The sequence below is a fragment of the Vidua chalybeata genome, chromosome 24 (genome assembly GCF_026979565.1).
Source record: "Vidua chalybeata isolate OUT-0048 chromosome 24, bVidCha1 merged haplotype, whole genome shotgun sequence".
In the NCBI taxonomy this organism is placed as follows: Eukaryota; Metazoa; Chordata; class Aves; order Passeriformes; family Viduidae; genus Vidua; species Vidua chalybeata.
The window spans coordinates 6,777,360-6,847,397 of NC_071553.1; the positions used below are offsets into that span (position 1 = coordinate 6,777,360).

The following is a 70,038-nucleotide window of genomic DNA, read 5'->3' on the forward strand; positions in this document are numbered from 1 at the left end:
TATGACTCCATCTGAGCTGCAGGGTGGGGGCCGAGCCCAGTCCCAGCGCGGAGCTCACCCGAGTGAGCATCGCGGGGAAGAGCGAGAGCAGTACACGGTGACAGAAAGGCCCTGCTGGGGACCTGCGGCTCCGCAGCAAATGTTACCCAGCCATCTGCTCAAACCAGCTGAACTCCTGTCCTTTTGTGCCCCGGAGCAGACTGCACGCCCTCGCAGCAGTCGGCGCTCAGAGCCCTGCGAGCTGGGGGCGGGCTCGCTCCCGAGGGCTCTTTGTGCCCTGTGCCCCCAGGCCCCCGAGGCATCCTCGGCATGGCTGGGCTGGATCCGCAGCCGCTGGTGCTGCATCCTCTGGGTTCGGGCAGAGGGATGAGGTGCTGCGGCCTGAGGATGCTCATGGGGTCTGGGTGTTTCTGCAGCTCCGCCACCGGGAGAGGCAGCTCTGCAGGAACTGGCCTGGTGCTTCCAAAGCACCTGTGGGAAGGGCAGCACAGGTGAACGGAGCAGTGACCGTGTCTGTGGTGCACAGGTGCACAGAGCAGTGACCGTGTCTGTGGTGCAGCACAGGTGAACAGAGCAGTGACCGTGTCTGTGGTGCAGCACAGGTGAACGGAGCAGTGACCGTGTCTGTGGTGCAGCACAGGTGCACAGAGCAGTGACCGTGTCTGTGGTGCACAGGTGCACAGAGCAGTGATGGTGTCTGTGGTGCAGCACAGGTGCACAGAGCAGTGACCGTGTCTGTGGTGCAGCACAGGTGAAGGGAGCAGTGACCGTGTCTGTGGTGCACAGGTGAACAGAGCAGTGACCGTGTCTGTGGTGCACAGGTGAACAGAGCAGTGACCGTGTCTGTGGTGCACAGGTGAACAGAGCAGTGACCACATCTGTGTCTCACCTGGGCTGGCAGGACTGCTCTGTGCCTGGAAGTGCTCGTGGTGCTGCTGACCTCCCTGGGCAGCTCTGGCTCAGGTCACTGCTTTGGGCCGGCGGCACTGGCCCTGCTCTCAGTGTTTGCTCTGAGCTTGACTTACCAAAAGTTCTCAAGAGCCCATTTCCGACAGGAATTCCCCCCAGCCCGTGCTCTGGGGCTGTTTGGGGTTTTACTGCAGAACTCCAGAAAGGTCTGGGTTGGAGGGGACCTTAAAGCTCATCCCATCCTGCCCCTGCCCCTGTCCCTGGCAGGGACACCTCCCGCTGCCCTGGGGTGCTCAGACTCCTCCAGGTGAGTGATTTATCCCACGGCCTGTGGGAAAACCGTAGGAAAACAAACTTTCATTTAAACACTAAAGCTTCACTTTTATGATCATTATGATTTTCAACTCCCTTACCTGTTCCTGCATTCATTTCCATCCAGGATAATGAGGGTCACATTTGCAGAGAGTGATTTAATTACAGGAAGTTTTGCAACGCAAGGAGTCTTTTTTTCTTTAATCCAGAGTGTTAGCAATTCCCCACATACTTATGTTCATTTTAAGAATCAATAAAGCTCAAACATGTCTAATTACCCTAAAATATTTTGCAAAATCAGAAGTCAGATTAGATTTTGCTTAAGCATCAAATGGAAATTTTAATGTCCACCAGAATCGATATGTTACCCCCCGGTCCTGAGATTTTCACTTACATGCTTGATCATACATTATAATGAAGGTTTGTAATAACATTAAAACCTTCCTGAATGCATTTTCTGTATAATTTACTTTTTTCCCACTTTCTATTGCACAAAGGTCTAAACATCATTTCTCAGAAAAATAATGCACAGCTGCTTTTCTTGTCCTGTTCCCTGAATTTACTTGCTGATGAACATCAGCCTGAAATATTTCGATGATTTAATTAAGGCCTTACTAAAAATACTCCAACTGCATTGTAATTCTTCCAGAAAGGGGGAGAGCTGTGTGGCTGCCCTTTCTGTTTCGCACAGGGAGTGAGGCTGGGCAGGAGTTACCTCCTCTGGCCTTGACAATCCTGCCAGCTGACAGCATTTTCCAGCCAGCTCCGTGGTTCTCCACCCCACTTTGCCCTGGCTGGAGTCCCGGGGGCACGGGGGGCTCTGCCCAGCTGCCTCCCAGCGCTGACCTGCTCCAGACCATCAGTGCAGATTCTCTCCTTCCCCACTGCCCCGTGCCCCGGGATGAGCCGTGTCTGGCTGCCAGGCTCTGCTCAGGCTCACAGTCCCAGTGCTCCTCCTTTCCCAAGGAGAGTCCCAGCCCCTCTCCAGTCCCTCCTGGTCACCTCCAGAGGGGACACGGAGACTTTCCGGGCTGAGCTGCAGTGCCAGGGGCTTGGCAGACAAGAGCCTCGCTGGCGTTTGCCAGCACTAGCGTTAATTACCCTGATTGCCCCGATGGGCACCTGGGCATTCCTCACTTTGCCTCTATTTCCGCACACGGATGAAGCAAGGAATTAAATCCCCGAAGGTCAGACTCTGGGCAAGGGGCTGGGGGCAGGCAGGGGCTCCCTGGGAAGCACCAGGACCTTCTGTCTGCCCTGCCAGCTCCAGCTGGAGCAAGGCCGTGCCCTGCCATGTGCCAAAGCTGCAATGAGGACCAAAAACCCAGGGAAAGATGAAAACAGATTGGCTGGAATGCAAAGATCCAGCCCGTGGGGACTCAGAAGCTTGACCAGAGCAGTTCCTTCCCTCCTGGGAGGCTTCCCAAGATGGGGACCCCACCCCACACAGCAGCAGCTCAGGAACATCTCACACTGCTCTGAGCACTTAGGGAGATCCAGGCACTAATCAAGGTGTAAGTTTGGTTAAGTTTCTTTAAGCTTCCTTTTAGATGGTGCTACTTGGAATTACAGTGGAGCAAACAAAATCAAGTTAGTCCACCTTAATTTTAAACAAAAGTGTTTACAAAGGTATTTAATGGAATTTGACTAATCCATTTAAAAGTTAATTCCGGTTATTTTCCCGATTTCACTGGGTACACAGGCCCTCACTAACTTCAGCAGACTTTGGCAATGCACCGAGCTCCGCACTGAAATCAGCCCAGCCCGGCTGGAGGGGCCTTGGAGCACTCTGGGCTCATGGAAGGTGCCCCTGACCATGGCATTATGAGGCAAGCTTTAAGGTCCCTACCATCCCAACCATTCCGTGATTCTAAGTCCTGTCCCCCTCCCCAGGACCTGGGTGCTCCCTCCCTCCTGCCATGGCAGGCACTCAGCCCAGAGCAGTGGAAGTGGTGGCTCTGCCTCTGCTGTCCCCAGGACAACCAGGGGGATAAGGGACACGGCCGCTGTCAGCTCAGCACCCCAGCTGCTTTAAATAAATCCTGACTGAAATGCAGAATTGCAATTTTCCCCTTCTGTTTTAAAAAAGGGGTAGGATCAAGTGGCTGCAGAGCCTAGTCTGCCAAGCATGCAGCAGCAAGCTATTATTCCTCCCAATTAAAAACCATATTAACATTTGTAGAGCACTGTCATCGTGCCTGTAACAATCCCTGCTGGCTCTGCTTTACGTATGGATGGGAACTCAACAGTCCTTTGCAGACAGATGGAAAATGACTTTTCTGTCTCATCTGCTGTGTTCAGAGAAGTGGGAGCATTAAAAGCTTTAAGCCCCTTCTTAGAAACCCACGTTAGTGAAGCCTGTCCCTGTCACCAGTGGGACCAGTGGCATCACTGGCATCACCAGTGGCTTGGCCAGAGTCCCTCCTGGCCATGTGTGCAGAAAGGAATGACACTTCAGGTGCCTGAAGTGTCACAGGTCTGTGCCCCCCAGGGGAGGACCAGAGCTGTGCTGTGCCCAGAGGAGCATCCCGGTGCTTCCCACGCCCGCTCCCACTGGCAGAGCCCCGGAGGAGGAGGGGGAATTGCAGAGAGGCTTTCCTGCTGTCAGCTCCCATCTCCCACCTCGGCTGCAAGGCTCTGGCTCTGCCTGCTCTGCTCCTTCGGGCCCATCCATCACTGCCACTCGCTCTGGAGTTTCCCAGACATCACTGAGAACAAACCCACTACGTGTTTTGTCCAAACAGTGCAAATGAGCCCAGCCAATTCCACTCATCACAGCCTTGCACTTCAAGGTGCTCTATTAATATTATTGACTCTGTGGGTGTGAATCAAACTTGTCCAGTCACTGCTGCTGCTGGGGTGGGGAGGCTGACTCACCTCTCCTGAACTGCTTCTCTCCCTGTTTAGTGCAGCCCAGTCATCACCAGATGAGTTGGAACTGCCTATTCCAGCCTAGTGCACAAACCCATGAACTTTCAGGGCTAAAGCTGCAGTGACAGGGGTTTCTTCCTCACCCTCAGTGTTGCTGCCAGTCAAACTGTGAGCAGCCATGTCAAGAGAGCCTTTGCCTTGCTGTCCTTGGATTTTCCAAGCCCTCACAGCTTAAGAGATAACTCAGTGCTGGTCTGATTTTCTGTAAAGTGCAAGTGACCCTCATTTCCACATCCCTCCTTCCCCTTAATTGCTTCATTCTCTTCCAACCCCTCAGCCTGTTAAACCCAATGGTTTTGCTCGGCACATCACAAGCTGATCCTGCTCTTGAGAAGATTCAGTTGAATTCTTTTTGCTGCTTTTGTATTGCAGATTTATGCAAAATTTATAAACAAAAAAGTCCCAAGTAGAAATCTCATTTTTTAATTCTAAAAGTATTCAGAACGAGACTTGTGGAACATCAGGAATAACGATTCAATGATTCAATCCAGATAGATTTCAACAGCAAGGAGAAAAAAAAGAACTTCTTGAGAATGGCAGATAGAGAAATGACTACATTACATATAAAAAAAGAGTGTGTTAAACTTCCTAACTTATTAGACTTCCTGCCACAGATCTATTAAATGGGTTGCAAAGAGGCAGGGAGTCCAAACCAAAACCCTCCTCTCAAATGAAGCCACCAGGAACGTGGCTGTCCCCATGTCCCCACGTGCTGGTGGCAGGGCTGGGGGAGCCAGGGGGAGGTGACCCAGCAGCTCACCTGAGAGCACACAGGTGAGCCCAGGAGAGGCTGTTCCGTGGAAGAGAAACGAGTTCAGGTTTCACCTCCTTGTTCCAGGCTGTGCTTCAGCAAAGGACACCTTAGGAAGTGTCCAGGGCCAGGCTGGGCAGGGCTGGGAGCAGCCTGGGGAGTGGAAGGTGTCCCTGCCAGGGCAGGGGGTGGAAATGGATGGGCTTTGAGGTCCCTTCAGACCAAACCGCTCTGGGGTTCTCTGATCTTCACCAGGGCCCTGAGCAGAGCCATGAACAGATCCCACTTGGTAAAGAAAAGAAGCTTTGGGGATTGCAGGACTTTTTCCTTTATGGCAAATTTATACTTGGGGCAGTACTTTACACTTCTGGAGATTCAGCCAGGTCCCTAATGGAGTTTTCAGAGGTTCCAGGCTGCATTGATTTCATGCCCATCTCCACCTTTCAGGGCTTTAGCACATTTTGGAATCTGGCCTGAGAATCTCTACTGCAGCTTATTTTGGCAGAGCTTTCACTTGAGATGTGGGGCCAAATCCTCAGCTAAGATAAATCACTGACACGAGTGGCACTATGCTGATTTGCACCAGTCACAGAGTTTAAATTAAAATTTAATTGAAAACTTAAGCTGTCATTAATTTTCAATGAATGGCTTTTGCAAGAACGCAGCCAGATCTCCACCAGTTCAGTCTGCTGCCTGAGTGTCTCCAACAAAGGAACAAAGAAATGCTGATTACCACAGCCATGCCTGGTGTATTTTGATCCTCTGCCTTTACCTTTCCCTTCAGCACAGCCTGTGTGATCCTTTGTATCAGGAGATCAGTTATTTCCATGCAAATCTCCTTAGTTATCGTCACCCTCTCCTACAGAGTAATTGACTTTCTGGGGCCTGGGCTGTATCGTGGCTTCCCCAGCTGGGGCTTCTATTATGTTTCATCTTCCATTAAGTGTTGCCCTAGAAATGCAAGCAAAAAGCAGGAATTGACAAGATAAGGTCTGTGTACGTGTGTGCGTTCATCTGCAGGGCCACACACACAAATAGTGATGGATGCACCAGGATATTGGTTTAAACAGGATAATAAATTAATTTTGACTTAAGCATAAAGATTATAGAATATCCTGAGCTGAAAGAGACCCAGAAGGATGATCCAGTCTAGCTCCTGGCCCTGCTCAGGACACCTGAAGAACCCACCCTGTGCCTGAGAGTGTTGTCCAAAGCCTCCAGGAGCTCTGGCAGCCTTGGGCCGTGCCCGTCCCCTGGCTCCTCCTGCAGCCAAGCCATCTGCAGCAGAGACAGCAGGGAGGAGAGGATGACTGATGTGTCAAGTGATCTAATTTCCCGATCGGTTAATCCCAAATTAAAATCCTTGTGGTAAGATTTAGGGCTGTGGTAGTGTGGAGCCACAGTCTGCAGCAGAGCCCAGCTCATAATGAAGTGACTGCCATTAGAGGGGACGGTGCCCCTCGTTAGGCAGCACCTCTGCTCCTCAAATGAAGAAAAATCCTTTAGACAGATGTAATGGGGCATGGAGAGACACAGCCATGGCACCAAAGCTGAGGTGACTTCAGAGAGATGTGGTTCAGGGCACAGGAATTGTGCTGATGAGGCTTTAAAATAACACAGGAAGAGAATTGTGCTGGGATTTTCATGGATGGGAAGTATTTTTTGCCCTGTAAGTCTGTGCAGTACTAACTTCATGTTAGTATAAGCTTTGGAGAAAGATGTTGAGAGGCAGAGGTCATGGGATAGGGCTCAGAGACAGGAACTGTGGGGATGATTGGAGAAGAAGGGGAAGCTGGCAGCTGCCTTTGATGGGATGCTGAGGGCAGAGGAGGGGTTTTCATCGATGCTGCTGGGTGGGAGAGAGAGGGATGGATAGAGGGGAGGAAGCAGCCAGGAAGTCTCCAGCCCTTCAAGGGATATATGGAGATGAGGCTCTCCTATTTCATGTGCCAAATCACTTAATTTTCATAATTCAGAATCCATTGGCTTATCTGGAATTGCTTCCCAACAGCTGGACTCACAAACAGCAGCTTTGGTCTCTGTCTGGCAGTTTTGTCAGACGTTTTCTTGGCCCAGGGAGGCAGATTTTGAAGATGCTCTGGAACAGTGCAGTGGTGGGAGCCAGGACAGAGGGGCTCTGGTTTGCACAGAGGCTCAGTGTCCCCCAAGAGCCCAGCCTGAACCTGCTCCAGGGGAGTTTTCCACTGAGCTGTGCATGGAAATGGACCCTCGGTGTCAGCAGCTCACCCCTGAGGGTTCTGACAGTGGGTGAGATGGGGGCTTTTCTAGCGGGGTTGTTTTCAATTCCATCCCTGACTCTGTAAATCCGTCAGGTGAACAAACTCCTAAGTGCAGGGCAGTATTAATTCTGCAGCTTGGCTGTGAACTTCAGCTCCCTGTCTGTGCCTTGTGCTGGGAAATGCCAGAGGGAGGGGAACCTTTCACAAGCCCTTGTCTCAAAGCACGGCTCTGCTCCCCTTTCAAGAGAGCAAATGGCAACATGATGAGGGCAGGGGAAAGAGCAAACCTCTTGTGCAGAGCTGCGTGCTGCTGTGCTGATCTCCAGCAGGAATGGCTTGTCTAACTGTATTCTGAACTAAACCTTGCCCTTCCTCCCACAGACATCTCCATCTCTCTTTGTTTTCATTCCTTCATTACTGTTCCCACATTCCTTTGTCCTCATTTCCTCTCAAGCTCATCCCTGGGCAAGCGCCCCTGTCCCCACTGTACATCAGAATTGTTTGAGCTGTTCTACTCTCCAGCGTATCACAGACAGTTCCTAAAGGCTTGTGTGTGGTTTTGACTGTTTCTAGTGTAGAGAAACCATCATCACCAGTCGATGGCTGTCAGGATTCAGGGCTAGGGGCTGGAGCCTTTCAAAGTAGTTTTATTGCAAACAAGGTCTGTAGTAAGTTCAAACTCACTCTGGCTGGCTCTATACCTGTGGGAAATGTGGAAAGACTGAAAATCAGCCCAGCCTGTAGAGTTCTTTGTTCCCTCAGTGATGTTGGAGGGGCTGAGCCACCAGGGCCCGTGTCACCCTGCTTCGCACCAAACCCACGCTAATCAAACATGACCACAGCCTCAGACAGTGTTGTGTCACAACTGCTTAGAACACGTTTCCCTGGTGTTCATTTTCATGTGCTGACAAGATCAGGCCCTCGGACTGACAGCAGCAGTTGGGAGGCAGGAGGTGATGTGGCTGAGCAGCTCCTTCCAGGCAGTGCTGCCCTGGCTGCAGCACCAGCCCAGAGCCTCCACCACGTCCCTGGCACACGAAGCCTCTGTCCCTCCCTGCAATGACTGCTCCTGTCTCCCTGCTCACGCTGTTCTTCCCACACAATCCATTTTCCACTGGTGCCCAGTCCAGGATCTTCATCAGAGGCAAACTCTGAGCTGCAGTATGTACCTGAGAGAGGCAATATTGCTGTCTCTCCCTCAGATCGGCCTAACAGGACTGAACTCTGTGCCTTAACTGTCACTCCCTTCCCTGTGGTGCTTGAGAAATTCCAGTGGAATGTTTGGAGGTGGAATGATGGACATGGGAAGCTGCTTTGGATGCAGGCACAGATTAGGACCTAGTAAATGAATGCCCATTTCTAAAACAAAGCAACAACAACAGAGGGAAGATAGGAGATGAGGAAGCATCTGGGTGCTGCACTGGTGCTTGGCACAGTGGGAAGTTTGGTCTGGAGCATTTTCTGGGTGCACAGGGTCACTTCACCCTGTAAGAGCTTCAGGGCAAGGATAGGCCCCAAGAAATGCCATTGCACAGAGGGAAAGAGGGAGCCTGAGCTAACAAACTGCACCGAGGGAAATGGGAATACGGGGCAGAGGCAGGAGCAGGCAGCAGCACTCCAGAGCCTGTGCAGCTTCCCCAGGCACCACTGCCCTCCCTCCCCCTCTGCAGCACTCAGTGCTGATAAACCCTCTGTGCCATGGCATTCAGCTTCCTTCTCCTTCCTTAAACCCATGGAGGCGTTTCAGCTGGATTTCTAGTGATTTGACTGTCAGTTCTAATAAACAGCTTAAACAAACAGCACGTGCCAACCGCTCTTGCAGCCTCTCACTTGCTCAAACAGTTGGCAGATTTGAATATTGGGCGATGGATTTAAGGGAAGCACTTGTGCTCATGTACCAGGCTGCTGCAACAGCTCGGCTGGAGCAGCGTGGAGGGGGAATCCAAGCCCTGGCTGGTGCTCTCAGATGCTCTCCCCTTTTCCCCAAATCCAGTGGATTTCAGGTTAAAGCACATTCTGGTTATCCCTGCAGCTTGTTGGGAGCAGCAGTGCTGGGGATGGATTGTGGTGTGAAGTCAAGGGCATTGATTTCTCGCTTGAAATCAGTGTTAACTTTGAAAACACTTTCTTAATTTGGCAATTTCAGGCAGAAATTGATTGAACAGTTGGGAGAAACAAAGAAAAACAGCAAATGAAATAGACAGGGATTTGGGTGGACCATTTATCCTTCCCTCCAGCTCCAAGAGGTGGTTGGTGTTCTCAGGTAAGCCCTCGCAGGCACATCCAGCTGACTCCTGGAAGCCTGCACTGGCAGAGGTTTCCACACCATCATCTGTGGGTATAAAGGAACAGGAGCTGCTGGAGGTGACCCCGAGGGTCCCGTGGGTGAGAGCACCCACCACCCACGTGTAAGGGTGCTGCTGCCAATGCTCATCAACAGGGAGATCATTATTCCCCTCTCCTCAGCCACCGAATTCCTGCACAAACAATATGAATATATTTCAATTGCTTTAGAACCATTTGAGATTATCATTTTTCTTGCCTGTCTGTAAAGTTGTCCTGGTTTGAGGAAATTCCCTGGCTGGCCCCAGTTTCCTAGCTGGCAGAGGATGGGCAAGGGCAATGATCATTGCTTGGCCAAAAATCCTTCCAAAGTGGAGGAAAAAAGGACAAAAACAGGGGAGGATGGAAGTTGAAGAAGAAGCTGTTGTTCTCTGTATGTTTGTGAGAGGAAAAGAGGAGAGAACTGATTTTTTCAGCAGGTAGGGATAGGAGACAAAAAAATTCAAATTGATCAAAAAATTAAATATTCATAGGACATTATTCATCAAGATTCATCTTGCCAAGTGGGTGAAATGAGGCAAGGGAAGAAATTAGCTTGCTTGAGAGTGTCAATGTGATTATGTGATTAAATTGCAATTTATAATTTCTCCTTCAAAAGTGTTACTCCTTGATTTGTATTTCTGCCCCCTCTCTATTTTCCCAAGTCTCCCTTTATGTGTGTGTGACCAGTGAACAGCCTGGGCTGGTCTGAAAGCAGAGCCTCAGACACCTTCTGCCCACACCTGTGCAGGGCCAGCACATCCCTGTCCCAGCACATCCCCTGCCAGCGTTTCCCACTGCTTATTTTCCTAGAGGCTACTTGCACTTCTCATGACCATCCTCCCCCCATCCCCACAGATCCACAGCTTTATTTACTCATTCCTCTCTGCTCCTCTCAGACTCTCAAACTGCTGTACTGTATGATCCATCTTCCTGCTGGATCTGTGAGGAGATTTGGTGCAGAAAACCGTGTTTTGGTGCTTGTTTCTGTAATCCCCCAGTGCTGGGGAGGCTGCATCTTCCACTCACTCAACCTTTGCTCCAGCACACCTCAGGTGTGCTCAGTACAGGCAGCAAAAGCAGGAAATAAACTTGTTCCAATATTTTACTCTCATTTAAGAACTCAGCCTCTCACTGTTGTTGCAGTACCTACCCTAGAAAGGGGAGCTGTTTCTGTTTTGCTGCCCAATAAGGATTTACTGGCATATGCTGGCTGTTTGAAAAAACAACCACTATTAATTCCTGGCTTGTTTATGAACAGCACAAGGCTTGCACAGGTTAATTAGTTGAAGTAGGCTTTTCTTCAAGTGAATGAGCAGGCGCAGGGTTTATGGCTCTGTCACCCAGTTTATTTGTTCACTTTCTGTTTTATTTGGAAATACACTTACACAACGATAAATAAAAGCAGCCATGACAAGGCTTATGTCTGCAGCAAACATTTAAGCCCTGCCTGGTGGTAATCCACAGAACACTTGGAGTTCTCAGCCTGCAGGAGCCAGGCTCGTCTCTGAAGTGGTGGCAGAGATGTCTGGGGGGACGGGGACAGTGCCCAAATGCAGCCAAGAGGGGTGGGGGACAGGAAAACTGCTGGGGAAAATGACAATGTCAGGTGGGCTGCAGAAGCACAGAAGAGGGTTGGAAGGGACCTCTGGACATCATCCAGTCCAACACCCTGCCCAGGCAGGGTCACCTGGAGCAGGGGACACAGGAACGCATCCAGGTGGGTTTGGGATGTCTCCAGAGAGGGACACTCCAGGCTCTCCCTGGGCAGCTGTTCCAGGCTTTGCCACCCTCATGGACAGAAGTTCTCCCAGGGTGAGGCTGGGCCCAGTGACCAGAGGGCCAGAGAGGCAGCTGTTGGATGGGCAGCTGTTGAAAGCCAACAAGTAAATCTCATAAAGCACAGGTTTGGGCTGACAGAACATTGGGATGGCACTGAACTCCAGGAAAACTCAGCCTGATTAAACTGCTTTAAATCCGTTTACTTGGTTGTTTCTGCTTCACTTGCAAGACATCATTATAATTACTTGGCATTGGCAAGCCATTACTCAGTTCTGGGCTGGGTGGCAGAAGACATGATTGTCTCACAAACCTGATGAGCCGTATTGATCAGTGGGGATAAGGACCGGGCTATGAACAGCCCAGATTCTTTATTTGTCTCGTTGTTAGGGGTGTGTTTGCAGCCCAGACTTGACAGTGAGTTATGGGCATGCTGAGTGTTTTTATGTTACTTCCCACACAACACAGCTCACCATTTGCATCCTCTCCCCTTGTGACCAAAATCAGCAACAGATGGAAAGTGAACTTGGACCTGCTTTGAATCTCCCCCCACTGAAGAAGGTGCTGATGGGAAGCACAGCCCAGGGTGTCCGTGAGCTGATGGCAGTGGCAGTTTGGGAGCTGTGGCACAGTGTGGCCACTTTGGAATGCCAATGAGCAACCTTTGATGTTGTGTTGATTAATTATTTGTGTAATGGGAGCCCTTGCTGCCCCAGATAGGAACTGGGACACTGGGGGGTGTGAGGGGTCCCTGCCCAGAGGACCCCACAGTCCCCAGTGGAGGTGGGAGCCTCGGGGTTACATGTACTGGAGCAGCCCCAGTACACTGTTCTTCATTGAATCCCAGTGTTTGATGGTGCTGAGGGGAACAGCACCCGTTTGGACACTCAAGGGATGCAGACAAGATCCTCACCTGCTCCCCAGGGTCATGCTCAGAAATGCTACTTGCACAAAACAGTAGAAATGAGGCAGTAGAAAATTAAATATGCTTATTAGAGCTAAAAATAGCAGCTCTGTTCTTTGGTGATGCATGAAAAAAAGCCCCTTGTACCAGAAAAACACTTTGGGCCTCTGCCAGGCAACAGATGCGAGGAACCTCTCGCAGCCTCGCTGGTGGAGCTGGTGCTGCTGCCTCCAAACCTGGGGCCTCCTATTTTTAGCAGCAGATCAATGCAGGCTTTTCTGCCCACCAAGGAAAAGGCAGGCTGGGCTGTCCAGCCAGCATGGCAGGTGTGAGGAAGCCTGTGTTAAATATGAATTCCTGTCAGACAAAGACTCGTTCATCTCCATCACTCAGACGCTGCGGATGGAGGATGCCCGCGGGCTCGGGAGGGTGGCAGTGACAAGGGTGGGTCCCTCACTGGCCTGGCAGCAGGAAGGCACTGCCAGCCTGGGAGAATTCCCTCTCCTTGAGCAAGCCATGAGGCAGATGTTCCCTTGAGTCATGCTGATGATAGGTCCATGGATCCATCTGTGGGCAGAGGGGCGAATGTTGGATATGAATCTGCTGTCTGAGAGCTCATTTTGCAAACTGATGTTAATTAACACTGGCAATGCCCTTGCTTTTGCACTGCCAGCACTGCCATCCTGGTACTTGGTGTGGGGAAACTGTGGCAGGCAGGGATGACACATCTCTTCCATGCCCTCCAAAGAGCCACAGAGCCCATGATATCCTAGTTCCCACTCCAGTAATTTAGTGTGCATTGCTCCTAGAGACCAGGCTTATTCAGACTGGCTACAAAGCTGCTCCTTTCCTTCGGATGCAGCTGTGAGCCCAGCCCTGTCCGAGCGAGAGGGAGCTGCAGCAGCGGCAGCAGCAGCTCCGTTCCCCGGGCAGAAGGTGCAATGCTGCACCCCTGTGGGAGCCTTGGACATCAAACCCGGCTGCTCTGCGCGGACACACAGGAGCTTTCTGTGATCTACATCAGACCTATTTAAGTGGCCCAGGCACTAGAAGAGGGGCAGAAAAGGGAGTCCTGGATATGCAACTTCTTTCTCAGAGCCCTGAAAGTGATGCCCATTCCCTGAGGGATGGAGACAGCTGAGTTTCTGCAGCTTGCAGAGATCCTGGAATTGTATTTTGGAGATAACAAGCTGTTAACATTGTCACTTCTTGCGGGCAGGTTAATCCTCTAAACTTGAAATACATTTCATCTGGAAGTAGGTATATTTGATCATACAAGGAGTGGAAAAATTAAACAGGAGCCCCATGAAAATAAGAAATTATGTAAATCACCTTATACATGAGACTGATCATGTTTATGGTTGCTGTTTCAACTCTCATTGCCTGAATGCAAATTCTAAAGTAATCTGCTAAATGTGAGCAAGCCTGACATGCCTCACAGCATCAGGCCAGTTCCCCTCTGTGCCGTGGGGCTGAAGTGTCTCTCCCCACATGGGCACTTGGGTCCTGGCAGGAGATTTTGAGGTTTATTGAGCACCCCCACATCCCCAACAGCCTTTCCTCTTGCTGAGTACATTGTATTTTGGAGACCCAAAGTCAAGCCTGGAAAATACCTTCGCTCGTGCCACGGTGTGGGGCTGCTGGGGCCAGTGCACAGCTCCATCCTGTGCCAGCTGGGCTGGGGGGACAGAGGGTCTGGGCCTCCCCTGTGCCCCCACCCCGCTGCCCACCGGTCACACCCAAGCCTCCTTACGCTGAGACAGCACTTCACCAGAGGAAACATAACTCGTAAATGTGGCTGGAGTATCATGACTGTGAGCAGTACAGAGCAGAAATCGTGTTTATAAGCTGCCTCCAGGACTCTGCACCACAGTTTAATCGGGTATGAAATCACAGTAATCTCAGAGCCACCTTCCAGAAGTTATTTGTAAATGAAGTCCTAATGCAGACAGGGCTCTTATTATTCCTCCTGACTTGCCTCATTGCCCATGGCCTTTAAAATGTTGCTTTCACATCTTCTTCCTTCTTATCTTCCATTCCCCCTCTGCCAGCTCAGAAACAATCTAAGCAGGACCCATGCTCTGGGTGACTCCTGCTCCTCTCTCAGCACTGGCTGATATCTGTCATGTTTCCTGGAAAAACAGGACTCGCTCTGAGACTTTTGGGGTAACAGATGTTCCAGGGGAAGGGAGAGGAGGAGCTTGGTGCATTAAATGGCCCAGAAATGCCCCATGGTTGTGTTTTCTTTAATCTGCAGCAGATCTGCAGCATCTCTGTCTCCTGTGCCCAGTTCTGAGGAATTCTCATCCTGACAGCACTTCAGAGTTGAGAGAAAGCCACCTCATGGCACACTCATCCTTGGTTTAAGTAGGCACTGGTGAATTAACCCAGAAATTTTGGCCATATTAGGGTTTTCCCAGTCTGGGGGAGAGAGGGTGGGTCCAGCAGGCCCTGAGGGAGTGGATGCTGCAGCCTGTGGCTGTTTCCTTTCTGGCCCGTTGGTCCCCATTAGGAAAGCCCTCGGTGCCACTGTGCCTGCTGAGAGAAACCCTCCTGGGCACATTAACGGAGCAGCAGAGCTGGCACACAAAGAACCAGCACGAGCCAAGGAATGCGGAGTCAGGGGGAGATGCTGGAGGATTTTGTCATTGCTGGCAGACTCAGTGTGGAGAGCTCAGCAGCAGAGAGGCTGGGGATGCAGCAAGGGCCAAATCTCTGTGGGCAGAACACGTCATAAAGGTGCAAGTTGGATAATCTGGATAATGTGAGTGCAGAGTTTCCCCGTGCTCCTACAGCGAGTTAGGCAGGGGAAGGAGGCCAGGGCCATTGCTGCAAGGTCTGCTCCTCCTCTGGAGGGGTCCCTCTGCTCCAAAGGTGCAGAGCTCTCCCTAAAGACACTGAACTGCAGGAGCAGTCAGTATTTCTCCTTTTTAGCAGTCCCCATAGAAGGTAAAGCTGTTTTCTGCTGACTTCCTCTATACCCTGTGCAGATGCAGTGTAACTTCTAATTTTTGCACCCTTGGTAAGCAGCTGCTCTGTCTGTGCCATGACAGGATGTCACAGGGTGTTTGGTGGGTGAAGCACTTCCCCTGCGCTCCCCAGATTCAGCTCTTTGTGGTCCCAATTCCACCACTGGCAGGATTGCAGCAGGTTCCTCTTCTGGAAACTTTTGCTCTGTGATTCCCCATTCAGTGTTCATGGAAGACCCAGCTGGTGTTTAAACTGTTTGCTCATTACAATGGGTTTGACCAAACCACCCCATCCTGAACCTCAGAGCTGCTCAGCGAGGCTGTGAGAGCCAGCCCTGCACAGGAATGTCACAGAGGGAGGCTTGTCCTCCTGCTTTAAATGCAGGAAGAGATGCTACAAAGCTTCACACACTGATGTAAAATAATAAATGAGTTTCCATGAGGGAGGAATAAAACAGAATAAACCAGCTTGTGAAGAAAGACAACCTGGGAGTGATGGCAAGAACAGGTGCCATGCAGAAATATATTGCCCAAAAATGAGGACTAATTCACACTGTGCAGCCATGAAGCTATGTGAGCCCCACACAGCTCCTGGCATTTCCCCTTTTCCACTTAGAGAGACAATTAGGAAACATTAGTCAGCCAGCTCAGTGCTCAATCAGTTCAGGGAGAACTTGCCCTTCCCATTCTCTCCTCTCTGCTCTCATGACTGCAGAGGCACAGAAATCACTCAGGGTCCCAGGGCTTTGGCAAGCAGTTTTCCATCACAGAAAGCAATTCCCCAACACACAGAATGTAGGGTAATTCAAGGAAAGCACGACCATGGGCTGTGCTCTTAGGTGATAGTAATTTCCAAGTATATTTCTGTTTTCCACTTCTTTTACACCTTGGTCTGGCCAGAACAGTATTAAGTGCTGCAGAGAAAGAGCCTGGCACAGTAAATGAGGTAGCAACAAACTCCTGCTTCTTATCAGAGCACTCACTCACTGTCGGGAAAGTCATCACCAACCCAGCAGCTCCCAGGGGGCTTTTTCCTTGGAAATTGCTAAAGAGCTTCAGGAGAGCAAAGCAACTCTTCTTCTCGCTGCCTGTAATTAATATTTTCGGGATGGTTCCCTGCCCAGCAGACCAATGCCACGCGCTGAGAAGTAAAGGCTGTGGGATCCACAGAGGGGCCGCACTGCTCCCAGCAAAGGGACATTATGTCCATGTGAAAGGCCAATGGATGAATTAATGGGTGAATAAATGGTCATAGAGAGAAAAGGAAATCACCTGAAGAGATTAGAAAACCTGGGATGGTTCCTGGGCTGGGTGTGTAGCAGGACCAGTTTGCTCAGCTCCAGCAAGGCACGAATGGGGCTGGACCAGGTGACCCCACCATGGTCATTTCCAACCTTACCCATCCTGTGCTTCTGTGAATGCAGGCAGTGTCCTGAGGGATCCTTATATAGAAATATGACACATAAATGTATATGATATGCACCTATAAAGATAAAAAGACAAATTTAATTTCCTCTCAGCAGGCATTTCCATTTATCAAAATATCATCAAAATTTCGTCTAGTTTTTTCATTAAAATATTATTTATTAGATTAAAGTTGCACCAAAGCAGTCATTTGAAAATAACAAAGAATCAGCTTCCCAAATGAGAAATCTCCCTCTTGTGTCATAAAAAACACGTTTCTGTATTACTTTTGGAGAAGTGATGGCTGTTAAATCTTACATAATGTAACACAAGCCTTCCTGAAGTGCTGAGAAAGCCAATTCAGATGGTGCTAGAGTGCCAAGGAATGGAAGGGAAACACTTAGCAATTGAAATTACAAATTGCCTGATTGGAAAAAGGGTTTTCCCAAATCCTTTGAACTGGAGCTGCTTCCTGGCTGCTCACATACTCTCACTCCAGCACTTCACAAAGGAACTGAAAGGAGAGGGGTGTAAGGAGCCACAGCCTGGCTTCGAGGGCTGAGAGTCACGTTCCTGCTGAGCCCAGTGCCTTTTCCCACAAGGTGGGAGCAGGCTGCAGGAGCTGCAGGAGCTCCTGAGTGGAGCCTGCAGTGGCATTGTGCTGTCCCCCAGGTCCAGTCCTTCTGGGCTGGGCAAGGGCTGGCAAGCAGCAGCCGTGCTCTGGCAGAGCCAGAAACCACCAGGGACCAGGAGCCAGGACTCCCATGGCCCTGAGCAACCTTCACCAGTGCAGGGACTCACTGGTGCTGAGGAGAGGCTCACACTCATTTGGGTACCACTGTGCTCCCAGGGGAGGGCATTTACTCAAGGGTAATGCTGAAAGAATTCTACCTTTTTTTTTTTTTTGCACACTCATTTTAGAAGACTGAGGGGTTTTTTTGCTTATGTACCGTATATTTTTATGCTTTATTCCCATTTCCCTTTGGTATAATGGGATTTTTCTCAGTAAGCAACAAAATAAAAAAGGAATTTAGAGTGCCTTTCCAGCATTCACTAGTTTAAAAGCAAACAATATCCCAACACTTAAAATCAAGGGTGCATTTTGAAAAGCAAGACAAGGCAGTAATTTCTAGTTTAAAAAGCCCTACAAGTTTTATGAAGCTATTTTACGTGGCTCCAGAGTTTCAGGAGGGAAGGGAAAAACACTCAGTCAAAACCCAGAATATATTTTTATAGCCGCAAATTTTCTAAAATGAGACTATAGATCTCGTGTTAATATGGGGAGCCTTCAGAAATACACACCCACATGCCAGCACAAACAACACACAGCTCTAGAGATGGATGTCATACAGTATTTAAAAAGAAAAAATACATAATTCCCAGGGAGGCAGGGCTGGCTCTTTTCCCAGATGGATTCTCATTCCAACAGCATCAAGAACATGACAGATGTGCTTCTTCCTAATTGTTTGTGTTTGTGGTTTATCTCTCTTGCCTGTGATACTTCAGGAGAAATCTCTCTCACACCACTTCGATCCTGCTGGGAGTTTTTGGTGCTTGATCCTCACCAGCAGGACAGGAACCTGCCCAGTGCTGTTGAGGGGGCCCCTCCCGGTTCCTCCCCCGGCTTCCCAAAGAGCCGAGACCTCCTGCTCCCATCCCACAGCACCTGCAGCCCCCCGAGGGGGCTCGCCCCCAGGAGCCCCTCGCTCTTCCCTGGGACTCGTGTCACAGGTTCCACAGCAGACACAGGGAACCAGAATGTCCTGCACGAGCCTGTGCTTGTCCTCATCTGTGTGCAGCTGCTGGGGCCATCTGGACCTGTCCTCTCCTTGGCACGTCTCTGCTCTTTCCTTCCACCAGAAATCCACCCTGCACAGGCTCTCAGGGTACCTGATTTTTGTGCCTGTCTCTGACACACCTGGCAATCACAGAACCACAGAATGGCCTGGCTTGCAAGGGACCTCAAAGCTCATCTCTTTCCACCGCCTGCCATGGGCAGGGACGCTTTCCACTATCCCAAGTTGCTCCAAGCCCCGTCCAACCTGACCTTGAACACTTCCAGTGATGGGGCAGCCACAATTTCTCTGGGCAGTCTGTGCCAGTACCTCTACTGCATGTTAAAAAATGCAAAGTATAAAGTTAACAGCCTGGAGAGAGATGTCTTCCAGACCTGGAAAGCCTCCTCCTATCCTGTGCAGATGATTTATTGGCCTCTCAATGCAGACCAGTGGGCAACTGAATATATTCTTTATCTTTTCATATATTTTTTCTGTATGGACTCAGCCACTAATTTTAAAGGCTGCAGTTGTTTATTTGCCACCCCTGAGACCACCTAGGAGCTTTAGGACTCTCAATCCCATCAGATGTTTGCTCTGGGTTCATCAACTGTCCTCACCAAGCCCCAGAACAGAGAAGCTTTTGGTGCCAGATGTTCCCTGATGTAACTCATGCATCCATGACCTTTCCAGGCTCAATTCATCTCTAGTCAATCAGCCTCACGCAAAGCTCTTTCTGCACAAAGGTCTCCTTTCTCCTGTGTTTCCAGGAGTGGGACTGGGCAGCATCAGGAATGTTTGCAGCAGAAATGACCAGCAAGCAGATGATCCCGCCGACGGTCCGTGCCAGCCTGGAAATACAAGGAAACACAGCCCCTCCCTTGCTATTTTGAGATGTGAATGTTTTAGGTGTGTTTTGTGGAACTCGGAGAAACAGCTCCAGCGCAGCCGCTCCCGAGCAGCGGAGCTATGTCTGAGCAGGAGCTGCGGACGCGCGGGGGCGCGGCAGCCCCGCCAACGGCACCGGAGGTTTGAGGGCACCGGAGCGCGGGGATGCGCCCGGGCCGCGCCGCCGGGCACGGCTGGGCTGCACTGCTGGGCTGCACTGCTGGGCTGCACTGCTGGGCACACCTGGGCACACCTGGGCTGCACGGCTGGGCTGCACTGCCGGGCACACCTGGGCACACCGCCTCCCTGGGCAGCCCATTCCAATGGGTACTCAATCACCCTTTCAGTGAAGAATTTCTTCCTAATGTTCCAACTAAACCTCCTCTGGTGCAGCTTGAGGCGCTCCCAGGAGTGGGGAAAACCATTGAGAACTGTTCTCAGCTCTCCAGAACCAGCGATGCCAAGCGCATCCCACGGAAAGTTCAGAGGCGGAGCGGCTGGCCGTGCTCTGCACAGAAAGGGTTCGCTCCCGCTCCGCTGTCCCGCGGCTTAGCGGAGTGCTGCCTCAGCAGCTCGGGCGGCAAAAATCCTGCTGCCCTCCGCAGAGCGCCCCGGCTGAGGCCTCCGCGGGCACCATTCCCTCCAGCGACCGCCCCCGCCCATCCAGGGCTCTTTGCTCGGCCACGGCAGGTAAAGAAATCGAAACGCTGATTTTGCACAGCACCTCCGCCCGGGAGAATTGCTCGGCCCTTGCGAAAGCTCCTCAGAGGGAAGTTGTGCCCGGCAGTGAGGGCGGTGCCCAGGTGAGTCACTGCCCAGGTGAGTGAGTCACTGCCCAGGCCAGCCACGCTGCAAAGCAGCGCTGTTAGAGGGCTGCTACGCAAAGGAAACAAAGATACTGTGGACACCCTTGGGCGAACCATCAGTGTCCAGAGTGAGGCCAAGCCCAGGTGCCAGGAAGGCAGCAGGACCTGGAGGTGTTGGGGGAGAGGAACTGTCCCGCAATGACGCGGGGCCGGGGCTCAGAACCGCTCTGAGGGCGCTGCTCTGCCGCGGGCACCGTGAGGGCTCTGAGGGCAGTGCTCTGCCACGGGCACCGTGAAGGCTCTGAGGGCACTGCTCTGCCAGGGGCACCGTGAGGGCTTTGAGGGCACTGCTCTGCCGCGGGCACCGTGAGGGCTCTCAGGGCACTGCTCTGCCACGGGCACCGTGCGGGCTCTCAGGGCGCTGCTCTGCCAGGGGCACCGTGCGGGCTCTCAGGGCGCTGCCCTGCCAGGGGCACCGTGAGGGCTCTGAGGGCGCTGCTCTGCCAGGGGCACCGTGAGGGCTCTGAGGGCGCTGCTCTGCCAGGGGCACCGTGAGGGCTCTGAGGGCGCTGCTCTGCCACGGGCACCGTGAGGGCTCTGAGGGCACTGCTCTGCCAGGGGCACCGTGAGGGCTCTGAGGGCACTGCTCTGCCGCGGGCACCACAGGCATTCACTCCTTCACCCGCCCCGAGCCTCCTCCAACGCGGCCCGTGTCCCCCTGTCCCTGCCCCGGGCTCGCACAGCCCTTCCCGCCGCCGGGACCCGGACCGGGAGCGGACCGGGAACCGCCGGGGCCCGCCCTGGACACAACCACGGGCCGGGGGCGGCGGCCCGGGCGGTGCCTCGGCCCCGCCCCACCGGAAGTGACGCACCAATCACGGCCGCCCGCTCGCTCTGCCGCGAACAAAAGGGATTTTCACCCGCGGCCCCGCCCTCCGCGCCGCCTCATTGGCTGTGCCCGCCCTCGCCCCGCCTTCCCCGCGGCGGATTGGCCCGCGGCCGCGGCGGCGGCGGCGCTGATTGGCGGGCGGGCCGTCGGTCAGCGGGCGGGGCGGGGCGGCCGATGGGGAGCGGAGCGGCGGCGGCGGCGGCGGCGGCGCGGGGCCGGGCAGGTCGGTGCGGTGGGGCGGGCGCGGCTCCGGGTCCCGCTCTCGGCGCGCTCCGGCCCGGCCCGGCCCGGCCCGGCCCGGCCTGGCCTGGCCTGGACCGGCGCGGCGCTGCCCCTGCGGGTGGGCAGAGGCAGGTGCGGGGCGGCGCGGCGCGGCCCGCGGGGCTGAGCGGGGCGGTGGCGGGGCCGAGCTCCGCTGCCGGCGGGGGCGGCTGCGGTCGGGACTAGGGCGGCCGCAGGCGGCGGGGAAGGGGAAGTATCGGGGGGAACGGCGAGATCGGGGGGCGGTGCCGGGGGGCCCGGAGGCCGGGGGGCGTTACCGGGATGTGGGCGTCGCTGCCCGGTCCAGCCGGGCCCGGCGGACCGAGAGGCGATGGAGCCGGCTGTTGTTCCCCGCACCCTCCTTCCTTCCCCGCGGCCGCGGGCTCCGGTGCGGCGTTTCCCTTTGTTCGCCGCGGTTGTACCGGGCCAATGCAGCGCGGGAGCCGCCGAGCCCGGCCCCTGCCAGTCGTTCGTTCCCCGGCCGGTGCCGCTCCCCGGCCGGTGCCGCTCCCGGCCGGTGCCGCTCCCGGCCGGTGCCGCTCCCCGGCCGGTGCCGCTCCCTGGCCGGTGCCGCTCCCCGGCCGGTGCCGCTCCCTGGCCGGTGCCGGTCCCGGACCGTGCCGCTCCCTGGCCGGTGCCGCTCCCTGGCCGGTGCCGCTCCCTGGCCGGTGCCAGGTCCCTGGCCGGTGCCGCTCCTCGGCCGGTGCCGCTCCCGGCCGGTGCCGCTCCCTGGCCGGCGCCGCTCCCTGGCCGGTGCCGGTCCCGGACCGTGCCGGTGCAGCGCCGGCCGTGCCGCTGGCGGCTGCGGCGGCCCGTGTCCCGGGCTGACCCGCGGTGCTCGCCCGTCCCGGGCCGGGGCCGGGGGCGGCAGGAGGGGCGAGGCTCCCCGGGCGCGGGGCTGAAGGTCAGCAGCCAGCGAAGGTTTCGGTTCTCTCTCAAGGAGCTCCGGTTGCTGCACAGGGGCTTCAAGGACCCACACCAAATCCATGTCAAAATTGTGCTAATTTTCTTCCTTCTGAGTATTACTTCAAAAACTAATGTGGTGAGGTTTTGGGGTTTTTTTGTTTTTTTGGTTTTTTTTTTTTGTGGGTAATGCCCTTTTTCCTTTAGGGCTAAGATACAGAGGTGAAGGAAATAGAAACACTTCTCATTTTAACCTATACCTCCACAGTAGTGATGCAATGCCAGGTAGCATTGTGGATACACAATTATTAAGTCTGTTAGCATTTTTTCATTACATACACATATGTAATTATTGAAACAACTCAAACACCACGCGATACACGCAGAAGCAGTTTCGGGAACTTGTCTGTCAAGACTTCTCAAACTGGTCATTAGCTTCTCCCATTAATGTGATTACACGACTGCCTGTGCTGGCTTCTGGAAAATGTCAGTTCCTCTTCAGGAGCACAGGAAAGAAAATTAAGCTGATTCAGAATTATCGGCATAGTTGCAGTGGTGTAGGTTTAGGAAATACCCTCTTTCAGAGGAAGAAGGAGCAACAAGCCTTGTTCTTGACGATGTTTTTTTAAAAAGTAGAAGAGTTTTGAGCCAAGGGCTCGCAGAGGATCCTGAAGCTGCCCTCCCCATGCCTCGGGCTGTGCGTTCAGCTCCCCTTGCGTTCCTGCCCGTGACTCCGGCCCTTGCTGAGGTCGCTGGGTGAGGTTCTCCTGTGCTGGCAACATTCTTTCGGTGGGTTCGTGCCCCTGTGTGTGTGAGAGCAGTGAAATGAAACCTGGCGTGGTGTCACGATCCTCCTGCCGTGATTGAGGGCGCGGAGGAGCTGCCAGGGCTGTGAGCTTATCTGGGTGTTCCTCAAGTGGCACATGCCAGAGATAACTCCCCCGTCTCTTGGCTCGTGTGGTTGTAGGGACACTTCAACTGCTCTCCATGGTTATTTTCAGTGAAATACTGGGAAATAACTTTCTTAGAAAGGTTTTATCTGCTTGGAGGGTGGGTATGGGTCTGTCAGGGAGACTCCAGTGGTCCATAGCTGAAAGGAAGCTCACCTTCAGGCAAGCAGAAAGTGATAATCTTGGTTTATGCTCTAAACTCTGGCTTATTGTCCAAAAATGGTGGTGTATCTCAGACTTGGGGAAAATATTTATATCATCAGACTAAACAACAAGGTCTTTGTGGTTTGTGATGTGTGTGAGTGCACTCAGTGTATTTCCCTGGATGTAAAGGGGTAACATGCCCTGGGAATTGCTGGATCTTGTTTCTGATGCTGGGAAGCTCTGTCTCTTGGTTAAAGCTTTGGAAATAGAGGGTCAGGTTCCCCAGCTGAGGTGGCCAGATCCCTTTGGTAGAATGAGACTGTTTGCAAGGGGTAGAACTGGGTAATTTAATAGAGTTGGTGTGATCTTTTGATAAAAAGTGGGATGAGGGAAGGCACAGGGATGTGTAGCTTGAAAGCAGCCTTGGAAAGGTCAGCTCAGGAGCCTGGAGGGCTGGGAATGGATTTGGATTTAGATTTGGATAGGGGAAAAGGAGCTCAAATACATGCTTATTAGCTCTCTGATCCAGAGATGCTTCTTGTTTCTGTAAAATAGTAACATCAAATGAATAGGGCTTTTTTGTCCCCCGAATTTTCAGCTCCCAAGTGTAGAGTGACCCTTAAAGGGAATGCTTGGGATTGTGATCCATTCAGCATAGCAGACATCTGCCTGGGGTGCTCTGAAAGTTCCCTGCAGATCACTGGAGGATACAGGTACATTTTGGTGGGCTTTTTTAGAGCAGTGACTTTATTTGTTGCATCTGCTCCCAGTCTGTTCCCTCAGCAGCATGAAGTAACCGATGCAAACAAAGCAGGTAGAGATCTTCTCTTGCAGCAGGTTGCACATGAGGAAGCTGAGGCTGTACCACTTACATACCTTTAATGTTACCTCTTGTTGTTGGATAAATGATTACTGTGCAAACTGGCTCCTGCTCTTTATTTCCCTTAAGTATTTTTACCTGTGTATTTTAGGACAGGGTTTGTTTATGTTATTAAGCACATTAAGGACTACAGAGGCATGCTAAGAATAGCATGGCTTGTTCCTGTAACACTGGGAAGAACAAGTCACAATGGGAGTAGTTAGAATATAGAGTAGAAATTATTGCTGCCCTGACTAATAGCTTTAAAATACCAAACTGCAGCTGGTAGCTGTCCTTGCTATAAGACTGAGCTCTTTGGTAGCTCTTGGAGAGATGCAGCTGCATTTCCACATCATCTCTTTTTAAAGGAAAGGCGTGGATGCAGTCATGTTGGAAGTCCATGTCCAACGCTTACTGTCCTGGGGTAACAGAAATATGTGATACATTTTGTTCTAAGATCTCCAAGGAATTCTCCTTTTTCAGTCAGGTTTATAATGCCCCAATGTTACTTGGTGAGTGTCTGGCGATAAAAGGCATTTCCCATTGGTATTGATTCAGTCTTAGAGCCTGTGAGTTTAGTCTGAGCAAGGACATGGTTTTGAGATCAAGCCATGCATCTCCTAAGCAGATGCTTGGATACTCCACATCTAAAGGCTGCCCAGGGAAATGCTGCAGCTTTGACATAAGCACCAACACAAACATGGTAAATATCAAAGACTAGAACCAGGCTATGTCTTTTCTCACTTTGTGTGGCTACTTCTTTATGTTTTAGCATTTCTTTGCTGCTTCTGTTGCCCTCTCTTCCATTTTTCCAAGATGACCAAGTTGTAGATCACACTCCTTCCACATGGTCTCAGCTAGCCAGGCTCCCCATGGCAGCAGAGCCCTCCAGCCGTGTCCGGAGCTGAGGGAGATGGTCAGGCTGCCACCCTGGGCATCTCTCTGGCAAGGTCCATTGACTGACCAGAAGTGATCAGTGCTGAAGAGTGACCAGCACTGCCCTGGCCTACAGAAAGGTGATTTTAGTCAATACAGTGAGTTCCCTAAATTGTGCCTTTGTGTCAAGTTTTGATCAGGGTTTTTGGACACAGTGACAAGTATGAGCAGATTTCCCAAACGTTCCACTCGTGGGTTTTCCTCTTGGATCTGTAAATGGATCTGCACCAGGGAACAGAAATGCAATGCTGGCAGATCTGTGGTGTCCAGTTCAGTTTGGTTTTGGAACAGCCAGCCGTGGTCACTTCACTGGCGTTTCCTTGAGCGGCCCATGCCAACGGGAGGGTGAGCCAGGAGAGCCTGTAAGAAATGTTGCTGCTTTATGGCATTTCATGGAAAACACTGTGTGAGGCAGGAATGTGAGTGTGATGAGACACTTCCCTGCTTAGCACAGGGGCACAGAGTTGATTTCTGATTTCTCTTGCTGTATGAAGACTGCAGAACTTTCTGTTCCCAGTGACTGGAAAACTGCTCTGGCACGAACAAGACAGAACTTGCTTTTGTGTGTAACTCTCCAAGGCACAGTTATGCAAATCAGTTGTAAAAGAGCAGTGACTTCAGACAAACTAGACTTCAGCTGAATGTTTTAGCTGGATAGACTTCTCCAGTAGGGGCTAATTTAACCCTTTATCACTTTCCACTGGAGTTTGATATCTCCAAGTAGCTTCTTCATGCTGTAGCATTTTCTGCTTGACACATAGTGTGGTGAAAGATGGACATGACTTGGACTCAGAAAAGTGTATTTGATGGTTGAGCAAAGCACAAGACTGTATCAATAGGTATAATTTCATCAGAGACAAGGATTTAGTCTGAAATTATTTCCATTTTTAACAAAATAATGTAACAAAAAGGCTTATTACAGGACAGTGTTAAGTGTATCAACAAAGATGCAAGGGAATAAGAAGCCTCTTTATGTGCAGTTCAGATGATGGATCTCTTATGCAGGCAGTAAAATTGTATTTAATAAATGAGGCTGATATTGAAACTGTTTGAAAGAATAGTAATTAAGTGTGTATTTTCTGTGGCATTGATTTTTGTGAAGTGGCTTGGGCCTGCTCCATCAGCATGGACAATGGCATTCCCAGGAAGCGAATCCCAGCACTGCAACATTCCCATCACTGCTGAGCTCCTGTGGGTGGCCACTTTGGCCTTCATTCATCACAGCTCCTCAGTGATGTTTGCAGCTGTGTGAGGCAGATGTGTAATCGGTATGACTTTCAGATATCCGTGTTTTTCCCCTCTCCTGTTAACTTTGGCTGCTTCTTGGTGAATGTTGTCCTGTCCTGTTAGCCCACACATTCTGCCATCGCCATCTGGGTGTGCATATGTTCCTGTCCCTTGGGAGGAGGTGACAAACGCATCTTCTGCAGCTGGCATTGGAAGCTGGAGAGAAGATATCCCCCCTCAGGGCAATTTGCAATCCAAAGAGCTGAAAGCTGAACTTAAATGGAGATTATATGTCATAGCTTCGAATACCGATCTTGATGTCCAAAGAAATGCCTGCTAAACTAGGTTTCATTATTTTTCAGGTTTTCAGGATGAATCTGGAAAAACTCAGCAAACCAGAACTACTGACGCTGTTTAGCATTCTTGAGGGAGAATTAGAAGCAAGAGATCTTGTCATAGAGGCTTTAAAGGTAGGTTTTAAGTATCAGGATAAGAAACAAACATGACAACAGTAAGTAAGTTCTGCAGAGAGCTTGTATCCAAGGTGAAGTTCAGAGGTAAAGATTCATTACTAGTTCAGAATCCCATTTTAATATCAGCAGGATTACACAGTAAATGCTGTAGATAATTTTTAACTTGGAATTCATTGTTGGAAGCTGGCTGCAAGAAGCGTTGTGGTATTGAGATACAGTGTTATGTGTGTGTTTCCATCCTTTCTGATAAAGTACCATGTGTTTCTGCTGTGTAAAAGGTCTGCCAGAATCCCTTTTTAGTTTTTTCTTTCTCCTTTAGCAAGGAGGGCTACTTGAAGCAGAAACTCTTCTCTCCAAGAGGGATCACAGATTAGTCTTTTAGTGACAATAACGTCACACTAAGTAAAAAGCGTCCGTGGCTTTGTGTTGACTAAGCCACCGTAAGCTGGCACTGCTGAGAGCAGCAGCCCTGAGTGCTCAGCTACTTATTCCTTCCCTTTGCTGGCACAAGCATTAGTGTAACGTTGCAGTGAGGCAGCTGCCAGCTAAAACTGCTCCAAAAAGCCAGTTTCAATCCGTGTCAGTGCAGCTGAGGTCGTGGAGCACATGGTGGGACAAGGCAGGGGTGGTGCTGGAGCCTCCTCTGGCAGGTGCAGGAAAACTGGCTGCTGTGGTGTGAGCTCTGTGCTGCTGCTGGCCTGGATCAGGGAGCCTGGGTCTCTGCACAGTTTGCTGTGTTGAGCTGAGCCTGGAAATTATTTTACAAAATACATTGTCCATGTGTAATTCTGCTGCTCTTTGAAGGATGCCTGGTTGGCAATCAGCCTCGACAAAGTGAAAAAAACAGTGCTATGAATGATGGCAGTGGTCAATTTTGGAAGGAATTAGTTGTGTCAGGGTTGAATCTTGAAGGCTTTTTCAAGCTGACCTGTCACTGCTCATAATGTATAAAACTTGCAGCTATTTCAAAAGAGGAATGGCAGCTTGCAGACCTGAGAGCTGCAGGGCCTTGCTTTTCCAGCAAAAGCTTCTCCAGCTTGATTCCAAACATCTTTTAGGGGAGTGGAGGCATATCCTTCTCCAGAACAGTTGGGATGCTTATGTTTGTTGTTAGTTGCTTTTGCATTTAGATAATCCTTTTATTTTGGAGGAATATTGTTACCCTCTCAAAACTATTGTTCAGGTTTGTTTTCTGTTTTGATACACACTTGCAAGTTTCTGCTCTGAACTGGGATCCCTTTTTTCACTGTGTGTGGTCAGAATGTGTTACCAAAACAAGCCTCCCTTCAGTATTTCAGTGTGAAATGTGTACAGTGGAGCACAGAGAGACTGATGGGAAGAAATGTAGCAGCTCCATTCCAGAGGCTTTTTATTGCCTACCTTCCAGTAGTGTAAAGCAATTATCTTTCCTGTTCAAATTTAACCTGCAGTTCCCCCTTGTGTGAGGAGATTAATGCCTTTGACATAATTTGTCAAGTACTCATAACTGAGAAGAAATTAAACTAAATTGTAACCTATGCTTGATAATTATGGAGTATAAAATACTGATCTAATCAAAGGTTAGGGCTATTTTCCCCTTCCTCTGTCAGGGATATGCTGTAGTGTTTCATCTCGGGATTGTGAGGACAGCTGGAGCTGGTGGGAAAGGGCAATGAGAGCTTCAAATCCAAGCTGGCACCCCTGGCATGTGGCGTGTGCCTGCAGCACTGTGGGATGTGGTAGGTGTCCAGCTGTGCTGCTCCCTGCCTCCAGAGCTTGTCCTCAGTGGTGCTGCAGCCCGGGCCTGGCTGCCCCTGCTGCCCTTCCCATCGGAAGGAAATTCGTGTCACTGCCTGGTCTGGGGGCTGGGCAAAGGTTCAGCAGCAGAGACCTTCCAGCTTTGCTTTGTCCATTTATTTGGAATATACAGCTAGAGAAATACTGGCCTTTCAGTGTTTTTGTCATTGTTTGCAGATAGTAACTGTGGTAACAGCTTTACCGTGCCTCACTGCCCGAAAGACTTTGTGTGTGACTAATTAAAGGAAACCTTGCTAATCTGTTTACTCGCGTTTTGATGCATAAAAGTGCTGCCCTGAAGAAAAAACAACTTCTAAGACTGAGTTAAAGATTTGCAGTCCTGAATGCATTTAGTTTGACGTGTATAAATTGGACAAATTGAGTTGTGATTTCCAGGAGAGGCGCTGGGATGCTGGGGCTGGGGAAGCTGGTTGTTCCACACACAGAGGAACTGTCTGACATGGTCTCACACAGCTCTCTCAGTTCCCTAAGTGTGGTGGACAGGGTGTCCTGCCTCGGCAGCTGCATTTCTTTGGAGGAGAAATAGTTTTATGTTAAATGTGGGTATATGTTGGAGCAGGTGGAGTTCAATCCTCTGAACTTTCTTAGGGGATTGCATAATCCTAAACCACAGCAGTGATTTTCTCCAGCAGTTATGTTAAACACGTAGATGCCAGTGGTTGGAAATCAGAATTTTATCTGCCTGTTTGCTTTCCCTCATAGTAACAAATACACATTTCCCTTCATGAGCTAATTTTACTTCTGCTTCAGATTTAAATCATTCTGAGTTCTGGTTGTTTGAGTCAAATCTTTTGGTACATTACAGAAAAGGACAGGCACTTGCAGAGGAAGAGTACCTTAATTTGTAAACATGTCATCTGACTGTAGTACAGCCTGCAATAATTGATATTCCTGCACACTTAGAGACAAACATTTTGCATCTGGCATTTAGCAGAGAGACTCCATGCGTGCAGATGACAAAGCTTAAAATAGTTTTCCTCTCCCTCATGGTATCAGGCACTTGTTGGCTGGCACTGGCCCCGTTTCTCTCTGTGTCAGAATCGAGCTGCTGAGCCAGGCGTTCCAGACACTGCTTGTTGAACTCGCTGCTTTTTTCTCCCTCTCTTCACCTCCTCTCCTCAGATCTTGGCTCTTTCTTCCTTACTGTCTGACAAACTGACTGTATTTAAAATATTCTTTCCCGGTGCTTCAGTTTGCTTCCTCTGTTTCAAAACCTCTTCCAAAAAAAAAAAAAAAAAAACGGCTTTTTTTTTTTCTGCCTGAAAGTAGCTTCCTGTCCACTACATAAATTTCAATGTTCTCCTTGGAACAGATTTTAAGCCTGACTTCTTATTGTGCTCCTTTTCCTGTAGTTATAATTGTGTTTATATCATCCAAAATCCCAGATGCTGTCAGAGAGTTGCATAATCCTGAGAGTTAGACTCTCAGTCCTTACTGCTGTGTAGGAAGGGTTGCATGAACCACAGGTTTGCCTTCTGAAATAGCACACCACGCCTGGAAACAATTCAATATTTAAATGGATCTCTATCACTGTGCTAGAGCACTTTGTTCCCTCCCCCCTGTTTTCCATACATTAGAACTGAAGTTCTGTTTACTTTTAGAAAACAGGAAACAGCTTTCTGGCTTATTCTTTTATGTTAATAAGGCCTCGGGCAATTTACGCTGGAATAGAAACTATTTTGTGTTAATGACTGGGAGCTGGTATTCATCTCTTTGCTTCTGAGTGCAGTGGTTCACCATAAAGCAATATTAATGCAAAACTAGGTGCTGTTTGTTAGTGGATTTTTAGAAATCCACTGTTAGAAATTAGGTTTACAGTGCAGTTTCAAAAACTTAAGTCTACCTCTTGTTTAAATAAAAAGCAAAGTTCAGTAATACAAAACCTTCCTGCTGTTAAATCTTTCACAGATGGGGCAAATTGGGCTTATGCATCACTTAGAAAGCAACTTCCATGGAGCAGTGTTCCCGTGGGTGCTGTCCTGCTGGAATGCAGGCATTCCTTACAGCTTTTCTTGCAAGCTTGGGGAATTTTTTTGTTTATTTCTTGCTTGAAGCAGCACAGTTTGCCAGTACCTTTCCAGAAGTGACTCTCCTCACCTGCAGAGCTGCAGGTGTGTGCTGAGCAGGAGCAGAGAGGTGTGGGGGTGCCTCCCCTGCTGGAAGGGCTCCTGCTCTTGTTCCAGCTCTCGGCTGCTGCTGGGTTCCCTGGTTTTGGGGTGAGCACGGAGCAGCCCTGGAGCACCACCCCAGGCTGCTGGGGCCAGGCACAGCCAGCCCTGCCCAGAGCTTCCCAGGAAATAGCTGCACTTCTGTGCTGCTTGACATTTCCTGAGAAAGCTGCTTCTGTTTTTCAAAGCTGATAACAGGTCTTACTTGGGCAAGTGTGGGTAGCTCTCGTTTATCAGGTCTGCTCACTTGATGTAATGATGGCAATTAAGACAGAAGCTGCATTTGAACAGTTTCCTTGGTGGCTCGGCCTGGCATTGCTGCAGAGCTGGAGCTGGTGCAACACTGGAAATCCCACTCCAGCATTTTGACATTTCTTTTTGGGCAAAGCAAGTGGTCCCCACCCCCATTTCCCTTCTCTCTCAGGGCTTGCTGTGACCTCAGCCTGTCTTCATTCCCAACTTCTGTCTCTGGGGAGAGAAGCTAATAGGGAAGTTCAAGGCAGTAAGGAGCTATTTAAAGCTTATTCCACTCTCTGCTACATGAAGGAGTAACTTCTGTGCAAATTATTACTGGAGAACTGCAAACTCAGTAGCTAGAGTTAATTAAGAGTGTGTTTGCTTTGTACCAAGGGTTAAAACCTGAACTCTGAAATTACAGGGAGGAGAAATGCTCTACTTGATGTCCAAAAAACACTTGAAATAGGTCCTGGAAATTCCCTGTTTGATGTTCCAGTAAAACAAGTTGTAAAGATTACTGAAGAGAGAGAGAATATTCTGTCACATAAACAAGGTTTCAGTAGAAAGTAATATTTTATTTAAAAAAATACAGAAATTGCTTATGAGAAACATTCATCCCAAAACAGCCTAGAAATGCCAAGAGGAAACAGTAGCTTTTTCCTAACAAAGCAAAGCCTTTGCTTTGCCTGCCTGCACAGGAAACATCTTTTCAGTTGGGTCAGATGTTGCTTCTGCCCCATAAAATCAGAATTATCTCTTCCCAGAAGGACTAGCAGTGGTCCATCACCCAAATTTGAGCTCAAAGCCAGCCAGTTTCACATGGAACCCCCTCTGCTTATGCCTAATTTTTCCAGTCTTCTGGAAGTTTATTTTTAAGGGTAGTTCATATGTATTGTTCCTTCTTTTTTTTTAAAAGCACCCCAACCTTATATGTTATCTTCTTTTCCTGTTGGGAGAGGTCAGTTTAATAGTCTTGAAAATTGCTGAATAATCCATTTAGTTGCTTCTGGAATTCGAGTATTTTGTTGGGAAATTGACAGTTCTGCAGGTTTGAGATGATAGAGGAGGAGGTACTAAATTAGAAGATGTAATTGCACAGAATTGCATCTTCTTTCATAGCACCATTGCTGATGTTTGAGGTATGTGTGACACTGCATTTTGTAACCTTATTTCCTTTTCATTTAACCTTGACTTTCTGTGGATTTGTGTTTTTTGTGCTGGGATCTGAGATCTAGGTTGATTTTTTTCTTTTTTTTTTTTCACTTGGAGCTCACTAATAGAGTATTCCTCTACCATCACGTTCCTTCTGTACTGAAAGCTGAACAACAACTGTATTTAAGGTAGAATCCAGTTCAGACAGGACAAAATCAGAAGTGTTGAAGATGTTTGGACATGACCTCCTGTAACAGAGGAGCTGAGCTGCAGAGCTGTCTCAGGGAGGAGCACAAGCCATGGCAGAAGTCATTCTCTGTGACATTTCCACACCTGTATAAAACAGCCTCTGGAGATTATGGCACTGTGACTTCATTTTCCAAGAGCTGCCTCAGTGATTCAGGTGGCCCAGCTGGCTGCTCTGTAGCACAGAGGTGTCACAGGCTGGACAATCCCTGTTTGCATTTCCAAGTGCACAGTGGCCAAAGCACTGGGTTTGTTTTTGTAAACATGGTGTGGTCGGTGTAGGATGACCTGGTTAAGACTTTCTCCAGTCTAGACAGCTTTAATTAAATGTTTATGCTCTGCTGGCTACTGAAGAAGAATAGCTGGACTTGAGAAAGCTCTTAATGTTATGATAGTCTCATCTGTTTGTCATGCTAGTTCAGGAAAATACTTAATTGCTCAAAGCAGCAAGGAAGAACTTCTTGTTCTTTCCCAAACAGGAAATAAACCACCCCACTGAATTCAGAGTGGGTGGTTTGTTCAGAGTTCAGAGCCCAGTGCTGTGAGGAGCAGAGGAAAACATGGCTTTTGTTACACCTTCAGTACTGCAAAGAGCACCTTAATCTCAGTTTTTGGAGCTCTTATCTGGTAGAAGCTGCCCAGCAGTAAAGGCAAGGTTTGTTTACACAGTTGAAGCACTGGCACCCTTCTGAAGGGTCTCTCCCATGTTTCTGGGTAGAATGGCCAGCACTGGGATGAGTTGGGATTTAGTTCATCTGTCAGAGCAGTAAGGCCAGCTGGATGGAGATCCCAGTTCATATTTACAGACTTATTAATGCTTGAGTCACTTAGAAATTCCCTCCACACTTATATGGAGCTTTCATTGAGTCATTTTTATAAACACTTCAGAAAAACAGAAGATTCCCTGTTCCTAAAAAAAAGCCAAACCTGTAGTTTTTCCTGTGATTCATTAAAGCTCATTATCCAGGGCTAGTCTCCCATTTCCAGGGCTGATCTTTTCCTTCCTCTCCTTTTTATTATTGTGTAAAGTTAGAACAATATCTGAAGCTCTGATCAAAGGTATCCACAGTTCCTGACGGATATTGCTGATAGAGAGGGAGGGGTATCTCTAAGTGTGAGCTGTTCCTCTGTGTTTGTTTACTGCAGGGTTAAAATCCAGCTCCAAACTGGAATCACGGGATGGATGTCTCTAATTTGGTCATGGAGAAGATATTTTGGGTTGGGTTTTTTATGCCTCTTGTCAAGGTAATACAAACACTTTTCCTTTAAAGAGCAAAAATCAATTTTTTTTAGTTTATTTCATGTTAATCATGTGGCTGCATTTCAGAATGCAGGTGGGACCAGCAAATCTCACCAGCGCTTTGAGTAAAACCAGGTTTTATTATTTAACTCACACTGTTCCAGTGTAGCTCTACCAGCTGTTGTGTGGGGATGTTCCACAATTCTGTGACTCCTGCTCTTGTGTGCTCGAGGGAACCATTTGTGGTTTTGATACTGGGACATCACAAAAGAGCCCTTCCAAGAAGTACTGGCTGTCTTTTCATTTGAGGCAGGCCCAGTCTTTCTTGTCTAAATGATGATCCTCATGCAGTCCCATAAGAAAGGGGCGACAGTTTGCCGTTCCTGCTCCCTGGAAGGGTTTCTGGGAAGTGCACAGCGAGGCTGGCACAGGCTGGCTCTGCATTCAGAGCAGGGAGCTTTGTTCAGCTGAATGCCATTCCCAGCATCAGCAGAGTTGGGCTGGTGTGGGACTCGTGTCCAGGGCCCTCCACCAGCTCCAGAGCTGCTGTGCTTGGCTTGGAAAGGGTGACCTGCTGTCTGTGCTCTGCCCAGCTGGGAGCAGAAGGGTGAAGCACACCTGGGAAGGTGCACACAGCGCTTGTTTGGAGCAGTTGCTCAAGGGAAAACGTGTGTGCTGTGGCAGGAAAAGGGCATTTAGGGTCAGAGCCCTTCTGTAGGTCGCACATGCTAAAGTCTGTTCTAAATTAAACACACTTCCATAAAGGTCCCGGGGCTCACTCCTGCATTTCAGTGCTGCAGGTGTCTCGAGCAGAGGGAAAGCCCCTTCCTTCTCTTGGCCTCACCGAGGACATGCCAGTGCAGACCAGAAAAGTCATTTATGTAGAAAAGTGAAGGTGTGCACTGTCATGGTTAGCAGTCCTTACAGGACTGGTGACCAGAGGAGCCAAGCTGAAGTCTCATGTTCAGGTGTTATTTCTTGGCAGGTGCATCAGCTCTGCTGGGCATGGGGTGGTGCTGTCAGTGACACGCAAGGGGAATGGAACACTGTCATCACAGGTTTCCACAAATGCTCAGAATTCAGCCCAGAACCATTTCACTGGAAATCAGTGGTTATATTTCTTTGAGCCAAGACACCTCTGAGGGCTCTTTTGAATCTACATCTGGTTTTCTGTGTCTTCTGTTGCATAAATATTTGGTTTCTTATCATGGTGGTGAACACACAGATAATACTTTCATATCTGTCTATGAGATTCTGTTTTGTTTTTAGACCTTTACAGTCATCATTGAATAGGATAAGCCTATGGGTATCCTAACAAACAGACTTCCAGATGGAATGGCTGATTCATGGAATATTTGGGGTCGGAAGAGACCTCTGAGCTCATCGAGTCCAGCCATTAAGCACTGTAAATGTAGAGCCTAGTACGTGTGAGTTGTCTTAATTCTACAAGCACCAAAGGAAACTTCATCATTCCTGTCTTGCTGCTTGAGAAACTAAACTCTGTTTAGTCTGGATGAGAACATTAAAGATTTTATTAACAATTCACAGATTTATGGGTCTTGCAAGAATGGAACTCTTTAATTGCTCAACACAAAATTCTTTGATGGTGACATAGTCAAGGAAACCACACAACTGCTTCTTTCACTTATGCACAATAAATGATTAAATCTTTTGTTGAGCAAGAGTTGGGACTTACCTTCTTTCCTTTCACACAGCTGTGGAATGTAAGTCATGGCTCTGGCAGGTAGCTGTGGTGTGAGGATGTTTGTAGACTGAATATATTGTGGAGATGCTGTGTTTTTAAGCAAGATTTGTCTTTATTTCCTTTATTTCTAGCAGATAACAGGATATGCATCAGACTGTTAAATTCTTTTTAAAAAAAGAAAACTGGAAAAAAGGAGTATTAACTACAAAGCCCTGTTTCTTTAGCTAGTTTAAATATATTAAAATGCAAATTTGTTTTTGTGTTGCAGGCCCAGCACAGGGACACATTCATTGAGGAACGCTATGGGAAATACAACATCAGTGATCCACTGATGGCTTTGCAGAGAGATTTTGAGACGCTGAAAGAGGGGAATCATGGTGAAAAGCAGCCAGTGTGCTCCAATCCTTTATCTATTTTGAAAGTGGTGATGAAACATTGCAAGAATATGCAGGAAAGAATGTTATCCCAACTAGCTGCTGCGGAAAGCAGGCACAGAAAGGTAGGATTTGCCTCAATTAAGATATGCACAAGTTATAGTTGCATTTTAGTAACAAGTTAAAGATAATAACAAGTTACTTCAGCAAAAGCACTTAAGTTCCCCGAGGCTTGGTAACTGAAAGGACTTTGCAACTTTGTTTAAACGTCTCACTCCAGGTGATGCAGCTGATGAGTTTTAATTCCAGAATGTGAAATATATACAAGATGCTTTTGTTAGGACACACCAAAAAGGATCTAGCTTACAGCTGGGAGGTGTAATGCTTCCCAAAATGCAAAAAGGGTTCCTGGAAGATGGAATTCTCAGCAGACCTATCACTGCTCTGCCTGGGACTTGTTCTCCACGGTTATTGAAGAGCTGCTGCCAGGGCAAGGCACCTCCTTGTGCTTCCCTAAGGAAGTATGGAGTGACCTAAAGTATTTTTCTTGCCATTTGGCCTCTTTAATGAAGCACCTATTATTCTTCAGACCTTTAATGTATATTGACACCAATAAAGTGCTTGGTCATGTATCAGACCACACTACCACAAAAATTGATGTCACTAGAAGAAAGAACAAGGCTGTTCTTTTCAGCCAAATGTCCAACTAAGTCATACACTAAAATCAGATATTTTTTCACCTTTTCCTCTTCCTGTCTACGTCTGTGAAAGCTTCCCGTATATTTGATGATATTTAAGCATTATTCGGAAGCTTAAATTTCAGGAAGACTGAGGAGCTGCTAAATTCATGGTGAGCATGTGTTGGGAGAGCTTAGTTTTGGTGATGAGATAAGAAGAGCCTCTTGGGAAGTTTGTATTCTGGCTTTTCTGTTAATAGCATTTCAATTATTCATGTAATTCAGTGTTAAAGCTGAAGGAGCTCCTTCACTGGGCCCTTATGGGAAGCAGTTTCACTTCAAGAGCTCATCTTGTTCTTAAGTGGAAGAACAAATTAATGTTCTTTAAAATAAACTTTACACTGGAGTCCTCAAATCCCTGTAAGGCGCTGGGAGAAGCCTGAGTGGGAATTGCTGCTGGAGCCACAGCAGGGACTGTCCTGCTGTTAGAGCCCTGTGTCTCCTGCATGCAGCACCTCTGCTCCTGCTGGGCCTTGCATTGATGGTCCTGCCAGGAAATTCTGAGTTTCGAGGGACAAGAGGCACAAACTGAAATACAGGAATTTCCAGCTGAGTATGAGGAAAAACTGACTGACTTAGAGGGTGACAGAACACTGGAACGGGCTGTGGAGGGGTTGTGGATTGTCCTTCCCTGCCAATATTCAGAACACTCCTGGACTGATCTGTGCAATCTGCTCCAGGGCAAGGCCTTGGCAGGGGGGTTGGGCTGGGTGAGCTCCAGAGATCCCTTCCAGCCCCAACTGTTCTGGAATGAGGGCACCATTCATGACATGAACCTCCCAAGGATATTGCACAGTCTGGGGGAAAAGTGGGCAATTTAGATATTTAATAATAAAATGAACATAGACCCAGCGTGAGGTTTCCCTAACGTCTTTCACAAACTGACTCAGTTTGACCAGATAATAACATGTATTGGACTTGTCCAAAGCTGCTTTTCTGTGGTTTGAGTTGAGCTCGGCTGTCTGAAGCTGCCGTGGTGGCTCTCCCGTGCCATTCTGGAGCTGTGCAGAGGCACTGAGCTGGCATTGAGTGGCTGCTGTTTGTTGGGCAGGTGATCCTGGACCTGGAGGAGGAGAGGCAGCGGCACGCCCAGGACACGGCCGAGGGGGACGATGTCACCTACATGCTGGAGAAGGAGCGGGAGCGGCTCACCCAGCAGGTACCAGCCACAGCAACCCTGGGCAGGCAGCTGGGCAGGGCTGTGCTGGGAGAGTAGCAGGAACCTCCCTCTGTAAGGCACTCCTAGCTTTTATCATCTTGGTATGAAAAGCAGCCTTACATTGCTCTGTGTGTTTTGGTAGCTGAGCAGGGCTAAAAGGTATTAACAGGCAATCAAATGCTTTGAAATCTTACTTCAGCCTGGAATCTGAAGAGGTCTGAAGAACAGGATAGCATTTACAATTGATGGGTCCCTGCAGTACTCAAAATTCAGAATAAGTCATGGAAGATCTCCTGGGGGTGTTGTTCAGAGATGCTAATAAATATTTAAGCCACTGTTTTCTGTTACTCAAGCGCTGTAGCCTTTGTTAAGCATACATAACACATCAGCATTTTAAAGCCTAAATGCCTTTAAAAGGCAAACTGACAAAGTGGTAAATGAGGTGGAAGGGAGCTTTGCTTGTTCAGTCAGTGCATGGCACACTGGTGTGTATCTCACTAAAGGCCAATCGGATTTCATACAGGATAAAACTACTAGTAAGTAATAATTGTTACTGTGTGCAAGCTGAGTTGTCCCAGACTATTTTGCTGATTTCTGGTGCAGTAACCTCTTTCTTAGCCATTTTCATTTTTTGCTGTGTAATTTCTCCAAGATACACAGTAAACCTGTTCCCTTTTGGGGTATTGCCCTTCATTTACTTTCAGGAGGTTTTATGGTACCCTTAAAATCTCTTTTGTTCTTAACTTCCAGGTGGAGTTTGAAAAGTCCCAAGTGAAAAAGTTTGAGAAAGAGCAGAAGAAGCTGTCGAGCCAGTTGGAGGAGGAAAGGGCACGCCACAAGCAACTGTCTTCCATGCTTGTTGTGGAGTGCAAGAAAGCCACTGCCAAAGCAGCTGAAGAGGGCCAGAAGACAGCAGAACTGAGCTTGAAATTGGAAAAGGAGAAGAGTAAGGTGAGTAAACTGGAAGAGGAGCTGGCAGCCAAGAGGAAGAGGGGTTTGCAGATGGAAGCACAAGTAGAAAAGCAGCTCTCAGAGTTTGACATTGAAAGAGAACAGCTGAAAGCTAAGCTGAACAGAGAAGAAAACCGTACAAAAGCACTCAAAGAAGAGGTGGAATGTCTGAAGAAAGCCCTGAAAGAGCTGGAGGCTTCTTGCCAGGAGCACAGTCCCTCCAAGCCTGTGCATCCCAGCCCCTCGGTGACCTCCAGGGGGGTCACAACTGACAGTCCCTCAGTGAAGTCTGTGTCCTGCCAGACCGAGAGTCTGCAGGCAGAACGGGCAAACCCTGCCAGCACCAGCAAAGCTGTTCACACCGTGTTTGCCAGCCCCTCTACACCTGCTCATTCCTATGCAAAATCCAATGGGCATTGTGACACAGACGTGCAGATGGGTGGGGAGACAAATGCTGCAGAGAGCCAAGTTCACAGGGAGAAATCTGCTGCAGCCTCAGAAAGTGCAGTAGAGAATGGAAGTTCTCCTGTAAGAACAGAGTCACCGGTGCACCTGATGTCCCAGCTGCCTTCTGCTGGGGTGTCCCTGTCTCCCAGCAGCACAGCTGCCTCCTCTCTGACCCCTTCTCCCTGCTCCTCGCCAGTGCTGACCAAACGCTTGGTGGGAGCCTCGGCCAGCAGCCCTGGCTACCAGTCCTCCTACCAGGTGGGCATCAACCAGCGTTTCCATGCAGCTCGGCACAAGTTCCAGTCCCAGGCGGAGCAGGAGCACCAGGCGGGCGGCCTGCAGAGCCCACCCTCCCGGGATCTGTCCCCCACCCTGGCAGACAACTCTGCTGCCAAGCAGCTGGCCCGCAACACAGTCACTCAGGTGCTGTCCAGGTTCACCAGCCAGCAGGGCCCCATCAAGCCTGTCTCCCCTAACAGCTCCCCTTTTGGCACGGACTACCGAAACCTGGCAAATGCTGTCAGCCCCAAAACCGACTCTGGGCACTGTCCAAGCCCTGTCAAGGTTTCCAGCCCGCTGAGCCCGTTGTCTCCTGGAATTAAGTCACCAACCATTCCTAGAGCAGAAAGAGGGAACCCTCCACCCATTCCTCCGAAGAAGCCTGGCCTCGCTCAGTCACCTGCTGCTCCTGCTCCTCTAACCAAAACCTCTTCCCAGGCCTCCTCCCTGGGTGCCCCCACGGACGTGGCGAGCAGCTGCTCTAACAACACTGTCGTGTCAAATGGCAAAGACCTGGAGATCCTCCTGCCAAGCAGCAGCTAGTCTCCAGAAAATGGGAATGTGACATTCCACAGCTTAGCTTACCCCAGAGCTAAGACACTGTTTTTCCACTCCATGTTATTTATTTCCATAGTAGCAGATTCTGTCTGTATAAAGCATTTAGTACATTTTTTTTCTTTTTAATAGGTAGGAAAATATTTTTGTTTATGAAGAAACCTTAACTACAGCTATACAGTAGCCTCCAAATGTCTCATGGCAGCAGTCAAATCATTAGAGATAACAACCATAATCATGTGGTGGGACCTATCAACCTCTAATGGGACTGAAATGCTACTTTTAAATTATGCAGAAGTAATTTTTGCAGACTTTTTATTCCAGATGAACATTTTATAAAAGTGCCTGAACTAAGCCTGCAATATGAATGTGATTCTTGGGAAAAGGTGAGGAGGGGAAGATCTAGCTGCAGAAACAAATTCTTCTGAGTCCTGAATGTTGAAACCAACACTGGTTTTCCTTTTAATTCTTTCCATTTGCTAAGGTAAGTTAGCAAATGTGCTACAAGTTCTGCCAGGTGAGCACCAGACTGGTGCAGCCAGCCAGGCTGTGTCCTTCAGGACATAGCTCCCAGCTATTTGAGGAAGCACACAGGAGTTTCTTGGGATAAAATTTAGTTGTGATATCATCCAGATTACTTCTCTGTCAGTATTCCTTGTCAATATAGTTCTTTCTGCTTTCCTGCCAAGATGCCTGTGTGCTTTAAATGGCTGAACTCTGGTTTCTGGTGTATCACCTGGAATTTTCAAGCTCTTCAAGCATTCTACTGTTGTGTGTAGAACTTCTGAGAAAAGGATCTTTCTGTCACTTGACAAAGATCTCACTATTACTTGAAAAAGTAATTCATCCATCCAATACAGGTTTTTTGCAACACCTGTAACATGGGATCTTCAACTTTAAACAAAAGCAATAATTTTGTTCCTCCTCTGTGTCAGTTAAGGCTGACTGACCTGGGTTTTACCCACTAGCTGTGGCTAGCTTTCCTTGGCTGCAAATATGGAACCAAATCATTGCTGCTGTGGAATTGAATATGTGGATATGTGTAAGTATGTCACACACATACATAATAAACACACAGTGTATTAGGGAAGTGTTTATCTCTTCTTGATCTTCTGCCTCATATGAAGAAAACATGGCAATTCACTGAGATTTTAAAAAATTCCTCAGTGAGGAATTGCCTAAGTTTGAGGCAGATCTTGTGTGTGAAGAAGTATTTGGACCCAGGAGAAGCAGCTGATTCCTGTGCAGAAATGTTTGCTGCAAGAAAACCAACAGGCACAGCACAGTGGTTTTCTGAGTCATTGTGCTGAAAAATACAGGACAAACACCTGAGATCAGTGGCAGAGGCTGAGAGCACGACGCCGAGTTAACGATCTCGGGTGTTGGACGTGAGCTGATCCTAAATTTAGAAACTGGACTCGCTGCTCGGTGTCGTCCAGCATTGAGCACTTCCCTCAGCAGCAGAGTGGTGTTTGCACAGAGCACAGCTCCCACTGCCAGAGACGTGTTCTCCTTCGTCAGTTTTCACTGTTTCATTAGGCAAAATCCCTTTGTTGTGGGAAGATCCCTGTGCCAGGGGAGGGTGCAGAGCTGCCCATAGTTCCTTGAGGTTCCTTGAGGCTCTGAGCCTCATCCCACAGGACGTGGGAGCTCTGTGCTGCTTTGAGGTGGCTGTTGTTGGAGTGACCCCACACAGCCGTGGCAGGGGGTTAGAGGTTTGCACAGACCTTTTAGTAGCCTTTTAGGTAGTGGTATTATGGGCTGGCTGTTGTTCCTAATCCAGTGGAACAGTCTGTGTATTAACAGCGGGGACATGGAGGCAACCAGGGCTAAATGGGCAGTGACTCTTTTGGAAGCACATTTATTACTTTTTTAACTAAGTGTCCACAGCAGATTTTTTTTTTTTGCTCTTGCTGAGAGTAAATGTAAAAATGGATGGGCAGATAGATTTTGGCCCATGTATCCCTTCTGATTGAAAAGTGAGGCTTTTGTATACACTGCTTTAATGAGTTTCTTTACTTTTACATTAATCTGACTGGTATTAGCCCCTTTCGTTATTGATAGCTCTAGAGAGAGATACTATGATGAAGTCTAATAGGAAATGCACTGAGTACTGTTTCTTCTAAAATATAATATGGGAAGGGGTATGCAAAAGAATGTATTTTTGCTAGTAGACTAACTTCTGAAAGAAACTAAGCACAAGGGATTAAAATGGATCCAACTAATTCAATAAGACATTTAGAGTTAGTTTTAACTGTTGATGTAGATCCTGTGTGAAAGCAACTAAATATTTTCCTCTCTAACTCACATGTGTCCTAAGCAGACATTGTTGCAGAGTTTGTCACTGGCTAATGGAGTATAATGAAGTGCAAAACATATAACACTAGTATTAATTCATTAACACTTGTAAATTTGTAAAGCCAAGTGTACCAAGCTGAAGTCTTTAATCATTTTTATAGCTGATGGCATTAAACATGTTAAACACTCATATTATCAATAAAGGATTTTATTTTTAAGATGTGCAAATTGCTTAAGGAAATGTTTGCAGTTGGGGCTGCCCAGCAGGAGAGAGTTCTGCTGGTGGTAACTGGGCATCTGTGCTCACCTGGAACCTGGAGCTTTAATGGAAGCTCTGAAATGTCAGAAGAAAGAGAATTTCTTGGGAGTACAATGGATCCTGAGCAGTCTTGGCTGCTGCAGCCAGAACATATTGCTCCTCCATCTCCACCCACCTGCAGCTGCTGGTGCTGGAAGTTGGGAGGTGCCCTGGGGCAGCTGTGCTTCAGGTGGCACAGCAAACTCTGGATGCTCCAGATGGATGCTCTGGCTTTTAGGTATTTTTAAGTAAAAACAGTTTTCCTAGAGTACCTCTTTGCCACAGTGTCACGATTCGGAATGGATGACACTTTATAATAATGAACACTGTGGGGCTTGGGGAAGGAGATGCCCCCGTCCCCTGCTGCTGCCTCAAACAGGATGCAGCCTTATGGAAGCTCCCTCTGCCGCCGAGAATTGCAGCTCAGTTATGTCGCAGGATACAGCTGGGAGCAGAGCCTGGCTGCAGAAAAGGCTGCTTTGTCTGGGATGCAGCATGTCCATGCACAGAACCACCACCCCTCTGCCCCGGAGAGCTGGGGCTGCTCCAGGTGCCTCCCTGCCCTTCTGCAGGGCATAGCCCACAGCTCCTGAGCCTCAAGAGTGACCTGCTTTTCTTATCTTTGCCTGTTTACCTGTTCAGTTAAACAGGTTTTGCAACAGCCTGGGAAGAAGCTCTTTGTTCATCTCTCCAGGCTTGATGACATCCCCGAGGTCGTGCCAGTGCTGGTACCAGCCAAAAGCCACCAAACTGGTGCTGCTTCCTGCCTGGGACAGCCGGAGGTGAGGAGCCCTGCCCGGACAGGAACGGGAGCTGGTGTGGCCCAGCCACAGCCCCGATGGCTTTTTATAGCAGCAGCGGTGGCAGGTCCTTGCCCAAGCGGGGAATGCTGACAAGCCCTTGGCTAAGCAGCTCCGGCTCCTCGTGCCCTCCCGGGCGCGGTGTGTGCGCCGGGCACGGGCGTTATCCCGGCCCGGCTGCGCTGCGGCCGGAGCCCGTTTCCAGTCCTGCTCCTCGTCCCGCTGCCCGCTCGCAGCCGGTCCCTTGGGCACGGGGCATTCCTTCACCCCCGAAACGCAGCCGTGCCAGTCCGGCTTCCTCGTGTGCGGGGCGAGGAGGGGACCCGGGGGATTGTGGGGGGTACGGAGAGGGGTCCAAAGTCTGTGCAGGGCAAGGAGGGAGCCCAGGGATTTGTGAGGGGGAAACAGCAGCTGGCTGTGGGGCTGTGGCTGGGAAGCGTCGTCCCGAGCCACCTCTGCCCCCGGGCGGAGCCCCCGATCCCACCGGCCTCCAACGCGCCCGGGCCGGGCAGGAGAGCTCCAAGCAGCCTGGGAGAAGGACAAGGAGCTCAGGGGCGGGCAGGGATGCTCAGGCGCCGGGCAGGAAAGCTCAGGACAGGGCAGGGATGCCCATTGCAGCCCTGGAAGGGCTCGACCCGTGCGCGGCGCAGCGGGGCCGCTGGAGGGCGACCGGCGCCCGGGAATGGGCCGGGGAACGGGCCGGGGAACGGGCCGGGGAATGGGCCGGGGAACGGGCCGGGGAACGGGCCGGGGAACGGGCCGGTGAACGGGCCGGGGAATGGGCCGGGGAACGGGTCGGGGAACGGGCCGGGGAACGGGCCGGGGACCGGGCCGGGGCCGCTCCCCGCCCGCCGCCCCCGCCAGGACCCGCCCCGGGTCGCTCCGTGCGGGACCGCGCTGGGCAGCGGCAGCACCGCAGCCGGGACGGGAAACGGGGCCCCGCCGCTGGGCTCCCACATCGCAGGCAGCCCCCAGCGAAGGGCAGATCCGTCACAGCACACCCCTGTTGCAGGACAGCCCCATCGCAGGGCATCGCATCACCGGGCACCCCCATCACAGGGAATCCCCCGGGTAGCGTGGTTGCCCCCAAAAGCTGCAACCCACATTTCTGTCAGGAAAAACTCTTTTGCCTTGGCGTGCATTCAGCCTGAGCAGAAGCTCCGGGCCATGCGGCCCGCGGTGCCTGCGGACGCGGTTTGTTTGCGGAGCCCCGGCTCCTCCCTCCGCCGGGGTGCACGCGGCCAAGGAAGGCTTCAAGCGCTGAGTGTTGCTGTGAAAAGTTTTCATGCTGCAGGTTTAGCACAAGCAAACATGCCAAAAAGCTGAGCTCTGCTCACCCCACTTCCCTGCCCCGCTAATTCCGCCTCGGCCACCGCTGCTGATAACCCCCGGGCGCCGGCCCGGCGCCGCGCTCGCCGCCACGGCCCCGTCAGCCGGCCCTGCCGGCCCGGGAGCAGCCCACCACGGCCGTCCGAGCAGCAGCTTAAAGGACCTGGGAAGCTCCCTTTCGGGGCATTCATCTCTTTCGGGATGAAGATAGTGAAAGTAGCACACGGAGCGCTAGATTTGGAGGCTGAAACAACACATGCTTCGGCCGCAGTTCTCTGCTTCCAGTCTGTACATCCTTCCGGCATGTATTTCCTGGTCCTGCTCCATGCTGGATCCCCTGCTTGCCCCTGAGTGTCTGTACCTGTTCAGTGGCAGGTAGGATTTCATAAAATCCACGTGCACGGCTGCAGCGGTGTTTATAAATGTACCTGCAACAACCAATTGTGTTTTGGCTAATTAGGAATCAGTGACTGCCCAGCTGAAAATATTCCCCCATGGCCACTGATCCCACATGCTGCATGCCTGGAGTCAGCTCTGGCTGAGGGGTGGCTCTGAGGGGTGCTGAGGGCGAGCTGTGCACTGATCTGAGCCCAAGGTGGGCTGGGCAGGGGCTGATCCCTGCAGAGAGCCACCCTGCACTGGGGATGCTTTGGAAGCTGAAGCCAGTGCAGGATGCAGGGTGGCTGCTCAGGTTCCAGCTCTCTGCTGCTCCCAGGTCAGGCAGGGATCTGCAGAGCTCTCCACCACAGGCACTAGTCCCCTGAACTGCCCTTCCATAGGGTGAGCAGATCGTGAGTGCCTAAAAGACAAGGGAATCCAGCTGAAGAGCTGATTCTGATTGCTTTCATCCTGCTCTGAAAGCAATAGGGGAATAGGAGTCCAAGAGCTTTTTGCACACTGATGCCACAGCTCCATTTAGAGCTGGAGGAGCAGCACGTTCACTGGGCCTGGGCCCACATGCCACGGGCAGAGACCCCCAGAGCCCCTGTGCTGCCCAGCAGTGCCCAGTGCTCCTTGCCTGCCTCCCGCCCCAGGATGGATCTGCTGCTGCCAGCACCGACAGCCTGGTGCCAGAAATGGCAAGCTGGTGCCTGATGGCTGTGAGCTGGTACAGCTGCAAACCCTAGGTAAACCCTGGTGACTGGAGGGTGAAGAGCAGGGTCTCCGGGCTGACCTGCAGGAACAGCTGCCCACAGCCAAGTTTTGGGCCAGGCGCAGCACTCAGGGTGTTTAACACAAGGTCGCACAGTGACAAAATAGACCAAGACAGAGATGTGGCCTGGCCATGAGGGAGCCAGGGGGCAGGAGCAGTCCCACCCTCTGCCCTACAGCCCACAGCCACTTCCCGAGGCTTCCTGGGAATCCCTTGGTGTGCAAACTGCCCAGACCACGCTGAGCCTTCTGAAGGCACCAGGCTGGGGTAGCCCGTCCCTCCCGGGCACAGCAAAGGGACAGAGGCTCCACGGGGAGCCCGGCTCTGCCACAGCTGCCTCTCGTCTGCAGGAGCCTCACGGGCAGCGCGGCCTCGGCCGGGTGATTAATCTATTGTCACAGAGGAATCGGGAGAACCAGCAATTAATAAACCCCTGGCTTAGGCAGGAACACGGCTCTGCCGTCCCCGCGGTAAACATCGCCCTTCCCTGCCGGCGACTCAGGATGTGCCGGCGGCCGGGCACGGGCGCAGCGCAGATGTTCCCGAGGGAACCAGGGTCAGGACTGTTTGACGAGGAGGAATCACCAGCGGGAGGATGTTTGTTTTTGTAGCAGCTGGATGTGTCTCGGGGAGGGATGGGAACGTCTTCTGTCACTCGTGGGCCGGGAGGAGGCTGGCAGGGCAGGGATAAAGCTCCTGACAAGTTTGGACTAGCAGGCGAGTTGATTAGCTGAGAGATGAAAATTCACAGCTCGGCTCTTGCAGGGGCCGTGAGCTGCTGGAGAGATGTTTATGGGAGGGGACAGTACCCCGTGCCCGCTGCCCCACCGCCCGGCCCCCGGCACTGCTGAGCCGGCGGTGCCCGAGGGTCCCGGCAGCGCTGGGCTGGGCAGGGGCCCCTGGGACAGCAGCGGGTCCCCAGGGCAAGGACACCCACGGAGCCGCAGAGCCACGCAGCCCTGCTTGAGGCTGGGGCTGTGCGGGGCAGGCGGGGACAGCGGGGAGGAGGGGACCTGCGGCAGCCTTGTGGGTACCCCGACTTGTGGGTGCCACAGGCCACCGCGGCCACCCGAACACCACCGCGGTAGCCTGGACATGCCCCAAGTCCCACCGCGGCTGTGGGCACTGGGCTCTGCACACCAGGCACTGCCTCGGGCGTTAATTTGAGGTGAGGGTGACAAAGAAACCCGGCCTGGCAAGTGCAGACACTTGTCAGCTGAGAGCCCGGGCTGGGCTGTGTCTGATGGGACTGATTACCCGATGATAGACAGAGATAAATGTGTACAGCTGGAGGCAGAATAAATCGATGCTATATGTTGTATAATTGTCTTGAAAATAAGGTAATGCCGGGCTCTTGGAATGCTTTGATCTTATCAGAAAGACAAGGAATACACTAATGGCTTTAATTAGACTTCGGGGATGAAATTCAGCCTCCTGGGTGAGCTGGTTTCTGGAATTGACCACTGGTGGGGATAGAAAGGCTTTAATCAGATTTAGGCTCTTTAATACCCACAATAGTGTGTGTCTGCATGTGCGATACAGACCTGCTGCTCAGGGTATTTTGGTGGGGGCTCTGAAGTCTGCAGTGCCATTGAGAGCCGTTTTTCAGTGTTCTTTTCCAGCTGAGTTTAAGCTCAGCAGAAGCTACTAGTTTTATTTATTGACTTCTAAGTTGAAAACAACTTGTCAAAAAGCAGTGGAAAGCTGGGAATCATTTCGTTTCCCAACAGCAGGATCATGGCAGCTGCTCCGGCAGCAAAGCAGCAAGCTGGTCTTGTATTTAATTGTTAATTATCGCATATATTGGCTACAGTTGAAACAGGGGAAAAGCTTCTGGTCTCTCGAGGAACACGTCTTTGTGCTGTCCCCGAAACACTCCAATAAGCACCATTTAGTGCGCAGAGGATGAGCAGGGTCTGACTCAGCGCCGTGACTCAGCTGATGTGAAGAGGGGTGGGGATGTCCCAGCTCTCAGGGGGCTCTGCCTCTGCTCCCCCCATGCCTGTGTCAGGGCCATGTCCCCGAGTGTCCCCTGAGCAGCCTCACACCAGCATCCCTGAGAGCCTGAGGGTTTGGCCGGGGCTGGGATTTTTCAGAGACTGCACCTGACCGTCCCTTGGTTATTTCCCAGCAGAAGTGGAGTGCTTGCTAAGCAGCAGCAGCCCAGATGCTGACGCTAAACATGCTGCAGTTATTCCTCCTGGGCTGTGTTTATGCCTTCCCTGTTGTAACTACAGACTTGGATTATTTTGGTCGGTTGACATTATCTGCTGTGCTTCCCTTATGTTAATTTGTTGGGCTTAGATGAGCTCCTGAAAAGGATTTAATAACAAGAGCTGCTGCCAATGAAAGCACAACCTTGTTCAGCAGTCGCTGTGCAGCCAAGCCCTCGGAACGCCGAGCCTCCAGGCGTGGTATCAACTCCCTGCAAGTAGCTGAGGTTTTGTGTAAGCACAGGCAAGAGCACAGTGAGGTCAGCGCTCGCCCCACAGGCAAAGGAGGTGGGTCCCAGCTCTGCCAAGCCGTGAGCCCCCCAGGAGCACCCTAATGGTGCTGGAGACAGGGGTAGCTCCAGCTCAGCCTCAGGCAGAGGGCACCCAATATTTGGCCATTCTGGCTCAGATGGCAGGGCCATGGCAGTGGCCCCCAGTTTAGGGAGCAAGGATGAAGTCCCTCCTTTCCCAGATCCCCAGGGATGCCCATTCTGTATCCCTCATCCAGAGGGGTGACCACACTCCAGTGTGGTGGTGGGATCCACCCTGGTCCCCAGGGGGACACCATGGGGCCAAGGACCCCCTCGTGGGTGTCCCACCACCGGCACCACTCTGATGGGAGAGGAGGATGCAGGAACACAAGGGGAGGAAGGGCATGAGCTGCCAGGGACAGGCAGCACCAGGGACCTGTCCCCCCACACCACCCCACTCGCATGTTGCCCCAGGATGTGAGATCACCCGTGTGTGTGGGAAAGCTCCTCACCTCGGCACAAACACACACATGCTTAGTAACATAATCTCTTAAAAGCAAAATCCCAGAAATTCCTTTTTCTTCATGGAAAATGTTGCCTGGGGGAGAAGCTCATAATGAAGGATGAAAGCTTAATCCTTGAAGCAGAGCAGGACTGGGGGGGAAGAGTATAAACATGACAGTTGTTGCTCAGTGAGTCGGAAAAAAAAGGTGAAGGGATAAAAGTTGTGGCGGGGCAGGAGGATGAGGGCTGTGGGGATGGGCTGCAGGAGCCCCGGCAGCGCTTCCTCCCTGCCCAGCTCATATCCATAATTCCAGCACTGGCCATGACAAATGCACAGGTTACCCTGGCAATTTCAGGAACAGAAAAATGCTCTGTGCTCTGGTGAGTGAAGGTGGGAGAGTAAATGATGCTCTGTACTTGTGTAATTCACCGCTGGGGACAGCCCTGGGTTACCATTAGCAATACTGGGAAGGAGCTTTAATCAACATCAGGCACGGAGCATTATAAAATAAAGCACCAGTGTGTGTCAGATTGACTTTTCTACGTTTTCTGAGCTGTCAGCATGGCTGACAATGGTGACAAATGCTCAGAAGAAATGCACTGAAGGAAGCAGCTTTGCAGCACTTCACTGCCATCCCTCAGCAACCACCGCTCTAACCTGCCTTCTGCAAAGCCAGAGAAAACGTGTTTAAATCAAAGTTAAACCCTCTGCAGGGCTGCCTGATTTAAGCTGAACCTCCCTGCCAGCAGGCAGCAGGAGAGGCAGGGCAGTGCCAGGGCACGTGGCAGGAGAACACAGCTCACAGCTGGGGACAAGGACATGGGGGTCGTGCACTGGTGGCCACATTTATGGTAGTGGAAGGAGTTGGGCTGATGATTTGGGGCAGAAATGGGTATTTTCTATAGTGGCTTTTGGCAGGTCCCAGCGAGCCAGGCCAGGTCAGAGCCATTGCGTGCCCCAGGAGGTCCCCAAGACAAAAGCTCCCCATTTTGGGAAGGGGGTTTTCCTTGCACGGCATCCCCAGTCTGAGGGGGAAAAACAAACAAGTTCCACTTCTTTATTTTTAATTGGCAGTGCAGCAGCAGAGGTGGGGTTACACTCTCCAGAGCCCAACCTGCTCTGTCTTTGCTCACTGCACAGCAACGCTGTTTATGGACTCAGATTCCAACCTTCTCCTCTCTCGAGGCTGTGAAGATGTATTTCCTCTTGTGCCATTTCTCCTTCTGGCAAGCAGGCTCCCAGGTGGGTCTGGAAAATGTCAAAGTGGGAAATAAAGTTGTTCGCTGAAAAAAAAAAAAAAAAGAGAGAGAGAGAGGGAGAAGAAAATGGGAAAGACAAAAAGGAACAAGCCCCAGAGGTGCAGTGTGAGGTCTGCTGGGAGCCCTCAGGTAGGAATGTGAGGACTCAGACACGAGGCATCATGAAATTCCCACTCTGTACCACTGCTGCCATGCGCCCAGCTCTGGCACAGCTGAAGGCTCTGAATTTTTCATCCCTGGAGGCGGCTAAAAACACAGGGCAAGACAAAAAGAAATAAAAGTCACCCAAAGCTGACCTCTCTGGCCTGTAAAGGACAGCAAAGAGCAGGCAGGCACCTGCTGGTGCTGGTGCTCTGGTGGTGGGGTGCCCTGCACCACTCCTGCCTGAGGGACCATCGCCGTGCCCAGGTAGCAGGAGGTGACAGGTGACACCATCACCGTGTGGCCAGGCTGCTGGTGCAGTGCCACTTCCACCTGCTGAGCTGCCTGGCGAGGAAAGCTCAACCTGCACGTGCTCGTGAGCGTGAGCTGGGGAAGAGCAGGCCACGGCCGCCCGCAGGAGCGTCGGGGCTGGGCACAGATGCTGCAGATTAGAGAATGAAAAGCTGGGAGGTTTCTGCTGAAGACATTTTTCCATTTGTGAGGCCATGGGGTGGAGCGGGCGAGTGGGGGGGGGGCAGCGCCTGCAGCAACAACAAAAGGCAGAACAAGGGGGAGGGAAGCACCAGGGAGAGATTTTTGATTCATATTCAAAAATTACCCAAACTTTATTGCCAGAATGTCTACATTTTTATGTGCTTAAGCACAGTGAGTTATGGAAATCTTAGAACAATGGAATGATCTCCTTCATTGCCCTCAATGCGTTCAAAGTCACCACCCCTCCTCACCAAGAGGAATCTCTTTTTCTGTTTTACTGACTTACAAAAATGCCTCTGCTATCAACACCCTCCACGTGCATCTCATAAATACCAGGGTGGGACATGGGGCTATTGGGGAGTGTTTTTTATAAACCCATCTCTGCTGCAACCCTTCCTCAAGAAAGTTTTTATGGCATTTGGTTGATTTGGCAAATTTTCTGCTATAACCTGCCTGAACAAGAGGGGCTGTGAATTCCTTGATTCAGGTCCAAGCTCAGAGCTTTGTGGTTCCCCTGCTCTTGTCTTTGCTCTGTGGGAGTCCCTTATCTGTCAGTCACGTACTGATCTTATAAATCCTCTGCCTCTCCACGTGAGAGCATTGTAGGGTGTGCCTTACACGCTCCATCTGCCAGGTAAGGAACCGCAGTGCCAGCAATCCAGCCCCAGCACGTGTTTTGCAGCCCTGAACATGCAGAATAAAGTGGGTTTGGGTAGGTTTTAGCATTGTAGAGTGGGCATGGAGCAGCCCCATTGTCTTCTGAGCACAGCAGCAGCAGGGAGCGGTGGGTGCCCTCCCAGGCACCTCCGGCGGGGCGCGCATCCATCCTCGGGCACCGCCCTGAGCAGGGACGCTCTGCTGCAGGGAAAATTCCTTCACACAGCAGCTGTGCCTGCGTAGGAAAGTGTAACAGAGTGCAGCAAGGGCCAGCAGAGAACACACGCCAGGGAGGTTTCCTTTGCTGCCGAGATAATTCCTCCCCACCCCTGTAAAACAGCGTTCTCCTCGGCTGCAAAGCCCGGCCACACAGGCCTGGGCTCTGATTTACAGCCTGCCAGCTGACGGAGCTGCAGGCAGAGAAAGTGCTGAGGTGGGAGAAAATGAGGACCAGGCCGGGAGGAGGGGGCGGGGGGGTTGCCGGGGGGGTTCGGGAGCCAGAATCATCCCACCTTGGCTGCGTGCACCGGCCAGGGCGAGCCGTGCCTGCGGCTGCGGAGGGAGCAGGGAGCAGCTCGGCTCCTTGGCTGCTGGAGGGAATGGGGGCATGGATGGGAAGCCCCAGTGTCTGCACAAACCCTTCTGATTATCCCTCATTTCCCATGCTCATCCTGGCCATCCTGCCCTGCTCCCAGCTCGCTGGGGAGAGGGAAGCTGAGCTAGTCACCAGAAACCATCTCCAGCCCTATAAACCGACACCATTGTTTATAATATTCCTAAGTGCCATTGCATGGTGATAGCTGCACTCTGACAGAGGAAATTTACTTTTTTCCTTATTTTTTAAATGGAGTTAGGAAGTTGCAAGTCCCTCAGAAGATGCTTTGGCCATTATCCTGGGTTTGTTTGTTTTTCTGCTTGCCCTAAGTGACACAGGGAGGGCCATGTCCTGCTGCTGATGTTCTGGCAATGTCACAGCATCCACAGAACCCACAGCATGGTGCTGTGCTCAGCCTGAACCAGACAATCTGAATCCCTGCTGGTACCAGGCTGGCAGCCAAAACCCCAGGACAGAGGTTTTACCGGCCTTCCCTCCTTCCTTCCTTCCTTCCTTCCTTCCTTCCTTCCTTCCTTCCTTCCTTCCTTCCTTCCTTCCTTCCTTCCTTCCTTCCTTCCTTCCTTCCTTCCTTCCTTCCTTCCTTCCTTCCTTCCTTCCTTCCCTTCCTTCCTTCCTTCCTTCCTTCCTTCCTTCCTTCCTTCCTTCCTTCCTTCCTTCCTTCCTTCCTTCCTTCCTTCCTTCCTTCCTTCCTTCCTTCCTTCCTTCCTTCCTTCCTTCCTTCCTTCCTTCCTTCCTTCCTTCCTTCCTTCCTTCCTTCCTTCCTTCCTTCCTTCCTTCCTTCCTTCCTGGGGATCCAGAGGGGAGCATGCCACGCAGAAGGATGGCAGATGGAGCAGGGAGCAGTGGAACCACAGGTCGTGGAGCAGGGAGCTCACAGCCGACTCTATCAACTCCTTGTCCGAAGCCTCTGGACCCACTGCTGAACTTCCTGGTAAAGAGCCTTGGATTTGAGGGATGAAAATTAAAAGCTGTTGATCTACTGGATGAAATTTATCAGTGCACATTTCACATCCTGGGGGATGAAACCATTACTTTGTCATTACAATTTGTGTGCAAACACTCCTCCATAGGAGTCAGGCACATTGCTGGGGGCACTGCAATTTCCTCCAATCTCCAGTTTGCTTATATTGTGCTAAAACCAAACAAACAATCCCTGAAAGGCAGCAAGAGCTGCTGGAATCTTCTAAAAAAAAAAAATAGCATCAGGGATTTATCAGGGCTTCAGTGCAGGACAGAGCAGGGATTCTGTGAAGACACTGAACCTACTGATGGGCACCCTCCGGAGCACCCAAGCCTCTGGCTGTCAGCAGATGTGGCTGTTTCCTATGATCAGGGGTGGGGCTGACACTTCACTGACCTGTCCTTCCATCAGCTGAGGCATGACAAATCACAGAATTATGGAATCACAGAATATGCTGAGTTGGAAGGAACCCACAAGGGCCATCAAGTCCAGCTCCTGGCCCTGCACAGCACAATCCCAAAACAGGAAACAAGGGGTAGGAAATCTCTAAACACACTGAAGGTGGTTTAGGGAAAGAGGTTATGAAATGCAATTAAAGGTTTTATGAAGTCCTGATCACACTCCTTGGTCACTGTATGATTTTGATCATAAATCAGAAAATGAGCTGGAGCTGAAGGGAATGGCCAGGAGGGCAGTGGATTGGTATAGAATCTGTGTGGACATAAAAGTGAGTTTGTTGCAGCAACCTAGCCATGACTGATGCACAGTGAAGCACCTCAAAACTTGGTAAAACTAATTGCAAAACCCATAAATGCTGAATGCAGTACAAGCATCATGAGTCTGACGCTTAGCTTCTCCTTGCTGAGCTGCTGGTCCAACAGCTCACAAGCCAGAGGTCAAGATTCCCTGTTCCTCTTTTTGATATGCATCATTCTCGTTTTCCAATGTTGTTGGACACAAGAAGGAAAAAAATCACTCTGAACTAGCCGGCAGGGCGAGACTCTAATTGCTTTCCCAGCTCCTCCCTGCGCTGGGTCCGGACGGCTGCCCAGGCACCCGCACACACCCGCCCAGCCCAGCAGGAAAACAGGACAGAGAAGGAAGAGTGCTGCAGTTTGGGGTGAATAAACAGACTGTGCAAAGGCCCTAAATGTGAGTCCACAGCCAAGAGCTGCCCGAGCTCTGTCGCCATCCCCGTGCCCATGGCCAGAGCTCCCAGCCCCTCGTGGCTCCACATGCATGGGCCGACTTGGCAGTCCTCTCTCTATCCATTACCAGTTAATGCAATGGAACTGGCTGACAGTGGGCTCAGAGGCTGCCAAAATCCAACATGAGGGCTGCAGATGTCCCTGGGACGGCAAACCCTGCTGGAAGATCTCTGTGGAATGAAAGGTTACCCTCAATTTGCTTCAGATGCTGCTCTCACCGTCCGACAGCCATCACTGGACGAGGGGCCTCCATCGGAGAGAAAAGATAAATCCAGCTCTGTCTCCAGACTGTTATTGTCTCCTCTGGTTCAAATTAAGTGATTCAGGTCATTTTTTATATGTTGCCATTTGTCTTTTACCTGAGGGCATTGCAGAAAGGAAAAGAGAAAAGGTGAATCTAGCACGAAAGCAGGGAAGGAGCAGAGTCTTTAGTAGACAATTAACTGAGCTGACATCGGGTTCTCCCTAAAACATCAAACTGGAGATTAAATGCAGGCAGACACAGCTAATTTTTGCCAGTGGGTCCAGTGATAAATCAGCACCAGTGGCCGTGGCTGTATAGCAGCACCAGCCCTGATCCCAGGGATGTTACAGAGGCGTGGGAGACATCCCAGCTCCCACCAGCACCGTCAGCCTCACATCAGCACCCCCAGTTTGGTGTCCAAGAGCCAGGAGTGAAGCTGATGCAAAGATCTGGCCCAGCAACCAGACAGGCACAGGGTGGCACCAGTGCCACCACAAAGGCCACCATGCACGTATTGATCCAGGCAACTAAAATGCAGTGGAGAAAACAATGTCTTCTCACAGCACCTGCTCCGTGTTCCCAAGCCAGTGCCAAAGGGCTCTGCCTGTGCTGAGGCTGGAAATGTGGGCTGACTGTTCAGCAAGCACTCAAAGATACAGGGTGTTTCATCAGCTGCTGTATTAGAGGCAAACGAACTGCAGGAAGCCTCAGGTGGGTGAATGTCAGCACCGTGGGACGTGGGGAGCCCTGGAAGGTGGACCTTGCCTCTTTCAGATGCTCACGTGAGCCTGGCTCACCCACGTGGAGAAACTGCCTGGCAGAGGGGCAGAAAAGGGGATCTAGTTCTTACAGCAGGCTGATGTGCCACAAAACCCCACCAATTGTTTGCCCTTCCCAAGAGTTTTATAGAAACATACAATCATTAAGGTTGGAAAAGACCTCTAAGACCATGAAGTCCAACCATTATGTGCCTGTAGAAATAAGCAGACTTGGATTAGTCTCAAGGTCCACTTCCAGAAGTCAGGAGAGGCCGGGAGAGAGGCTGGGAGCCTCTCTGTGCTGCCCACACAGGGGCAGCAACCCTGGCCTTGGCTGGGACTGAGGATGCTCCACGTAGCCCTGCTGCTCCCAGGGTCACGTCCCTCTGCCTGGGGAATCAGCTGGGACTGGAAGCAATCCCTGTGGGATCGCTGGTGTTTGTCAGAGCCTTCCTCCCACAGCCAGCCCCAGCCCAGGACACGGCCGAGGAGATTGATTCCTCCTGACAGCTCCACACACACCGCCGGTTTTGTTCAGTGCTCTTGACGTGTCTTCTGCCACACTGGGCAAACCTTGGGGTCAGCCCAGAGCCAATGTTGGGGGGAAGATGTGAGCTATTTTCAGATGGTTTATAAAATTAACATCCCCAAGGTATCCCAGTGTTTGCCAAGGTGAAATCTGTGTCCATTCTGGATGATTTCATTACTCGATTTTCCTTTTCTTTTAAAGCAGGGAGATTTCCACTTCCAGCCCAGCTGGGCACCCCGCAGCCCTGCTGCAGCACCAAGACCCTTGCCAGCATTGTGTGGGAAGGGAAACCTTGCTTCCAGCACCCGAAAACCCATCCAGGCTTCCAGATCACCTGCACTGCCTTCCTGCAAGTGCATCAGGGCAGCTGAGCTCCCCACAGAGCCCCATGGTGCCACAGCTGTGGGAATGCCCTGGCACAGGGAGAAAAAACATTACCTTGCCCTGAATTTCCATGCTAAAAGCAAACCAAAACAACTGCTTCAGTGGAAATATAGAATGAAATTTAGACCTGTGATCTCTGCTACTTTTATCAGAACACAAGCAGCTCTATTCCAAAGCAGTCTCTTCTCAATGTATTTGGTGATTTAATTAAAAAAAATATATATTTTCTCTTTGTCAAAAGAAAATGCATCTCATGTTTCCACTGAAAGAAAATGTAAGCTTTTAGAAAACAACAGTTTGATGAAAATCTGTTACTCCTGCCCTGTTTGGAGCACTCAGGGAGAGCTCCATCCCCACACCCAACACTCGACCTGGCTAACCACAAACCACACGCCTGCCTTGGGTCAGGCTCCTTTTTTCCAGCACTCTGATTATTTTTTCTCCTGGGGATGGGGCTGGGAAGGACTCAGCCTTCAGCTCAAGACAAATCCTGCCCTTTCAGTAAAGTGTAATAAACTTCTTCCCCTGACACATAGGAAAATGTTTTAAGGCAAGACTTTATAGAGAGCATCAATCACTTTGGAGGTGATGGAATTGCTGCAGAATTATAAGCAAGTCTGAAGTGTCTACAGAGGACTCTAAACACTGTCTTCTATTTATTCTCTGTGTCCTTTGTAAATGTAAACTTCTGTGGAGTTCAGAGGCCCTTCCGTCTCCACGGCCTGTCAATCCAGCACCTTTCACCACTGCTAAAATCACAATTAAAAAAAAGGGGGATTACAAAAACAAACACAGAGCTCACGCGCGCGAGTGATGGCTGCGGACTGTTGTGGGAGCGGCGCTGGGATCCTGCCCTGTGCCCACGACTTCCCAGCCCTGGCGTGCAGGAGCAGCAGCCCTGGAGCCACCTCCTGCCAGTCCCCCTTGCCCAGTGACCGCCTGCCACAGCGGGCAGGAGGCAAGGCAAGAGCAGGAGTGGGGCTGGAGGAGCACTGCACCCACGTCTGGTGCTCCTCTGCGAGCCCAAACCCACCTCTGCGAGGAGCAGGAGAGGGAGAGAAAGGCCAGGATGAAGTCCCAGAGAAGAGAGGGATGGAGACCCGACAGGATGCAGGGCGAGTTTTTCCCCTTGCTGAGCATGGGCAGGTTTTTATCTCCCCCAGACACGGCCAGCGAGGGAGGGTCACAGTGCCCTCGTGCATAAACAGCCACCGGGGCTCTGAGGGGCTCCGAGAAGATCATGCAGAGGACAGTGCACTGACAGCAGGATGGAGCCGGGTGTGGGAGAGCCATCCCAGCTGGAATGCTGCTCAGGGGAGCAAGCGGGAAGTGACATTTTCTTCCACAGAATGAAAAAAAAAGATAAAAGCTCTATAAAGTTAGAAGATAATCTATATTAAAAACATCGCTTTGACAAAATACCTGGAAAAATTACTTTATACATTGAAATATTCCACAGCTGCTCCAGGGGAAAATAGTCTCTTTTGAAAAACACCTTTCATGAGAGGCTTCCTCTGACCCTGGAGCATCCTGATCCCAGCACCCTGGACACAGAGACTGCAGCAGGACAGGTTGCAGTGTTTTGCTCCTGCCCATGAAGGGTCAGGAAATAAACTGGGAGACTTTTGGTTATTTGCATTAGCAGAGGTTTTGGTAGGTACAAACTGCTCTACACAAAACTGCACATCCACAAGCATCACTTTAACATCAAGTTAAAGAGGGAAATTCCCGCAAGGGTCAATCCATGACCCACCTTTCCTGTGCCTGAGGGACAGTCCTCAGTTACACTCCTGCCTTGCTGGGAACTTGCTTCACCAATCGATGTGGCACTGGTTTTTGCCAGCATCTCTAGTTCTCTCAAAAGCCCTTTGCCTCAAAACCCAAATCAAAATGCAATTGTTTCCGTAGAAAAGCAGCATTTTGGAGGCTCCCCTGTAACATCCTCACTAAGTCAATGCTGACAGGCCAGAGTTTAGAAAGGCAACATAGGGCACAAGTGCGGAGAGGTCCCCACGCACCTCCTGATGCTCACTGTGATCCCCCATCCCCTGCAAGGCCGGGCTCTCAGAGCTGCGACCCGGCGCATCTCCCGCAGGTGCCGCCCCCACGGCGCGGCGGCCCCGCGGGCTGGTAGCCAGCCGGGCCGGTAGCCAGCCGGGCCAGCCAGCCGGGCCGGTAGCCAGCAGGTAGCGCTGCGGGTCCGTCCCTGGCCCCGCCGGCACCGCCGCGTCCCCGCGGCCGCCCTCCGGGTCCGTCTGTCCGTCCCAGAGTGACGGCGGCGCCGGGACACGTCCGGCACGGACGGACACCGAGCAGGCGGTGCCGAGCGCTCCGCAGCCGCCGCCTGCCGGGACCCCCAGGGCCGGCCCGTCCGTCGGGAGTCCCAGTCTGGGACTGGGTCAGGGTCCCCGAGCGGGACCTGTCCGTCGGGTTCCTGGCGAGGAGCGCCGCTGCTGCCAGAATTCTGCGCGGGCAGGGAACGGGAACACGGCCGCCTTTGAAACAGGTCTTTTTCCTGGCATGCTCCAGAATGCTGAAGCATTCCAGCGGCCGCGGCATTCCGCTGCCTCCTGGCTGCACTGCAAACAGCTGATCCCTGTAGGATCGCACCCGCAGCCTTTCCCAGGGCTGACCTGCAGCATCCCTGCCTCCCCGGCCCACCCCGTGGCCTCCCGCCCTGCCTTCAGCTGGCTTGTTTGCACTGAAGAGTTGCTGTAGCAGAAGTGCAATTCCAGCAAAAGCTGGCAGGGAATCCAGGGGCCAAGTCCGGAGTAAATTCTGATAATGCTGTGTTTACATCAGGAATTTCTTTGGCAGATTAATCACATGAATGAAGTAACAGATGGGAACTCGCTGAAGACACTGTAACGGGAATTCCAGCGCAGGGCCAGGCTGGCAGCTCAGCCCTGGAAGCGCCACTACCGGGACCAGCTCTGCAGGAAGTAGGGTTGAGGTCAAACAGGGATCAGTGCTGGAGAAAAGCAGCACCCAGAGGGGAACTCTCCTCCAAGAGCCAGTGGAGAGCAGCCAGGGCAGCAGCTCGTCCCCTGGCACACGCCAGCCTGTCCTTCCAAGGTTCATGACATCCAAGAAATGATCGGTATCAAGGGCATCGTTGCAGGAAAGGTCTCATGCTCCTGCTGCCAGCCTCACCCTCACCACCTGCTGGTTTTAGCAGCTCGAGACTCAGGTTGCACTTGGAGTTTAAAAGTACACAAGGTCAAAATTCCCCAGGGAGCAGGTGACCAGCCCGGGCACAGCCGCCAGGCTCTGGTGTGTCAGTGCAGGACAGATACAGCCACCACCATGGCTGTGTTTTATTTCCCAGCAGTTGGGATGCCAAACTTCTCCCAGACTGGGGAATTATTTCCAGAGTCAGCCACTCAGGAACACGCCACTTGCCTGTTGAAACAGCCATTTGCATCAGCCGATAGCATTGCCAGATGCTGCCCCGAGAGTGACAGGCTGCCAAGTCTGGGACAGGGCAGGGGAGGGAGCAGATGAGCTGGGAGCAAAACTACAGAGCAGAGTGTGGGCAGCCCTTCACTGGCCACAGAAGGCTGCTTATGAGAGGCAATGGTCTTCCTACTAGTTACTCCTTCATTCAGAATTGTGTGATCACCTTACAGTGCCTGTGCTCCTCCAGAGAGCTCCTTCGCTGCTCTGAAGCCAGGCACCCGGGCGGGCAGCACCCATGGGCAGATGTGGCAATATGCAACCAGGAGCACGTGTGCTCAGGGAGGATGTGGTCTACATGTGCTTCACGTGGGTTTAACTGCACCCCAGGATCTCATCATCCCTCTGTCAATAAAGCTGCACACGGATTTACTAAGCATGATTTGTGAGAGCCAACAGTCTGTTTCAATGACACAGCAGCTTGCTGAGGAAACACCATTTCTCCTGCTCCTGGGTCCTCCCAACATGCTCCAAGAGACGGCTCCACGTGAAGGGCATCAATTAGATCACAACAGTCTCTTGCAGAGTAACAGATTCAGGTTAGCCTGGGTAGACTGGAGACATTTTGATCTCTTCATAAATCTTTCTGGTCTGGCTGAGTGCTGCCTGCAAAGCTCACCACTGGCACTAGCCCCGGAGATGCCAATACATACGTTCCCAATATTCCTCCCAAGCTCTGGGCTGCACCAACAGGCCACAGCATGGCTCTGGCTGCCACAGCAGGAAGGACACGTGCTCAGGTGTGTCCTGGCCCTGCCCCAGCTCCGTAGCCACTTCCTGGGAGCCAGGCCTTGGAGCCAGCAAGGCTTCCTGCTCTGGGGCCAAACGAGCCGCTCTCTCCTCGGGCTGCAGAGGGGAACATATGGGACCCTTCAGCTGGGAGCATACAAAGCTCAGCGCTGTGTTAGTCATCAGCTCCCTCATGTTCCTTCCACTGCTGGGGGACACGACTCTCGCAGCAGCGTCGGCATCTGCTTGTGTTTCTGTCAGCTCCAATAAACAACCGTGCCTAATGCCACAGGGGGAGAGGGCGCCTGGGAGCTCCATCCAAAAATAACCACTTTTAAGCAGGATATCCTCGCCAGCTCAATGGCTCCATCTCTCCACCAGTTTGCCAAGCAGCGCCGTTGGGAAGCAGGGTCTGAGGGCCGGGATGCCCCACCATGAACGAAGCTGTGTCCCCCTGCCCGCTGTCCCAGCGCCCGCCCGCTGCGTGGCCGCGTGCCCCAGCTCTGGAGCGGGAATCACGCGCCATTAACATTCTCACACTGACATCTCCAAAATACTTCAGGGATAAATTGGTTGCTGGCTGATTTGCAAAGCATTTAGGCAAAATTATTAGGAGGAAAGTTGGTGGGGAGCCAAGAGCTGGACCCCGAGGGAGGCTGTATGCTTGTGGGTCACTTGGATGCTCATCCCATGGCCTTGGGGAGCTCAGCCTGGGCCCCACAGGCTGACAGCATCACACGGCAGCCAGTAAACGTGGTGGAACTCACCCTCATGAAGGGCTTAAGTGCCCTGGCGCTGCTGGATAAACAGGACCATGCTGAATGCACACAGCAACCTGGCAGAGCCCTGGAGGCATCTCAGCGTCTTCACAAGACCCCTGTGACTGTGAGTGGCACCAGAAGAGACCCAGAGCCCGCTGCCATCCCATTGCCTGCCCACAGCCCTGGTCATGGGCAGGTGTTGGTAGGCAGGATTCTGACAGTCAAGGGGGAATTGGTCATCAAAAAAGCCAGGTAAGAAAGCAAAAAGCCCTCACCATGTTTTGCATAGCCACAACTCCACATACCCCATACAGACCAAAGCAGTGGCCAACAGCACCCATCAGTCTCCTCCTGCCCACCCTGTCTGGAGGTGATGTGGAGTTCTGGGCTGTTACAGGGCTGGAAAGCTGTTGCTGGAAAACCTGAGATAGGAAGAGAAATGTCGCCCCAAATTTATTGTATTTACTTTCTCCAGTGTTTTCAGATTTTTTTAGTCTTCAATAGTTTATATTATACACATTTATCAGCTTTCCTTCAGGCTTTTAACCCCAGATTCACTGTCTCAGGTTATAGTGGAAAGTGATGAAATGGGCATTCCTGGAGCATCTGCTCAACAGAAGGGCTGTGGCCAAATTTAACCAAATGGCCAAAATGAACCTCAATATCCCTGGCACTGTGGACCTCCCATGGATCTCCACACCCTCACAGTTGCCAGAAGAACCCACCTGTTTTATTACCAGCTCTATCCACATATTTCTTATTCATCAGCACTGGATTTTTTTTTCCAGTGGAGAAATAGGCAAACCCACATGTTATCCAAAAATATTTGCAACTAGAATGGCCTTTTCTGTAGCAATCTTATTTTTAAAGAGCATTTTCAACCCTCCAAGAAGCCAAGGCAGTCAGCAGTGACACCAAGCCCACCAGACTATGTCCTGCCTGCAAGACCCAGACACAGCAGGAGGGCAACAGGCCTCGAAATAAGGGGAAATCACACAAATGAAGGGAGGATGTGAGCAAAAATGGCATTTAAATCCTGGCAAACGTATAGATAATGAGTAAATTAACTCCCTGGCTGTGATCTATTGAACAGCAGAGCCCCAGAAGCGCACAATGGGATCAAAGCCGGGATTTGCCCATGCTCTGGCCGGGGTGCCGGGCTGCGTGCCCGCTGTGCCCGGGGGCCCAAGCTGCTCAGCAGAGTTCAAAGGAGCCCACACAGCCTCGCACAGCTCCCCGGCGTGGGACACAATTCCCAGGTTTTCTGGGGGCTTGCTTCCCAAAGGGAGGAGCGCGGGGCTGGCAGCGACACCCGCGGTGACCCCCGCGGCCGGAGGGGCCGGGAACGCCCCGCGAGGGATAATGCGCGCTCCCGCTGGCAGGATTAGCCGCAGAGCAGGACAGCTGAATCAGACGCTCAGCCCTTAACAGGATTACGCTCCCGGGAGCTCCAATGAAAATACAGACACCCTGCCCACGGGCAGCGCCCCCTCACAGCGGCCCCCGGGGTGTGGGTCTCCAGGGTTTTTTAAAGTCACGATAAAGCGTGGGGCTGAGCTCCTCATGGATCCACAGGGAGCGGGCTCATCTTTCTGCCAGCTACAGGGGATTTACACAGGCAGACAGGGGCAGGAGGGAGCAGTTTTAAACTGAAAGAGCAAGATTTAGATTAGATGTTAGGAAGAAATTATTTGTGCAAAAATGCCCTGGCACACATTTCCCAGAGAAACTGTGGATGCTCCATCCCTGGAAGTGTCCAAGGCCCGGCTGGACGGGGCTTAGAGCAAACTGGTCTAGTGGAAAATGTCCCTGCCCACAGCAGGGCTTGGAAGGAGGTGAGCTTTGGGTTCCCTTCCAACACAAATCATTTGAAGATTTCTAAGATTCAGGCTCCTCGGTGTTCAAGCTGACCCCAGCTTTGCAGCTGCCCCCAGAGCATCTCAGCGGACAGGAGCAGGAGGCTGCAGCCACTGGAATGGCTGGAGCAAATTCAGCATCCTGTGTCACCCAGCAGCACACGCTGCCCTCACCCTCACCACAACAGCCAGACCTGCTGAAACCTCCGTGAGCCACAGCCCAGGTGTCCCCCCTTGCAGCAGGGACAGCCTGTGGCAGTGCTGGTGGAGCTGGGATCCCATCCCAGCATCACCAGGAGTGAGTTGGAGGCCACTGGAGCACAGAGCCCACTGTGACACTCTGAGCACACACTCTGCAGGGCCCTGGGCAGGGAAGGGGTGTCCATCATGACAGGAACCACAGCGGATGGGCAGGAGAGGAGCTGGCGAGTCTTCTCCACTGCCAGGGTTGAGGGCCCTGCTACCAAGTGGGGGTCTTTCAATGTTCTTCTTTTGGAAGGATCAAACCTTCCATTTCCATGGAAACACAAACCTTTAGGTGTCCAACCTCAGGGTTTTGCATTCCTCCAGAGAGGCTGGATGCTTCTCAAGTCACACTCCTCACCACCAGGATTAACTGAATAACCAGGTCAAAAGCAGTGCCTGAATTCAGCTCAGCAAGAGGCCGCTCTCATTACATCTCTATTTCCTTGAAAAGTGGATTTGCACCAGACCAGACATTTTTAAGGTACAGGGAAGCACCAAGCTAAAGAGAGATGTACGTTTTCCAGGTTAACAATGATTTTCACCTGCTCCAGCCTGGAATCACCACAATAGCTCTTGACAGCAGCACACAGGTTATCAGAGCAAAGGCTGAAAGCACAGCTTGCTGCCCTGACTCCTTGCTGGATTTCTGAGGGGCTGGCAGCTGAAAAGCTGATCCAATTTATCCACAGTTCATTATCCAACATAGCATGACACTGGGACACTCACAGACATAATCCAGCTTCCTCCTGCCTTGCAAGATGTATTGACCAAAGGCAAGAAAACAGAGCATTAATAGCTCTCCACTGTGCAGCTGAATCTGGGCAGCAGCAATGAGATTCTTTGGGCTATTTCTATCCGATCTCACACAAGAGTAAATCAGAAGCTTCTACAGACTTTCATTAAATTTCTCCCCATTAATACCAACATAGCAGAGATCAGAATTTATCCTTTTTTTTTTTTTTTTTATGTTTTTCTGGTATTTTAAAAAATGCTAAAACTTCAGCTTCTAGCTGAGCTTAAGATAAAAGTTAACCTCTGAACCACAGCAGTATCTTTCATGTAAGGCACAATACAGAAAGGGCTTTTTGCAGTGGGTTTTGCTCAGTAATGTGTGTTTCAGACTGTATTTTCCCCCATCCTCAGCTGAGTCCGGAAGGCAGGGTCCAAGGAACCACTAAACTTCACAAGAAATTTCTGAAGGTGGCAAGAGGCACCAAAAGTGCCCATGGAATGAGAATGTCCAGGACTGAGTATGAACCTTGCTCCATTCCTGAGATTCTAAGCCAGTCTGGACATGCCACGGAGCACCCTGTTCTAGTGGAAAGTGTCCCTGCCCATGGCAGGGCGTCAGACCACGATGGTCTTTGAGGTCCTTTCCAACCCCAACCAATCTGTGATTCTGTGATCAGTAAGAGGAGAAAGAAGCCCTGTTCTCTACCTCCTGGCTACCTGAACCACACTTGAGAGACCATATTTTTTGCCTACCCACAGCCGACCAGCCCTGGCTGCTGCCCTGGCAGATGCCCCACGGCAGCGTGAGGGCTTTGTAATAACCTGTTATCTGATCTGAGCTCTCTGGCCTTTCCTCTCTGGCAGACAGTCCTTCAAACCCTTTCAGGGATTATGAGTCACTGAAGAAGCACTTAAAATCCATCCTGGATGATAAGGTTAGAGCTATGTGTGGTGCATTTCCTGCCCTAGTTTGGAGTTACGCTAGGGCTCTCCACACTTCCTCGCTTATTCCACTTTCTTTCTCCTTCCAAATTCCCCACCATGCTAAGTTGCAAAACCTCAAGCAGTTCAGTGAAGATTCATCAGGACTCAGTGACCACACGAGGCTTCAATAGGGAGCAGGCAGCAAGGATGGGTCAGGTGTGGGGCAGCACAGCATGAACTGCTTCAAAGGGCAGAAAACACCTGTGGGAACTTCGATCAGGAAAGCTGCTGCAGTGATGCCACCAGCCCAGGAGCTGCTCCTCGCTTGGCTGAACAAAGCAAATAATCTCAGCCACTCATTGTATGGCTCCTTTAGACCTTTCACCATCTTCATGTGTCTCATTTGGACAGTCTCTAACAGCTTTATAACTTTCCTGTACTGTGGTGCTCAAAGGTGCACCCAGGACTGGGGGTGAGGCTGCATAAGCGCAGCATGGGTCACCTTTGCCCAGGTGGGCCACCTCCACCCAGGAGAAGGTGACCCCTGTGCCCAGGAGCTGAGCGTGGGCTCATGGCAGCAGCATTAAATCCTCCTCGCTGTCAGGCACCCATCTGACCCACCCGTGGCTCACAGCGTCCCCCTCACTATCAGCGCTGTAGGATAAGAAATTTGCCTTACATTAGTGCAATGATTATTCTTAATACTCAGACACTGATCATATTCCTGAGGAAAAGGGAACATAAATCCCTCCCTGCACTGACAGCAACAGCCCGCATCCCTAGATAGGAGAGAGCTAATTAAACCTGGTCATTCCAGCCAAAGCCCAAGCAGCGTGTTTGTACAAGCTTTGCGGTCAAAGCACGTGAAGGATTTGGCCCTATTTCCCCATTTTCATTAATCACAGAGAAAATTCTCCACTTAGAAACAATGCTAGAGATATACCTGATAGGGCTTTTTTTCTCCCTTGGCCACTTCCCACTTGGCAACAGGGATGAAGTTCTGCCTTTGCAAAACATTTTGAAACCTGTTTCTGTTCCAATTCAGAATCACCCACCCCAAAGTTTTCCAGGTTATCTGTAAAATAAAACCTAGAGAAATTGATGGCTTGAAATGCCTCAAACTGATAAACTCAAAATATATTATTTTAACTGTAATTTTGGTTTGTGTTATAAAGCAGAGAGAAAATGTTAAAAACCACAGAGCAAATAGCCTTTGGAAATGGGAAATGTTGTTTTGAAATTGAAGAAATAGAATGTTTTTGCCCTGGGGACCACCTTCATTTTCCTCCAAAGCTTGACAGAGTTTCACAAAGCATTTCAAGTTTGATGTGCTGTGTTCTGGGGGGAACTGAGCTGTGTCTGCTGGGGAGGGTAATGAGAAACTCCAGGAGCAAAGAAAACAGCTGGAATCCAGACAAGGTGCACCGGTGCCACAGTGGGATCAGTCCCTCCAGCTGGTCTCTAGTGCTGGTTCAGGCTTCATTGTGGTGCCCCTGAGCCCCATTTCAGCTGCTCCGGTAGTGTCCAGAGGAGGCAGAGGTGTGCATGGGAAGGCAGCTGTTCCGGGGATGAGGAACAGGCAGCCCATGCTGCTCCATTCCTGTAAAAACCCACCTCAAACCCTTCCCTGGTTAAAAATAAAGCAGCCACTGACCTCGGAGATTAATCAGTGGGCTGGTGTCTCTGCGTGATGTCACGCCGTGTTTTTCCACAGGCCTGTCAAATGTCAGCCCCGTCTGATGTGCCGATGACAGGCGGGGCTCGCCCGCCAGACAGCCCCGGCCGGCGGCCGGCGGGGGACCGGCCGGGAGCGGCCCGGCAGATTTATGGCCGCTTTCTCCCCGGCTCTCCCGCACGCACAATACACAGATGCCTCTGCAGGATGATGGAAACCGGGGCTGCTCGGCACAGCGTGGGTATTTTTAGGTGTTATTGCACCATTTCTGGCCTTGGGTGACTTCTATGTCTAACACAGCTGGATTTGAGGTGATCCATCTGAACCTGGGCGCTCGGGCACATTGAGCAGCTCCAACAGAAGCCTGTCGGTCTAGTGGGCAAGCAAGGGAGGGATGGAGCCAGGTCCGAGCTGATGCCATAGTATGGGATGGATCTCGTGATGGGAAACCAGTTCTTTCCAGTACACCACACCCGGCAAAGGCGTCGGGAAGGCACAAAAGCTGCTGGTTGGAAACACACGTCTGACATCAGGGTTTTAATTTCACTATTTCATCTTTACTCCTGCTTGCAGTTGAATACAGCCTGATCCCCTTCCCACATCTACCAGGCAGGAGCTGCTCAGCTCCAACTGGGCACCAGTGGGCACATGTGGGAGCGAAGATGTCCCCACAATGTCTGTGCTCAGATGGCAACGGAGGCCAAAGGGTTACACACACCACATGGCTGCAAGGCGAGGCACTGCATGTCCACACAGCAATTCATCAACTAATCTGAGAAGGAACAAAGCAATTAACACTGGAAGCAGAAGATAGACTAACTAAGCACACGCTGTCACTCTGCTAACAGGACTGCCCTGTGCCTGTTTGTTTGGCTTCTGTTTCTATGGAGGTGGGGGCCACATCGAAAGGTCAGTTCATTGCTCTGGTTATTTGCATCTATCCAAAATGCATTCTTACCATCTCAGAGCCCGAGGAGATACCAGGGGCTAACTGGGGACTACTCAGCCGTTGGGAGCTGTGCTCTTTTGTGGGATAAAAGACCTTCCTACCGCAGCCAAGAGCTGGAATCACCAGGACTCAGCACCAACCACATGCTCGCCTTTGCTGGATCAGGCGCAGCTTGCAGAGGGCCCTGGGCTCCCATGGCCCTCATGTCTTAGTGTAGCCCCTCAGCAAGGAACCCCTTACCCACCCCAGAAAGGAACCCCTGCCCTGTCTCCAGACAGCTGGAACTGCTCCTGAGCATCCTCCTTGGCACAGTCTGGGGAATGTGAGGGTCCAGGACCAGCTCTGCCAGCAGCAGATACCCCAGCATGGAGCAGAACTGCCTGTCTCAAGACCAACTCTCTCCTGGGGCTCCACTGGTGCCACTGTACAGGGCAGTGACAATGTCAGCACTGTGTCCCCTGCTGTGCTGTGGCTGGAGAGAAAATGACCTTGATGGAGGCTGCGGTCCCAGCAGCTCACAGCCCCTCACCAGTCCCTTCTCTACAAGTCCAGGGGCTTGGTTGAGCTGCATTATCAACCCCAAAATAAGTTCCCAATAAATGTCTATAATGGGTCTTTGTTCCCGCAGAAAAAGGGTTTCCCATGAGGTGAGCCAGCCTGGCACTGAGGGTTATCCCAGGACAGTGATTTTTCCCCTGGGGTTTCAGGCAGCTGTGATTATGCAAGGCTCTGAGTTATTCCTGGGGCTGCCACGTGAGAGGTGAGCTCCCTGGCGGTGCCCAGCACGGGCGTTCGGAGGCACGGCAGCAGCCCCGCCGCCGCCTCCGCCCGGCACGCAGCGCCTGCGGCTGCAGTGACAGCGGGAACCCAGCAGGAGACACAGCTGGAGAGGGCAGGGCAGGCGACATCCCACTTCATTCACCTCCAGCAAAGATGGGGGGACTTCTGCAGAGAAGGGGTGGATCTGATACCCATCCATGGCTTGCACACCCTGTCTGATGGTGCCTTGAGCACACTGCAGGCTGGATGCCACCTATGGATCAGCTCTTTGGAGCAGGGAATGCTACAGACCAGTCTTGCCCATGCATTTACTTACCCTGTTCTCCTCCTTAGGCATAGCACTGGCCATGGACTGTTCCTCTGCCCCTCGCCACAGCTCTGTGTGTGACACCGGGCCCTGCAGCAGCTGCCCCAGTGTCCTGGCATGACCAGTCACCACCTTCAGCACCCAGAGTAAGTCTGTGGAATGACCGACCTGCTAAGAAAATAGAGAGCCCGTTCTTTTGAAGTTAATGAATTGTGAAAGCCTTTGAAAGCAGAGCCTTGTTTATTTACTCACCACAGCTCATGTGGATGAAGCACCCAGTCACCCTGAGCACTGCTAATTTGAATGGAAGATCAAACGTGAGGCTCTGCCCAGTTGGAGGAGTGAGAGCTGCCCTGGCCTCTCCAATGCCCAACGCAAGGAGAGCCTCGTACAAACCCAGGGCAGTCCATGGGCTGTCAGGTGGGTGTTATGGGGAGAAGCCTCAAATAAGCCACCAGGCTGACAGAGAAGCCCAGCCTGAGCATTTCACTTCCACACCAAAATTCAGCTGTGATCCCTCCTGCAGACACCATCACCCTCCCCTGCCAGGGCTGGCACTGCTGCCTGCACTGCTGCCCCTTGCTCTCATCCTGAGTTTCAGCCCGAGCCAGAGGTCTCTTGCCCAGCACCACATCACAGCCAAGACCTGCACATTCACATGAACACCGTGCTTGTCACCTCCTCCCTTTCCCTTGCCATGAGAGCAGGATACAGAGTACTCAGGCTCCTGTCTTTGTGTAGAAACAACACAGGAACAGAGAAAAGCCCACAGAACGGCCACAGCAGAGCGTCCAGCATTCTGCCCACTGTGATGGGTCTTCTAAACAAATTCACAGCCTTCCACAGTCTATAAATATCAGCCTTTTCAGTGCCACCACTTTGGGGATAAGCTGTAATGCAATATTCTGTGTGGGCACTCGGACAAAAGGACAGCACCCCACCAGCACCAGCTTTCTGTCACTGCAGTTTTCTGAAGTATAATTGGGTTTATAACCATGTGTGAGTTTCTAGTCCCTATTTCTCCCAGGCTGGGGAAGTCTCTCTCTGATGTGAACAACAGGAATAGGAAGGAAAGAGCAGAGTGAGCAGAGCTGGCTCGAGGGGAGGGGGCAGCTGAGGGCTCTGGCAATGTGGAAAGGACTTTGGTGGATAATGGGATTTAGAATTCCAGTAATTAATGAGGTATATCACGAATGTGGCTGACAATGAGAGGTTACCAAAATGCCTGCTCACCTCCATGGTGTGGAAGGACCAGCCAGGGACTGCATGGGGAAGAGGGAACTGCCAGGCAAGGCTGGTCTTCACCAGCTGTTAGTCACCAGTTTTAGGGTGATGAAGGAAGGAAAGCTGCGAGTCCAGGGCAGCTCATGCACTAGTTCTCCCTCTCCCACAGCCACAGGTGACAGAGGCACGTAGAGAAGGGAGAGCCCTTGCCAAATTAGTGCAAAGGGCTGTGTCTGGGCTTGGACACTGATACCCGATGATGACTCTTGCTGTGGCCAGCACCATCCCAGGGAGTGTATGCCCACTATGTCCCTGTCCCCCAGACCGCTCCCTGCAGGTCCCCGGGCACCTGTGGGGTCTGCACCGCCTCTGCCCCATGGCTGAGACCCTCCCGGCCGCCCCGCAGCGAAGCCGCCAGCTCCCGGCGAGGCGGTCTCCGTGCGTTGCCCGCTCCTGCCCGCCCCGGGGCCGCGGGAGCTGCGACAGGCGGACACAGCCGCCGGGGGGGGCGCGGAGCCCCGCGGAGCCCCGCGGAGCGCGGCTCACCCGCGGTTTCCCACCCAGCAGTGACACCTGGCGGGGGCGAGCGCGGGCGGAGCCGGCCCCGGCTCCCGCATCCCG

At 51.3% G+C, this 70,038-nt stretch overlaps 1 protein-coding gene across 2 annotated transcripts; it reads left to right on the forward strand.

The window, feature by feature from the left end:
• The first annotated feature begins 19,642 nt into the window (after positions 1-19,642).
• Positions 19,643-42,195, forward strand: CTTNBP2NL (CTTNBP2 N-terminal like). 2 transcript variants are annotated; one of them, XM_053964113.1, is made up of 5 exons: positions 19,643-19,987; positions 26,522-26,629; positions 35,446-35,676; positions 37,340-37,447; positions 38,198-42,195. In XM_053964113.1, exons 2-5 carry the CDS (start codon positions 26,531-26,533, stop codon positions 39,665-39,667), a joined length of 1,908 nt encoding a protein of 635 aa, XP_053820088.1. In that variant the 5' UTR covers positions 19,643-19,987; positions 26,522-26,530; the 3' UTR covers positions 39,668-42,195. The 2 variants fall into 2 exon arrangements, with proteins under 2 accessions (XP_053820088.1, XP_053820087.1); XM_053964112.1 differs by lacking the exon at positions 19,643-19,987 and adding an exon at positions 21,169-21,233.
• Positions 42,196-70,038: the final 27,843 nt, after the last annotated feature.

Bases quoted from the DNA above. Each gene is read 5' to 3' on its own strand.
- CTTNBP2NL (XM_053964113.1), top strand. From the start codon at position 26,531: ATGAATCTGGAAAAACTCAGCAAACCAGAACTACTGACGCTGTTTAGC. The intron at 26,630-35,445 runs GTAGGTTTTAAG...TTTGTGTTGCAG, and splicing joins TTGTCATAGAGGCTTTAAAG to GCCCAGCACAGGGACACATT. The intron at 35,677-37,339 runs GTAGGATTTGCC...TTTGTTGGGCAG, and splicing joins CGGAAAGCAGGCACAGAAAG to GTGATCCTGGACCTGGAGGA.